The sequence below is a fragment of the Gossypium hirsutum genome, chromosome D04, assembly GCF_007990345.1.
Source record: "Gossypium hirsutum isolate 1008001.06 chromosome D04, Gossypium_hirsutum_v2.1, whole genome shotgun sequence".
Lineage (NCBI taxonomy): Eukaryota > Viridiplantae > Streptophyta > Magnoliopsida > Malvales > Malvaceae > Gossypium > Gossypium hirsutum.
This window is the reverse complement of record NC_053440.1, coordinates 19,231,296-19,303,384: the sequence shown is the minus strand read 5'-3', so window position 1 is coordinate 19,303,384 and position 72,089 is coordinate 19,231,296. Positions and strand designations below refer to the sequence as shown.

The 72,089-nt window shown below is 34.7% G+C and overlaps 1 protein-coding gene, 2 non-coding genes and 1 pseudogene across 3 annotated transcripts; 2 read left to right on the top strand and 2 right to left on the bottom strand.

Annotated features, from left to right (window-relative positions):
* Nucleotides 1–2,652: 2,652 nt before the first annotated feature.
* LOC121216470 (small nucleolar RNA R71) lies at nucleotides 2,653–2,759 on the bottom strand. Its single transcript, XR_005912652.1, has one exon. It is a non-coding gene; the product is annotated as a small nucleolar RNA R71 (small nucleolar RNA).
* A 22,956-nt stretch (nucleotides 2,760–25,715) lies between these two features.
* LOC107899460 (PTI1-like tyrosine-protein kinase At3g15890) lies at nucleotides 25,716–27,857 on the top strand (annotated as a pseudogene).
* A 10,823-nt stretch (nucleotides 27,858–38,680) lies between these two features.
* Nucleotides 38,681–39,286, bottom strand: LOC107898226 (uncharacterized). Its single transcript, XM_016823757.1, has 2 exons — nucleotides 39,003–39,286; nucleotides 38,681–38,912 (listed from the first exon to the last, which is right to left on the bottom strand). The coding sequence occupies exons 1-2, from the start codon at nucleotides 39,284–39,286 to the stop codon at nucleotides 38,681–38,683; spliced, it is 516 nt and encodes a 171-aa protein (XP_016679246.1).
* Nucleotides 39,287–53,167: 13,881 nt separating this feature from the next.
* LOC121216480 (small nucleolar RNA R71) lies at nucleotides 53,168–53,274 on the top strand. Its single transcript, XR_005912662.1, has one exon. It is a non-coding gene; the product is annotated as a small nucleolar RNA R71 (small nucleolar RNA).
* Nucleotides 53,275–72,089: the final 18,815 nt, after the last annotated feature.

Below are 72,089 nucleotides of genomic sequence, written 5' to 3'. Positions count from 1 at the left end.
TACCTTTTCCGCTGTCCAAAATTGACTCGGTAAAGTCGCACCCTTCATGTAAATAATTTATAGAAAATATATATTGGGTTTGCACACATAGTGCTTAATAATCAACCGCGCACACTTAGTGCCATGTACTTTAAACTCACACACTTAGTGCCATGCATTTCAAGTTCGCACACTTACCTTTTTCCGCTGTCCAAAATCGACTCGGTAAAGTCGCACCCTTAATGTAAATAATTTATAGAAAATATATATTGGGTTCGCACACATAGTGCTTAATAATCAACCGCGCACACTTAGTGCCATGTACTTTAAACTCACACACTTAGTGCCATGCATTTCAAGTTCGCACACTTACCTTTTTCCGCTGTCCAAAATCGACTCGGTAAAGTCGCACCCTTAATGTAAATAATTTATAGAAAATATATATTGGGTTCGCACACATAGTGCTTAATAATCAACCGCGCACACTTAGTGCCATGTACTTTAAACTCGCACACTTAGTGCTGTACAATTTAAACCCGCACACTTAGTGCCAATCTCATGACCATGAACACTTATTGCCCGCACACTTAGTGCCGAAAACCAGCCACTCAATAGGCTTCACTTCCTTTTTACATTCGACAAATTTCATCTCTACTTACATATACATTTGTATACATTTCATCTTATTAAACACAATGGTGTAGGTATTACGATCCTTTAATCAATACCAAAGATATGCTTAATGACTTACTTGTGTTGGGTAAGATGGTTCCAACTCGGCTACTCGATGATCTTTTCTTTGCCTTTGCTCGATTCTCCTCCTTTAACTCCTTGAGCTTAATCAATAAATCAACTAGTTTAACCGCCTTGCTAAATATTTACAATCCAATTACACATGCATATGTATGTTAGTATATTTGGCAATCACCCTTACTAATCACCCACTTGATCAATTATAGAGAATCAAAGTTAATATCACAATGTGTACCCTATATGGCCCATTATACATAATCAATTTTAACATCATCTATATATTTACTCATATGGCCGAATATACCTAATCATACATACACCTAACCAAAAAATAATTTCTAAAATCTTTATATCATTTATACACTAGTAAAGCATCCTCTCCCTTTCCATCAATTTAGCACATGCATTACTCATTAACCTACAAAAATTATATTCGGCCTTAGCACACAACTTGCTAGCCGATTCTTCCCCATCTAGCAACCAATGCACATATGTGCTCACTCAAAAATGCTAAAAAAAGAGATTCAAGAATCATCAATCCACCATCACATGCATCATTAACAAGCTTCATATTTAGCATGCACTGGCATTAACACAAACTCCACCTAGGCCGAATCTTAACTCATCTTCATGCCTCATCACCACAACATCAAACATCAAAATACCAACCAAGAATGTAACATGCATGGCCGAATATCATCTCCATCATTTAACAAAGTTTGAACCATGGCTAGGTAGATTTCAAACTTACAACTTAAAATATACATGAATCTCAAAGAATAATATCAAACATACCTCAATCTAGTTACATGCATGGCCAAACTTCCTCCTAATTCTCTTCCAAACCAAACATGAAGCAAGAACTCCTTCCTCCTCCCTTAGAATTTTCGGTCAAAAGAGGATGAAAAAGGATGAACAAAATTTTTCTTTTCCTTTCTTTAGCTCACGGCAATGGGGGGGGGAAACAACCACTCATTTTTTTGTTTTTCCTTTCTTTATTACCCATATTCCTTATTTTATTTTTTTCCTACATACCTCACTAGGCCAACATGTTCCCAACATGTTTCCACCCATAGCATGGCCAACCACTAGCTCAAATTTTGGGTAATTTGACATGCAAACCCATCATTTTCACAACATGCATTAATAGACCATTTTAAATTAGCCTATCATATTTTCACCATGTCTCATATCGATCCCTATTTAATAATTTCTCATGCAATTGGCAAAATTGGAGAATAAAACTTCCACATACTCATGTACACACATAATAAGCATAGAATATGGAAATTAATTATTTTTCTGACTCGGTTTTGTGGTCCCGAAACCACTTCCCGACTAGGGTCAATTTTGGGCTGTTACATTAGCCATTAGTGCATGAGTAGAGGAATTCTTGCTAACACAAAATACCTTTTTGATTCGGAGATTGACAGAACCATGTGGAAAAAGAGAAAAGAATTATGAAAAAAGGCTAGAAACAAGAATGATTTTAATGGTAATCCAAATGGTCGCAATAAAAATCCTCCCATTTGACGTGTGGTGGATGATCGACATAATTGAATTAGAGAGCACGTCGTCCCGTTGCTAGATGATTTGAATCCATGGATAGTTAGACCAACCATACAATCTCAGCAATTCGAGTTGAAACCAGTAATGTTCAAAATGTTACAAAATGTAAGACAATTCGGTGGACTCCTCACTGAAGACCCACGATTACATTTAAGACTCTTTCTAGAAGTATGTGATTCATTCAAATAGCAGGGTGTTCTTGAAGATGCTTTGGGTCTTAAGCTATTCCCGTATTCCTTGAAAGACTAAGCAAGATCATGGTTGAACACTTTACCGTCGGGAGTAGTGGCATCATGGAATGATCTTTGCCAGAGATTTTTACTACGGTATAATACACCAAATATGATTGCCAAGCTTAGAAATGAGATCACACCTTTTCAATAGTTGGAGGATGAAACACTATATGAAGCTTGGGAGTGATTTAAAGACTTAATTCGAAAGTGTTCGATGCATGGATTTTAACACTCGACTCAGATGGAAATATTCTATAATGGGCTGAATATACATACGAGGATGGGAGTTGATGCTTCCGCTAATGGTACTTTGTTGAACATCCTATGCCAAGGCAAAATGCTCAACAAGGTCAGGTATATCTTCTAATTCTATTGAATCTTTGTTGAAGGAGTATATGTTCAAAAATGATGTCGTAATTCAGACCTAAGTTGCGTCTCTCTAAGCCCTTGTAAATCAAGTGGGGCAAATAGCGAATGCTATAAATTCAAGGCCATAAGGAGCATTGCCAAGTGATACTAAAAATTCAAGAACCCAAGGGAAGGAGCAATGCAAGATCATCACTCTTAAAAGTGGGACTCAATTGGATGAAGTTTTTCAAAATGCCATAATAGAAGAGGATGACTCAAAACTCGATCATGAACAAATCTCAAAATCAACTAAAAGCATACAACATCTGAAAAGGATAAGCAGAAAAATGTTGTCACAGAATCAGATCATGTTGCCAACAAAAATGCCACAGTAAATCAATATCAGCAACCTGAACAACCCAAGGTACACAACAATGTTAACAAATAAATTACCTCCAAGGTTGAAGGACCTAGGGAGTTTCACTATCCCCTGTTCCATTGGAAAACATTATGTTGGTAAGGTGTTATTTGATTTAGGAGCAAGCATAAATCTAATGCCTCTGTCTATTTTTAGGAAGGTTGGAATTGGGAAAGCAAGACCTACTATGGTTACTTTGTAGCTGGCTGAACAATCCTACACCCATTCGGAAGGTAAAATTGAAGACATGCTGGTAAGAGTAGATAAGTTTATTTTTTTTAGTTGATTTTCTTATTTTAGAATTTGAAGCTGACTAAAATGTGCCAATTATTCTTGGAAGACCTTTTCTTGCTACTGGCAGGGCTTCAATTAATGTGTAAAAAGGTGAAGTGACCATGAGGGTGAATGATCATCAGATCATGTTCAACGTATTTAATGCGCTGAAATGTGCTAATGAGAAGAAAGAATGTCGTGCCATTGACTTGATAGGAGCAGCAGTGGAGGAAGAGTTCATGAGATTTTGACATAAGAAATTGATGAAGATTCATTTGAGCAGACACCTTTGTGCACTTTGCTAGAGAAAAATAGACCTTTCAATTTTGATGAAAAAATATGCATGGAGTTGTTCATGTCAAGGACATGAAAATGGGGGACACATTTAAAGTTAATGGAAAACACTTAAAGCACTACTTGGGTGCTCATGTAGAGCGAGACAAATAGTCCATTGATCTTCAAGATGTTTAACTTGAACATCTTGAAAATTCTTTTTATTTTTTTTATTTTGTCGATTTAAATTTCTTTTAGTAATTTCAGTTCCTTTGTTTAATAAACTACAGGAGAGGACGGGGTTGGTGATACAGAGCCCATTGAAACAAATATTGCCAATAAATAGAATGCACCTAAAGTACTGGAGGAAGAACCAGAGAAAACAGAGTCTCTCATCATTGAAACTGATCGTGAGGACAAAGATGAAGTAGAGGTACAAGGTTGCTGCTTGTAAATCAACCCGTCGGACAAAATGAAGTATCTACAATACAGTCCAAGCAAGGAAAGTTTTCTTTTTCTTTCATGCATATTGCATTGCATATATTTTTCCATGACATTGTCTGTATATAGATAGTTTGCATATATCTATTCGTGCATTGAGGACAATGCATCCCTTAGGTTTGGGGGTGTATTGTGCATTTAGGCTACATTTCGTATCTAGTATGTATGTTCATCCTAGTATAGTTAAGTTGTTTGCTAATGTCATGTGATTAGTAAGTAGTGTTTTATCTACGAGAATTTCAATCTTTACTTGTGATGTTCGATGATGAGCTTATATTCTTCAGTATATGTAGAACATATGAGAGTAGCTGAGTCGAGTTTAGCTTAGGTTAAATTGCATGAAAATTAATTCTTAAAAATAAGATGTCCTATACTCAGTTTTTTTATAACAAGTGTTTTCTGTTGAACTCAGGGTTTTTGAAGCCAAACTCAATCATTTTGCCACGATATTACTTAAGTAAATGAAGTAGACACTCTAATGCTTAGAATTGTCGAGTAAGTCAACACCACTCTGTTTGCTCCATTTTGCTATCGACTAGAAAAGTGAGTCTGAGTAAGAGTGTGTAATAAATAAAAGGGGCACTCCATGTAGCAACAAGCTGAGTAGCTAATGAGGTAGTTGTTTGCTCCATCCATCTTTTTAGTCAAAAGCCTTAGCTTCAGGAGTGATATATACTTAAATTGTGACATGATTGAGTACTAGGTAATTCAGTGTATGCTCCATTGTGATTATCAAGTCAAAGAATTTTCTAACATGATAAATCCCCTAATGTAATAAAAAAAGAGAAAATAAAAAAATACGAAAAAGAAAAAGTAATAGTAAATAAGAGAATAAACAAGTACAAATAAATATCTTGAAAAGGCTATGAGCAAAGGTTACAAAGTAACTTGAGTTTAGGTAACAAATGAACTAAGTGGATTAGGAGATATTTGCTATGTCCAGAAAGCATACATGAGTACTTCGGAAATTTTATTTTTAAGGAAAAAAATTTCTGCACTACCTTTGTTGAAATGAACCTTTGACATTCGATCAAGTTTTTAAAGAAACATGACTACTAAGAACTAATGTATGTGTTGTTCTTTTAATAGATTAACTATACAAGATAGTTGTATACAAAGGAAAAAAAATTGTGCATTCATTCATTCATATGTATTTTGCTTGAAAACATGTAATAGCTCAAGTTTGAGGGTGTGATAACTCTTGAAAAGAGTTATATTTCATGCCTTTAGACCTAGCTATTTGCTTATACTTCATTACATTTTGTTGCATTTTAGGACATTTTAGTTAACATTTTTTAGGGCTAGTTTAGCAGTGCTTTTAAAAAGTGCTTTGCAAAAGTGATTTTAAGAAATACTTTTGAAAATTTTGGTTTAAGATTCAAGTGTTTAGTATTTTTTCAAAAAGTGCTTGAGAAATAAAAAGTCCATTTTTAGACATGGTGTTATAAAGTAACACATAAGAATTTAAATAATGTTCAAATTAGTTAATATTATGATATTTTAATAAGAATATAGAAAATAATTTATTATAATTTGCTGCTAATAATTAATATATGATAAATAAATTTTAAATATTTCTTAAGGGATTAACCAGAGAAGGGAAAGTAGCATGTGTTGGAGGGGTGAAAACGTAATTAAGTTGTCAAAAGTGCTTTTGGGAGAGAAAAGCTAAAAATTTTAACTTCTCCATTTGTGGAAAAGTGCTTTTCAAAAGCCAAAAATTTCCTTCAAAAGTTTCTTGTTTAGCATTCCTTCTACTTCAAAAGTGCTTTTCATGTCAAAAGTGCTTTTAAAAACCACTACTAAACACAACCTTCATATTGCATTACAACTAGGACTGTGTTGGAATTAGGTGCTTTTAATTACTTGTGGTAGATTTTTTTGTGTATTGGTATGACAGGAATAGGTTTTAGAATGAGGAAATAAATGAGTAAAGTTTTATCAGGGCAAAAGTCCAGACAGTTTACCAACACAGATAGCATTAAAGACCAAGTCAACATTTTTCGCGCAACAGTCTAAGTGCAAGTTCAAACTTGTACCAGATAAATCCCCCTAAAAGAGGAGAAGATAATCACAAGTTGTTAGTCGGCCGTAGCGTAATCTATCTATAGAAGCCGATGAAGGGGGCCTCACCAGTGGAAAAAAAAGTGGGAGAGATCCTTAGGCATGAATAAGGGTTTGGCTGCGCAAATGAAAGAAAGTCGAAGGTAGTCCTTCTTCGCCATCACAGGACGCTTTGTTGTCAAAGCGTGGACTTGGCAAGCAAAAGTTGTTTCCTGAATTTCTTCCGTTACTTCCATTAGTGTTCCTTAAAAAGATTGAATTGAAGTAGTTGAACACAATTTTGGATAATATTTTGTTTTGGAATTTTATTTTCAAACCTATGAGCTAAATCTCAAAGGGTTGGGATTACTTTCAATGAAACTTTAAACTATTTTTATGGATGCAGTATATATCTAATTTACTTTATTTTTTCATTTGATTGTTCGTATTTCTTAATTAAAATGCAAACGATCTCTAGACATAGAAGACTATTCGCATACTTATAAACTAAGTCTAATTACGAAAGGGTTGGATTGGTTGGGTTAAAATTAAATGAAACGAGCAAGTATTCGATAGACACTTGTACTCGACTCTAGACATAGAGTCATGATCATACAGAAGGAACCCATGCAAGATATCTAAAAAGCCTTTAGGCACGAGAAAGGTAACTTGAGGTTTTGCTCTCGCAAGAGGTAGGTCATTTTAGAACTCTTCTGTGTAGTAAAGTAGAAACGATTTTGCCAAGGCAGTATTGATAATAAGGGTCGATTTTGGGTAATCCCAACCTTCCAAATCAACATCACTCTATCCTTATTCTTTGTTGTAATATCTTTGCCACAACATATTTAGTTGTTTATTTATTTCTTAACATTCTATTCGTATAATCACTCTCATTATTGTCATTACACTTTTTTCATTGCATTTCTAAGTATTCATTAATTCCAAATATTGCATACATCATTATTTCTCTAATTGCCACTACATACTTACCATACCTTTACCATAGTATTAACTGCATTTTATAATAACTTGACCACCTTTGTGCCTCAATCCGATCCTCATGGGAACGATACTTACTCATCACTTTATTACTTGAACCAATGTGTATACTTGCACAAATAGCATATCATTTCACATGGGACAGAAGGAATACCTTCACAGGCATTGCCTTGGAGTCAAAATATTGTATCTATATAATTTTCCTTAAAGTCTTAAACTTGAGTCAGCGACTTTTCTAATGTTTGAGGGATTCTGTTGTAATATTTTTTATTTGTAACTTAATAAACTTTTCTTATAAGACTATTAAGTTTTAAATCTATATGGGTAGGAAAACCCATGTTAAGTTGCGACACTCTATACCCAGATCTGATGATCGATTCAGGAAGGGTCTTACAAATTTAATGGCATTAGAGTAAGATTTAGCCGGTCCTGTGGATGTATGAATTGGAAGGAGTACCCGTTACGTGCATGATGTTGATCTAGTTAAGCCCCTTGATTCCTTGTTTATAATTAAGTTATTATGTGCTTAATGTAGATATATTCACCTAAATTTGTGAGTAGAAATGAGAGTAAAAGTAGATAAATAGGGAAAATGAAATAAAGGAAGGATAAGTAGATACATGGATTAAAAGTATAAATGCTAGAGAAAAGAAAATTTTATTAAATAAGATATATATAAAAAAAGTAAAGTATCATTATTCATCAAGTGAGTTGCTGCCTCAAAGGAGTCTTCGCCTCATTTTTTTCTAATTCTTTTAAAAGTAGTGGAAACAATCACACTAGATTTTTTAAAATCGGGACTAGACGAGAGAATCGATGAGGAAGGTACACTTGGATGTCGAACTTAGTGTCTATTGTACATTCCTCAAGGGCTTACATATTTCTAATTTGTTTGTCAAGGAGGTCATACATTTGCATGGAATGCCTCAGAGTATAGTATCGGCCTGCGATGCTAAGTTCTTATGTTAATTTTGGAAACCTTTATGGAGGAAACTAGGGACCAAGCTACTATTTTCTACGACTTGTCATCCACAAATGGATGGACAATCCGCAGTGCTCAATAGAACACTCTCCATTTTGTTGCAAGCCATCATTTGGAGAAATTTCAAAATGTGGGAAGATTGTTTACCCCATGTCGATTTTACGTACAAATGGGCTATACATTATGCTGCGAAATGCTCTCCATTTGAATTTGTTTGTGGGTTTAATCCCCAACTCCTTTGGATTTTCTTCCATTACTAATAAGTGAACAAATAAATTTAACTGGTCAGAAAAAGGCTGATTTCGTAAAATAACTTCATCAAAAGGTGTGAGAAAAAATTGAAAGGAGGACGGAGCAATATGTTACACAAAATAATAAGGGTTGAAAGAAAATTGTATTTAAACCCAGAGATTGGGTTTGGGCACTTATAAGGAAGGAAAGGATCCCTTTCCAATAAAGGTCTAAACTTCTCTTTTCAAAGAGATGGACCCTTCCAAGTACTTGAGCTTATCAATGATAATGCTTATTAATTAGATATTCTTGATGATTATAACATGAGTGCAACCTTTAATGTTTCTAACCCATCTCTTTCTATGTAGATGAGGATTTGAGGACAAATCTTTTCCAAGAGGGAGGGAATGATGTGATCATAGGCTCGAGCAATGAATCAAATTATAAAGAACCTTTGAAGGCTATGATTAGGCCAAACATTGAAGGTTCATTAGCATAAGGAATGCCTAAGGCTTTACAAGATCCATTACAAGTGCCTATTGGTCCAACCACAAGGGCCCGGGTTAAATGGTTTAAAGCAGCTCTTAATGGCATGATTCGTGGGCTTTGGAACAATGGTCAAGATAGTCACCTTCAAGATAGGTCAGACCTTATTCCAAGGATGGTTCATGGGGTGCAAGTGTTGAATGAACACTCAAGTGGTCTTGGGTTGCCCATTCGACCACCATGAATTATTCAAAATCTTCTTTTATCTTTTATTAAGATTTAATTAAGTATTGCAATTAACCACAGGTTAGTCTAGTCTTTATTTGTGTGTGTAAATATGCTTATGATTATGCCGTATGTCTTGTTATAATATATAGTTGTCATTTTATTTTGTTAAGAATTGTTTTACATGTTTACTTATGCTAGGATATCACATGCATGTTAATTAACTTATGCGCCACTTGTGTTTTGGATAAGAGTTGTTTTGATGTCTTGAAATGAACTAATGACAGTTCTGTTTATATCCTTTTCAGTTACATTCAACTGACCATTTAAGCACCATATGACCCTTCACATTCTACACGAATTCATGCATCATCAACATCCATTGGACCTACAAGTTCATGCATTCAACAAGCATTAAGTGACCCTTCATATTATATGGATGAATTCAATGTTACATGCACCTAATGTCTTAGCTGAATTCAAGGTATCATTTTCTATGCATGTACGGTTCAAAGGGGGAAGAATATGCCATATGAAGATTCAAGGACTACATTCAATATGAGCATGCATGTACCTACACAAGGGGGATGGATATACACATACATGCACTTCCAAAGGGGGACGAGTTGCCTCTTCATACACCCAAAACGTTCATGAACCACCAAGGAAAATGAATATGACCATTTACTCATACGTTGCACCTAAATGTTCATGTATCTCACTATACAATGTACTACACACCTATATGTATGCACTTAATAGTCGAATGTTTCCATTAGTATACCTAAGTCTATAAGTAGTTATGTCATTTCATTGTAAAGACTAATTTACATTTTAATACAAAACATATTGTGAGAGTTTATCTCTTGGATCTTCATTGAACTTTTAAAACCTATAAAAATTTTGGTTTCGTGGCATTCATCTCTCTAAACACTCCCTTCTCATCAATTTCTTGAGTGTGACGACACCAACTTTTCTTATACCAAGGTTTGACTATTTTTTTAAGCTTTAACGAGTTGGATTCATTTATAACATTAGTTATTTAAACTTCCAATCACCTCGGTTCAAGGTCTTTTATCTGTTTGTTCCTATTCATGACAGTCCATCACAAACGTGAATTCTAATTTCGAGTACGGGTCTTGTTAATATATTATCGAGGTTCTATTCGGGTTTAAGAAATCACATAACTAGTTAGGTTAGTAGAAGGCTAAAAAGACATGATAGGTTAATTAGTAACCAACAATTTAGAACCTACATCAATAGTTAATTAGGTAAAAACAATCAGATCTACACTAAAGGAACTTGTGTAGCCTAAACAAAGAATAGGAAAATCTGACACATAAACTTAGGAGTAGGTTTAGATTTCATTCAATTTATTTTATTATTATCTTGATTTCTGATTAACATTACTAATTCGTGACTTGAGTAAATTAGTAATTATTTTCGGTAATTGGCTTAATAGAAGTTTTCCCCAAACTACAATCCCTTGGGTACGATCCTCAGAACACTTACCAAATGTTTCATTGTAACAAAATATATTACAACCTGAGCCATATAATTGCAGAGTCTGCTTTAATTTCCTATCTTTTGGTTGCAATATTCATAGTCTAGACAGGAATATCCAAGGTGGGAATATCTTGCAACTGCTATCCATTATGGTGTAGTCACATGAAAGTAGAACTAGTCATAGGTCTATTTAATGACAACACTTTTCGAGTAGGGCGCGTAAGCCATTGTTACTGTTGGAATAGAAATCCAGAATCAGAGTAGTAGCACTGGTATTCCATCAAAGTAGTAATGAAAACATTTCATGGGCGAGGTTAGCTGACCTATGCAAAGAAGGAATTAACCCATTAGACAAGTAAAGTTAGCGTATAAGTAACTTTAGGAGTTGCGAGATTATCTACCTGAACTAGAATAAAAAAGATTTCAGTTAGGCGATGTTTGTTCTAGAACATCAACCAAATTAGGAATAAATGGAGATGCTATGGAAAAGAGTACTCCAACAACAGGATGGTTTGATGTCTGTCAACGAGTCGGCATCTGTATTTCGTTAAAAGCTAAGGGATCCACAAATTGGGTGAAGTATAAACTAAACGTACAAGAGGAAAAGCAATAATGAAGGTTTTGGTAATAATAAAAGGTGATTACTGCCATGAACCATAAGAAGGAAATGATAAGAAAGAGTTTCTCTAAGTCCGCCTCTAAGGATAAGCATGAAAGGAATTTTTGAGAAAGAATTTTTTTTATGGTGGGAGAGTTGTCACACTTAGTTTTCTCTAAGGTCAGAAATCTAAGAATAATTGAGGGGTTAAATTGAAAGAAGACATAAGCCCACGATCTCTAAAAAAAAACAGGAAAAGTTAGTAACTGATTTTGACATGATTGTAACCTAATGATGGTTTAGTTGGATTCAAACCAGCTGGTTCTTTAATGGGAGACACAATGATTGTCAACGGATGGATTTTATATGGTTGAAGACTGTGCGATATGAGTTATAAATAACTGAGAAGTGACTTTCAGGAGAGGATTCACCTCAATTTTGTTTCATTTTCCTCTTGTCTTAACCTTCTTCTTTGGTTGCTCCAAAGAAAAGATGGTTATGAAAAGATCTACATGGAGTAGTGATTGTGGGGATTTAGTTGGAAAAGTAGAAAATCTAGGAAGCTAGTAAGGTTCTATGCCTTTCAGTGTATATAAGATTTAGAAATCAAAGTTAAAGGTTTTCATAACTATTTTAAGGGTTCTGCATGTTTTTGAAAATACTGATTTTAACTCATGATTTTGGTTGTCATGCTTAGTTTCTGAGAGAATCGAAACTCTAGTGTTCGGAAAAGCTAAGCTGATAAGGCGAAGAAGTATCAGGTGAGTTTTTGTACCTTACCTTCTGGATGATAGTTGATGCCTTGTGGCTTGTTTGTATCACGTTGTGTGTGTACAGAGGTTGCTTAGGATGGTGTTGTGTATGTGCACAATATTATGTAAGCTTGTTAGATTTTTGATGATTGTTTAATAATAGATAGTTGATGATTAGTTAGTTGGTGTGTTGCGTATAAAATGTGAATTTGTATGATATGCTTGAGTGTTATATGCATGGTGCGAAGGGAAATTTTGACGGGCTAGATGAAGTTCGGATTTGGGAAATGGGAACTTTTGTTAGATATCATCATACAGTATTGTTGGGTGCAAATCATTATGCTCCATCCCTTACGGAGGGCACACTATGGTGTTTAAGCATGAAGGTTAGGAATGGTGAAATTGAGGAATGGGTGGAGGCATAGGGAAAATGGAATTTCGCTAAGATACCACCATACAATATTGCTAACTGAAAACTATGATGTGCGAAGCTCCGGGCCTTCCAAAGGGGACACTTCGGTGTTTGAGCATCAAGGTGAATTATGAAATAGGTCTTTCAAGACGATACTGTGACGACAGTTATTATGTTCCATAGAGCAACACCGCGACGGCGGTTAACAAGCTCTATAGGGTGACACCTCAAAAACGGTCTAATGTGTAAGACCATAGCTCGGATGTGGCAACCAATGGTGTCTACTAGGACATCTAACATGGGCTATATTATGTAAGGCTATAGCTCGGCTATGGCAGCATAGAGAGTCCACTGAGAGAGTAAATACGAGAAGTCCGTTAGGACATTAAACATGGAACCTGACTAGTAAGACCATAGCTCGCCTATGGCAGCATGTGGAGTCTACCAGGACACTAAACATGGGATAGTCTGCTAGGACGTTAAACATGGGATCATATTGCGTAATACCATAACTTAACTGTGGCAACAAAAGAGAGTCCATCGAGATAATACAAAAGTAAGGATAATTAAGACAGTAATCGTGGGAAATTTTGCTAACAAGGGAAAAGGATTAAAAGGAAAATGAAAGTATGGACACGCAATAGTTAGCGAGCGAGTCGAAGGAATCTACCAATGAATGAGAAACCTAACAGAATTGGGAAAATATTGCTAGAATAGTAGTGTTGAAAGCCAGTAGGGCATATGGATAGTAACCTAACAAGAAACAGTTGTGAGAGATAACATACCTGTGGTTCCTGGTGTACAGGTGAACAAGATAAGGTTTATTCGAGAATCGCAGATAAGGATCCGTCATTAAGAATCTCAAAAGGGTGCTCAAGGAAACCTTGTATGCTAGTAGTTTTTCAAAATTACATCAGTTAGTCCATAAAGAAAAAATGGGTTAGTTATAACCTATTAACAAAGAAGGTTACCAAAAAGGGAAACATCGAGTGACAGATGTGTTTGTCAAGACTATTCCTCTTTAAGGGGAAAGTAGTGTGAAAGTACCAGCCAAATGGCTAGTTCCGTAGGGAATAGGCACATAAGAGAAAGCGTAAGCTCAGATGGTCTCTCAGATGATAGTCTACAAGGAACCATAGGCCAAAGTGATCTATAGCAGATGAACAAGTTTCACCCTAAAAAGAAAGGTATCATGTTTAGGACAGAGTATATGAGAGTAATCCAAACAACAATTCAACATAAAGGTGGGTAGAAATAGAAGGAATGAACCAAGTTAAGACCAGCAATGCGTGTGGTCCGTTCTAGTAAACCATATGAGTAAATAGGCCTCATGAATAGGGTATCAGTGTATTCATCGGAGCTAGAGCGCTCACAATCTATAATAAAACAAAGGGGTATTTTTTATAGAAAGTGAGTATGGTAAAGTGAGAACCCACCAAGATAAGAAAGCATTTAGAAGCCACCAAAACCCCTGTCGTTGAGATATAAGCTCGACTAGGAACTTATGGTATTAGCATAGAACTGCCAATAAAAAAGGTGAAAGGCATATGAGAGCCTGCCAGTTTAGGCACGACACAGAAGCCTGAGTAAAACAGGGAGTTAAAGTATTTTATTTTCTTTTAAGTTAAAACCCCAACTAAGAAGGGGTGAGCTAAGCATGATAGTAGCAAAGAAACTCACTAAGTTAATTTAAACTTACAAATGTTTTGGCCTATGATTCTAGGGCTCATTGGATGAGAAACTTTAGGAGGGGCCTAGCCAAAAAATGTTAGATCAAGAATCAACATTGGCAGGGTGTCATGCACATAGGAAGGGGGAACCTTCAGAGGCTTTACCTCGGATTCAAAATATTGTATCTCTGTAGTTTTCCTTAGAGTTTAAAATTCGAGTCAACGAATTTTTTTAAGTTGGAGGGATTCTATTGTAATAAGTTTTATTTGTAAGTTAATAAATTCTGCCTATAATACTATTAAGTTTTAAAAATATGTGGTTAGGAAAACCCAAGTTATGTTGTGACACTATACCCGAATTTGATAATTGGGTCAAGTAAGGTTGTTATACGAACGATTTGAATCAAACGCATAACCAAAAATAGTTTTCTTTACTTTTAGTGTGAAAGAAAAATCTCTCTCAATAGAAACCAGTAGAATTGTTATTCTAGAAAATAGAATTTATATTTAGAGAATAAAACTCTCACTATTTTCAGGCAGAATAAAAACATCTCAAAAGCCTGTTATTTTTAACTCTACCGATGTTATGTATTTATAGGGAGAAGATATGAACTCCTTGTTAAATTTTAAAAGTTTATTTCAAATATAAAAATGAACTCCTAGTCTAACTAGAAGTATAAGGGGTGCCAACCCTAGTTAATTATACTATGGTTTTTCGTCCCTCTCTTTAAACATGACGACCTTCTGGGCCACTACCATATCAAGTCCAATTACAAGTACTTTGTGGATTTTAACCCAATACTTTATAATTTGATCCAACCCGGTATTTGTTTTTCTATTTCCCAAAATAAACATCTTTAAATTAATTTCCTAATTAAATGATTTTCTCAACCCAATTCTAATTCTGTTAAAACCATTACGACTTTACCGTAAAAGAATCTATAAGAAAATATATTTAATATTTCTACATTCAACGGATTCAATATGACTAAATAATTTATTTTCATTTTTGAACTTCATTTAATTCGAAAACTATAAATTCATTTCCAGTTCATTTTCATTTCGGAGAAAACCACATCCATTTCCAAATGCTTCCATTTTTCCATTTCTCATTTTGGAGAAAACCACATTCATTTCCGAATGTTTCCTGCTTCTCAATTTTTCTTATTTTTATCCATTCTTGTTCATTTGATTCAACATGCAATTCATTTCTTATTTCAACGAGCTAGAGGAGGGACCTATTGGACATATACGATTAGGGCTCAAATGATTTATAATTAAGCTTTAGCTTTTCACTTATTAATTCTAAACTCATTTAGTCACCAAGTCATTTTACTATAGTATTGTGACAGAGCTCTCCCAAATGACATAGCATTACGAAAGCAACTCCATCAGTGCTTGTCCAATGATCTTGTCATAAGTGTGTTACCATCATAGGATATCCTTAATCTATTTTTGAGGTAAATTTGGTCTCCCAATATGATCCTAGCTTATCTTATGGTAACCATTACATCTTTCTTCATGAAAATTCAATTACTATAAAATGGCAATCCACTATTTTGAATGATGCTACATACTGCAAAAGTCCTATACCCAACATACTAGCTTTCAGTTCCTTGTCTATTTGAACTTAGGCTTTTACTTACTTCAAAGTATACAAGTCACACATAAATATTCCATCATTCATTCGGGATTATGGTATGCCACACTTTAAACATCACAAGTGAATAAATCCATAAACAGATTTAAGATATATTCTTCTTGTGTCCAGTCTATCACATCTATGTTTATATCTTCTAGGAGCCATCAGCTCCGATGCCTAAGACAAAATATCTCCCTAATTGGACTTGATAGATGTAATATTAGTTTAAGGACATGTTTAGGTTCATCTACTAATACAATTTATATTTTCGTATTACGGTCTGGCCACTTAATACTTTAGTATTAGTTTAAACATTAGACAACAAGTGAGTTAATATTTTCCTTTATTTTGCTTTGCATGAAAAAATCACATGAAGACATTATAAAAAGTATATTAATGTAATCCATGAAATATTTTATTAACTAATCTGTTCGAAAAAAATTACAAGTGTACATAGACAAAACTACTACACTTAGGTCACTAGATCCAACAATCTCCCATTTGCCCTAATGAAGTAGATGAGTCATGTATCACATTTTTGTTCCCTCTATATGTTTCCCAAATAACTCTCTAGCTAGTAGAGTCTAGCTAAAACAAATCCCCATAGTTTTCCCTCATATGCGATCCATGACTACATCCACCATTTCGTCAAACACTATCGTCTCCTTTATGATACTTTCTATCAATGTGTTTTGGACTTGTTTAGTGTCTTTGGGGTTTAGTTATATTTGCACTGTTATAGTGCCACAGCTTTTCCATATGTCATATTCAGCTCTTCATAGTGAAGTTAGCAGTGTAATCATGCTTGACACTTATTCATACTATGAACTTGTCGTTTTAGACAAAAACACATCTCAATGTCAATTTCCTCGAATCCCAAAATGTTTGGAAGTTAGATTCAATATATCCAATAGGAGTAAGATCTCTTCTAAAATATAGAAGCATAGAATCCATCGATCTCTTCAAATACTTGAGTTTATGATTAACTGCTTGTCAGTTTCTTGGTTTTGGGTTCACCTGATATCAACTCACCAACCCCACTACAAAAAAATATTTGGACGTATGCATAACATAGCGTAAATGATACTTCGTATTGTTGAAGCATAAATAACCTTTCTCACGTTTTCTCTTTCTTCTGTTGTCTTAGGACAATCCTCTAAAGAAAGATGAAATCTCGATATAGAAGGTTGAATTCCTTTCTTTGAATTTTTCTTTGCATAATGCTCTAATATTTTATCTATGTATGAAGCTTGAGATAAATCTATCATTGTTTCCTTTTGATCCCTTAGAATTCGAATATCTAGAAGAAATTTAGCTTCTCCCAAGTCTGCACAACATTCCCAATGAGTAGAATGTCATTGACATATAGAACGAGAAAGACCATCTTTCCATCCTCTATATGTTTATAAACACAAGGTTCATCTACGTTTTTCTCAAATCCAAAAGTCCTGATCTCTTGATCAAATCTTTGATTCCATTAGTGAGATGCTTGCCTAAGTCAATATATATATCTAAGTAGTTTGGAAACTTTATGCTCGTTTCATTTAGCTATATATCAAGTGGGTTGCATCATGTAAATGCTTTTTTTAAGATAGTCGTTGAAGAATGATGTATTGACATCCATTTGCCAGATCCATTTGCATCATGTAAATGCTTTCTTTAATATAGTCATTGAAATTTAGTAATTTTGGTGTTTGTTGTCGTGCAAGAAACATTGGAAAATTTTGTAACAAATTTGACTGCCATGTTTAGTAAAAGACATTACACATGGCCACAACTTGAACTACAGGTAAATATATTTATTTTATTAATTTTTAATTATAGGATTAATAAATAATGACTTGATAATCAAGTAAGTGGTTGATATTATTTAATAAAAATCTTTGCACAATCCATGTACTTATTTGACAATTAGTTTGACTAAGTTAAAAGAGGTTTAATATAGTTGACTAGGTCCCAAGAGGTTTATTAACTATTAGGGTTCAAGTAGGACTTAGAAATTATTATAAATACAAAGGTATGGATGACCACCTTGGAATGTAATTTGCTTAATTTTTTTTAATAAAACACTCCAAGGGAAATTTTATTAAAAAACTAGTTTCTTATTTCTTTTTTTTACTAAACTTTTTTATTTAATTCTTCAAGATTATGGAGAAGGTTCATAAAAATTCAACATGCCTAAGTGTTGATTGCAAGGGTTACTTAGAGGCGAATATAGTTCTTTTTTGGTGGAAGTGCACCATATGAAGCTAGATTATCTATCCTACTATTTGCAATCAACACTATTCATTTTCCTTTTTCTTTTCTTCAATCCATCTATCAACATTATTTCTTTTCTTTAGTTATTTAATTGTAGAGTTTATTAGTTAAGTTATCATCCATGTCGTTGAATTTTCTAGGTTTTTGAAGGTCTTCAAAGATCCCTTTATCACAAGTTAACTTGGTGCCTAAGAAAGCCTTGTTGCTTGCTTTGTTTTTAAGGATATTTTTACTTTCTTCTTAGCTGTCTTGTTTGATTCTTAAATTCTAAATTTTCAATTTACCTATCATCTAATTCTTACTAAAAAATTTTAGATTTGAATTTAAGAACTTTGTTCTAGAAGATACTTTTGCAAGAAGTTGCTCGGGTTGCAAGAAAGAGTCATAAACTTTAAGTTGACTTTTTAGGCTCTTAAAATTCAATCTCAGGATTTTGCATCAAGTTAAGTTTCTAATTTCTCATTTATGTTTCTAGTTTCCATCATCACCCCATTTAAACGACGAATGTATTCTCTAAAAGGCTCACATCTATTTTGTATAATAGAATGTAGGTTTATTGGGTTTTTAATAATCACGTTATTAGCTAAGATTGATACTAAAAGACTCATCAACTATAGCCCGACTACTCAAAGGTGTGTATTGAACTGGGCAATAAAGATAGATACTAAGTTCTAGCACAGTTTATAAGAGTAATCAAGAATACTCTGCATAAGTATGTTAGCGACACCATGACATCCATATATTTATTATTAAAATAAATTAAAATAGATTATACAGTGGGTCTCTTTTTCCATTATTTTCTATTTAGAGGATCTGACGGTGGGTGGCATACATTTGACTTTAAGGGTAAAGGGATATTTAAGAAGAGTATACATTCTACATCATCCATCTTTGTACGTTGTAAGGTTTGCAACTATTTTTAATGGCTTTCACTTGGTTTTCAAAAGGTGTGAGAAGTGTTGGTGGAAAGGTTTGACGATTATTCACGAGATGCTTTTGTCAATGGCTAAGATGGGAAGAGGTTGATTCTTCATTACTCTAGGTGTTTGGTGTTGCGAGTTATCTGGAGTTGCATAAAATTCTTGCAGAAGTTGAGCAATTTGTAAGGTTAAGTTAGGGTTTTGTTCATGTTGTTGATCCAATTATTCTCATATTATTTTCATTTATTCTTAGAGCTTGGATATTTGTTGAGAATTGGAGTTTGGATTTGGTGTGATCTAATCATTTAGCATTTGGTATAGCCATAGTATTTGTGGTGAAGGAAAAATTCTTTGGAGAGTTGTCCAAACATTCTCGTTGCAAACGTTACTTCTTAGATCATAAAGGTTTAATGGATATTAAGGTAAATTGGAGGTCAAAGGGTAAATGGTGGTAGCTGGAAGATTCTTTAATTCAAAGGTTGGTAGTTGGAGAAAGTTTCACTAAGATTTTCTATAAGAAACTAGAAGGTATCTAATCTCATATTCGATTCACACTAACCACACCAAATGTTGATGTGGTTTGAAAAGGTGAGAAGATATATAAAGAAAGAGGATGGAACCTAATTTTTAATAGGTGGTTCACACAGTAAGGTGCCAAAAGTTTGATAGATTTCTTAAATTTCTACCCTTCTCCTAGTAAGTAGAAGCCTATATATAAATACTCCTAGCCAAGTCTCTCCCTTTGGGAATCCATAAGATGAGTCGTGTAGTCTTGTTAAAACATGTACTAGTGTGTATCCCTTGAGCCACGTAACACCTCATTGAGCCTTCATAGTCTATGTGGCGACAAGTTGATGAGCCTTCCAAGTGGTAGATGAGGCACATCAAGGCTTTTATCCTCAGTGAGATAATGGTCCCCTAACGAGGTGGACACCTAACATGGTCATTAGTAAAGAAGGGTGAGGCATATAACACACTTATAAAAATTTTAAATAAAAAAATCCCAATTCTTTGAAGAAATTATTTTATTACAATTGGTAAACTATCGAAGTTTACTCTTACCTGATATTTAGTTAGAGATTGTTATAATTGAGTGATCCGAATCCTTGTTAAAATAAAATACAGTGATAAAATAAAATAAAACTAAAATCCATATAGAACTACACTTGTTTTATTTTATTCTAGAATAAGGTTTTTTAACATTATTACACTTCATCTATTTTATATTGATTAGAATAAGGTGCTTCAACCTTACTACACTCCTATTAGAATATGGTTTTACAAGCCTATAAATAGATATATTCTACTCCTCTTATAATCATTCGAATTTGACATAGTGAATTATTTTCTCCTCTGCCCGTGGTTTTTTTCTCGAAAGGGTTTTCATGTAAAAATCTGTGTGTTCTTTATTTTATTTCTCTTTTTTGCGATACATTGTCATTATCGTCGTTCTATTTTTCATAAATTGGTATCAGAGCTTCCTGGTTGTTCATCTCAATCACAATAATGGTGTCTTTGAAGTATGAAATTCTACTGTTGAATCACAACACCAGATTCACGTTTTGACAGATAAAGATGCAGATGGACTTAGAAGATGACTTGCTAGGGATAGATAAGATGCCTTTGACATTGACGGAGGAAGAGAAAAGGTGTGAAGATCGAAAGGAGTTAACACAGTTACATCTGCATTTGTTTAACGAGATTTTGTAGGATGTGATGAAGGAGAAAAATGTCATTGCATTATGGAAGAGGTTGGAACAAATATGTATGTCGAAAACTCTAACCAGTAAGCTACATATGAAGCAGCGTTTTTATTCTCATTGTTTGCAAGAAGGTGCATCTTTGCATGAACACTTAACAGTGTTTAAAAAAATTCTCTCAGACTTAGAGGCCATGGAAGTTAAGTATGATAAGGAAGATCTAGGGTTGATTCTACTTTGTTTGTTGCCCTCGTCTTATTCAACCTTTAAATACACGATATTATATAGCCGCGAGTCTCTCACATTTGATGAGGTTTGTGATCCTTTGACCTTGTATGATAAGATGGAGTATCTTATGGTTAAACCCAACTCTCAAGGAGAGGGTCTCATTGTTCGTGGGAGACAAGATCAAAATGCTGATGATGATTGTGGAAGGACACAGGAACAGAATCCTCACGGTAAATCTAAGCGTAGATTGAAGTCTTCAAACATAGGTAAAACTTGTAACTTCTACAAGAAGAAATGACACATTAAATATGAGTGTTATAAGCTGCAAAACAATTTCAAAAAGGAGGCTGCGAATCAAAAGGAAAAATAACCAGAAAAATCTGGTGAAGCTGATGTTGTAGAAGACTATAGTGATGGTGGATTTCTAGTCACTTCTATCAACAATTCTAAAGTGAGCGAGGAGTGGATCCTGGATTCGGGTTGTACCTTCCACATGAGTCCTAATCGGTATTGGTTTACAACTTACAAAACAGTGTGTGAAGGTGTTGTTTTGATGAGAAATAATGCTTCATGTAAAATCGCAAGTATTAGAACGATTAAAGTTAAGATGTTTGACAGAGTTGTTAGAACACTTAGTGACGTGCGACATGTTCTAAAATTGAAGAGAAATTTGATTTCGTTGAGTACTTTTGATTCAAAAGGGTACAAATACACAATTAAAAGTGGGGTTTTGAATATTTCCAAAGGTTCCCTCATTGTGATGAAAGGGCAGAGAAAGACTGCCAAGCTATATGTTTTGCAAGGTTCTACAATTATTGGTGATGCAGTTGTCGCTTCCTCTTCCTTATTAGATGATGAGATTACTAGACTTTGGCATATGCACTTAGGGCATATGAGTGAGAATGACATGACAAAATTGAGCAAAAGAGGACTTCTTGATAGGAAAGGAATTTGCAAACTGAAGTTTTGTGAGCACTGCATTTTTTGGGAAGCAAAATAGATTTCAATTCACCAGAAGAATTAATAACACGAAGAGAGTGTTGGAGTATATTCATTCTGATCTGTGGGATCCATCCAGAGTGCCTTCAAGAGGTGGAGCTAATTATATACTAACACTTATGATGATTTTTCCAGAAAAGTATAGGCATTTTTCCTGAAGCAGAAAAGTGATGTGTTTTCTGCATTTAAGTCTTGAAAACTATGATTGAAAAATAAACGAGAAAACAAATAAAACACTTCTGCATAGGCAATGGCTTAGAGTTCTATTCTGATAAGTTTAATAAACTATGCAAGTCAAAAGGGATCGTGAGACACTTGACAGTTTGTTATACTCTATAGCAAAACGACATTGTAGAATGAATGAACAGAAATATCATGGAGAATGTTCGATGTATATTATCAAATAACAACTTACCAAATTTGTTTTCGGTCAAAGTAGCCTCTACTGCATGCTTTTTGATCAATTGATTTTCATCCATTGCCATTGAGAAAAAGACTCCACAAGAGGTATGGTCTGGTAATCCTGTTAATTATTCTGATTTAAAGATTTTTGGTTTCCTGCGTATGCTCATGTTGATAATGGAAAATTGGAACCTAGATCCATTAAATGTGTTTTTCTTGGTTATAAAACTAGTGTAAAAGGTTATGAGTTACGGTGTCCTAAAAATAGAAAAGTTGCGATTAACAAAGATGTTGTTTTTAATGAAACTGTTATGCTACCTAAATTATCTCTTAAAGACCCTTCTAATAAAGGACAATTAAAGCAGGTAAAGCATCCGAATAATCCAGAATCTATAACAGAGTTGACTCCTCAAGCCAGTATAGAAATTCAGAATAGAGTTGCTTCTTCACCACAGTACTTTATTGCCAAAAACGGAACTAGAAGAGAGATTAAACCTCCAAAGAAGTATGTCGAGGCTGATCTAGTTGCATATGCTTTAAATGTGACTGAATATATAGATACAAACCAAGAGCCATCTAATTATTCTGAGGCGGTTAGCTTTGAAGACTCAGAAAAGTGGATGTTTACTATGCAAGAGGAGATGGAATCACTCCATAAAAATAGAACATGGGATCTTGTGAAACTTTCTAAAGGTAAAAAGGTTGTTCGTTGTAAATGGGTGTTTAAAAAGAAAGAAGGGACTCGAGGAGTTGACGAACCCAGATTTCTCATATACAGTCAGTGCACTTAGCAAATACATGGCGAATTCAGTAAAGAACACTGGAAAGTTGTTCAGTGGATTTTAAGATACTTATAGGGTACTACTGATGTTTGCTTACAGTTAGGAAGAACTAGAGATGGTGTTATTACGTATGTTGATGCTAATTTTGCTAGAGACCTTGATAGAAGAAGACCTCTCACAGGTTATGTCTTTACAATCGAAGATTGTTCAATCAGTTGGAAAAGCCACTTTTCAAAATACAGTCGCTTTGTCTACCACTGAAGCTGAGTACATGGCGATTACTGAGGCTTGTAAAGAATTCATTTGGTTGAAGGGACTCTTTAGTGAACTTAATGAAAACCTTCAAATCAGTACAGTATTTTGTGACAATTAACATGTCATTTTCCTTACAAAAGATCAAATGTTTCATGAGAGAACAAAGCACATTGATATTCGGTATCATTTTGTTCGTGATATTATTGCTCATGGTGATATTGTTCCGAGCAAAATTAGTACTCTTGACAATCCTGCAGATATGATGACTAAGTCACTTCCCATAACCAAGTTTGAGCATTGCTAGACTTGGTTTGTGTTCATTATTCAAAAATACCCTTTAAGGGGTTTCATGGAAGAGGTGGAGAACTTGTTCGTTGAGAGTTCGTGGTGAAGAACTTATTCATTGAGAATTCGTGTCAAGGTAGAGATTGTTAGAATTAAGTGACCCGAGTCCTTGTTAAAATAAAATACAATGATAAAATAAAATAAAAGTAAAATCCATATAGAACTACACTTCTTTTATTTTATTTTAGAATAAGTTTTTTAACCTTATTATACTTCATCTATTTGATATTGATTAGAATAAGGTGTTTCAACCTTACTACACTCCTTCTATTAGAATATGGTTTTACAAGCCTATAAAGAAACATAGTCTACTCCTCTTGTAATCATTCGAATTCGACATAATGAATTATCTTCTCCTCTGCCGGTGGTTTTTTTCCCGAAAGGGTTTTCATGTAAAAATTTGTGTGTTATTTATTTTTCTTTCTCTCTTTTTTACGATATATTGTCATTATCGATGTTCTATTTTTCACAGAAATAATATTAAAATTGAAAAATTTTTAAATTAAATATAAAAATGTAATAAAATTTTCAAGAATGGATTAGGTCAGTACAATAATATTGTAAAAAGTGTTATAAAAATAATGATAAATTCTACTCAAATTCAAACGTTCAACTCAAACAACCCAACCTCATTTTATAATGAAAAGTTAAAAACTTAAATTCGTCTAGTCCAAACCCAAATTTAATCGAATTTGAATCTGACTCAATCTGAAAATAACTCATACTTGAAATGATCGGAACTCAAAATAACCTATACAAATAAATTGAAGTGTCTTGAACTTTAAATAAACATAATTTTTACAACAATTAATAATAAAAAAATACTTATAACCAAGACTATTAATTCATTTTAATTTATATCTTGCAAATTGTAACTATCATTTTCTATTATCATAAATATGTAATTTCAGCTTATATCATATGATTTTGATAGCAAATTGTAAATACATTAAACACTTAATAAAAAAAATATTATTTCATTATTTGCAAGTAAAATTAATTTTCAAAAAAGAATGTAATATATTTCAAAATCTTAAAAAGTTTGATATTGTTTGAATCAAAATCTTTAAACAAGTTGAAATTTTATTTTCATTTGATTTATTTGAAAATCCTAGAAATATTTTTTTTAATTTATATATATTTTATAAGAAAATTTTATATCTATTTTAAATCAAAAAATCTAATTAATTTATGCTTATCCCACAATTTTTGAATTATATAATGTTATTAACAATAAAATATATCAAAATTTTATATTAAATAAATATTATTAAAAATAAAAATATTGAATTTTTATATTAAATTTTTATTAACAATAAAATATTTAGAATGAGAATTTAACAATAAAATAAATAATTAGGTCCATTAATTCAAAAGCTTTTACTTCTTATTGTTTTATATATTATAGGTTAATTGATTTAAATTTATAAGAATTTATTATATTTTATTTCAAAAATTATTTCTGATCGTTATCAATTTTGTAATAAAATTAAGCTAAATAAATAATTTATTTGACTTGATTTATTTTTATTGTTAAATTAAGAAGCTAATGTTTGTGGATTTTAGAAAAATTAATAGTCAAATTTAAATAAAAATAACTTGAATATAAAAGTATCCAATTCAATATAATTTGTATAGTAAATTAAACTTAAATTAAAAATAACATGAAGTTGAAATGATTTGAATTTAATTTGAGTTAAATATGAAATAATTTATACCTAAAATTAATTAGGTCCTAAATAATTTAAGGATTTTAAAACTCAAATTAATCTGATTTGAGCACAAAACCAACTTAGCAAGTTTAATCATCAACAATCTCATGTAAGTTATTTATGTTGTATGGTGTGCAAGTTTGATTTATCTCTTAAGATATATATTTACAATAATAATAATTATTATTAATAAAACAGGTTCCGCTTAGTTAAATCCGTTGAAGCTACTTTTATATATGACACAGACAGGCCGGCTAGAGGCGGCCACTGCGCCTGACCCCATTGGCAAATTTCAGATATGCCTGTAAGTCTGGTTTAAAAACGCAAATCTACCAATTCAGAAACTCAAACCCGCATAACCTAAAAGCTATGGGATCAACCTTTAGCTGCTGTGGTTCGGATAAAGAAGATAAAGGGTATGCAAAAATCAGCGCCCATCTTCGTATATTGATCAGTATTCTTTACATAGTGAATAGATTTTGTTGAAAAGTTTTAGCCTTGGTTTTGTAGGGTAAGTGTAGTTACTCCAGGGAATACAACATGGCGAATGTTTACATACAAAGAGTTGCACACTGCCACCAATGGCTTCTGCGACGACAACAAACTTGGGGAAGGTGGCTTTGGCAGTGTTTACTGGGGTAAAACCGGTGATGGTCTTCAGGTTATCTATGGATGTATTTGATCCTGGGATGATTTATTTTTGTTAATTTTCTAATTTCTACCAGCAAGCCTAAAGGTCTCGGTTCTTGTAATGTATGGTACAGATAGCTGTCAAGAAATTAAAATCCATGACTTCAAAAGCTGAAATGGAGTTTGCAGTGGAAGTTGAAGTTCTTGGAAGGGTTAGGCACAAGAATCTGTTGGGTCTGAGGGGTTACTGTGTTGGAACTGACCAAAGGCTCATAGTTTATGATTATATGCCAAATCTTAGCTTACTGTCTCATCTGCACGGCCAATTTGCAGGTGAGGTTCAATTAGATTGGAAAAAGAGAATGAAGATCGCAATTGGTTCTGCAGAAGGCATATCGTAAGTTTTCCTTTTGTCAAGTATATAACGCATTTATTTAGTCAAAGCATAAAAATTTTCATGTTTATATATATATATATATAAATATATATTTTTTGTTTCTTTATCATCTACCAACAAACTTGATACTTCGATCTGATGTATAAGGACTTTAACTAAAGCCTGTGAAGCTTAGACTCGCTTACTGTTAAGCTGATTGGCCTAATTTAGAGTCAGTATGAAGTTGGATTGTTCTTTACCAATATATAAAGAATTAAACACTCACCTTTCCATATTCAGTCATTTTCTTTCTGATTTTTAACTCAATATTGGATTCAGTATTTAGTAGAAAACTCAAGAAAGAAAATAATGCGCGTACTGTTACAAGTACTGAGTGATTCACTTACAAAATTGCAGAGTTTCAATTTGTTGACAAAGTAGCGGGAGGAAATTTTAACTCTAAAACGTTTCTTTGACTTCTAATGTTATGATGCTATATATATATATGTAGGTACTTGCACCATGAGGTAACACCACACATCATTCACAGAGACATCAAGGCAAGCAATGTCCTGCTGGATTCAGACTTTGAACCGCTGGTTGCTGATTTTGGCTTTGCAAAGCTAATCCCAGAAGGCGTAAGCCACATGACAACCCGTGTTAAGGGTACTTTAGGATACCTTGCGCCGGAATACGCCATGTGGGGAAAGGTTTCCGATGGTTGCGATGTTTACAGTTTTGGTATTCTTTTGCTTGAGCTTCTCACTGGAAGAAAGCCTATAGAGAAGTTGCCTGGTGGTGTAAAGAGGAGTATAACTGAGTGGGCTGAGCCACTCGTAGCTAGAGGGCAGTTTAAAGACCTTGTTGATCCGAAGCTTCGAGGAAATTTTGATGAAAACCAATTGAAACAAGCAATTAGTGTTGCTTGTCTATGCGTGCAAAGTGAACCTGAGAAGCGGCCAAACATGAAAGAAGTGGTTTATATGCTTAAAGGGTACGGCAGACGAAGGCAAGGTTCTTCAGGCGAGAATGGACAGCGTTAAGTATAAGGAAGAATTACTAGCACTTGATCAAACAAGTGACGAGGATGATGGTGGTCCTGAGGAAAGCTATGGCGTGTTTGGTCCCATGGAGGTGCAAGAAATGCAGGATCCCTACAACCAACACGGGGACACTGCCAAACATGTTTGAGAAAAAGTTTAATTGCTATATGAAAAAGACTTGGTATACCCTTATTACAATATTTTTGTTGCGTATTTTGTTACAACAAGGAATAGAACATGGTAGTAATGCTAAATTATCAAGGAAAGAAAAGGGATCAAAATATCATGTTTGTTAATGTAGTTTTGATTTAACAATTTTACTTTTATGAAATTTAATTTAAACAATGAATTTAGTAAACAATTTAACTCGCATAACTATTAATTTAGGTTGAATTTATCTTACACTTTTGAAAAATATTTGTTACACATAATATATAAAATAAAAATAAAAAACAAAGTATCAAAGTCAACACTCTAAAACAAGCCCACTTAATGTGCAATTATAAGAACCTATAAATAGGCTTCAATAACTTCATCTCATTTCAATAATGCGACAGACAGTCTTCAAAATTTAAAATAAAATATCTCACTAGTATTTTTTCTTTTTAATTCCGAAATGCTTTCTTATTTCCATAAAATCTAATAGACTCTAAGTCTAAAAAAAAAGAAGATAAAATCCAAGTCAATTTTGAACTCTTACAATCTCTTCATAATTGTCACTAAGGATAAGAATTAAACCTCCTTAGATCTAGTTACATTTGTACATAAAAAGTCTCACATTTACTACATGCCTAATTAAATCATTAATTGAATATATTAATCATATGCATGTCAAAATTACCAACACTTAAAATTTTTTTGACTATATGTTGATTTAGCAAAAAAACTAATAAAATCATAGAAAATTATGAATGAAAGGGATGATTTAATTCATTAACATGACAACCTTTATATACAAGTTTCAAGTAACAACCTCAACCAAAATTTAAATTCCTACTCCTAACATGCTAACAAATCTTCCTAGGACTCAGTCTTATTAAAAATAACTTTGCAGCCCTTAAGACACTAACATCTCCTCCTAACTCAAGTGCTGCAGACACCAAGTTTATTCCTAAGAAACTCAAATCGACTAACATGAAAAATTTAGTAAAAATATCTCTCATCTGATTCTCTGATTTGCAATAAACCAGTTTCTTCAATATTTGCCTTCTATGAATTCCTTCTCGACTAGTGTAGCTTCAAGAGTTGCTTCCAATTGTTTCCTAGCATGCAATTCCATCTAAATTAAAATACCATAATTTAAAATCATCACAAGCTACTCCAGAAAAATCATGAGAGTGGCTAGAGTGTCTCCCCTTCCCCCAAGGTCCCATGTTGTCACTATACTTGCAATTAATACCATTTATGGTTTGATTAACAAATCTTCTCGCAACTAACAATTCCTTTCTAAATTTTTGCATTTTGCATTAAAGCTTGATCACCTCACCAGCTAAATTCTTAAACTGAACAGCATCTACAGATGTCAATTCTTTTGCATATGACGCTTCTTCAGTCGACTTTTAATTTTGGAAACATAACCCTCTCTTCTCTTTTGAAAGTTGCACATGATCTAGTTTTAGTGTTTCACTCTCAATCTCCTGAGATAGAATCTTTTTCATATCTTATCAGCATATTCTTCAGAGATTTCATGTGCAAAAGATGATAGTTTATCATCAGAGAGAGATGTCAACTACTGCTCCAAAAGAGTTACCTTTAAATGCAACTCATCGTTCTCAGAACACTTGATTTGCAGTTTTTTTTGCAAGATGTGATTATCTGCCAATTTTATCTCAAGCTCAAAAATCTTTTCATTACATTGTGTCATCAATTTCATAATTGTTTGTTACATTAATGTCATTCCTTCCTGACACTTAGATGTCACTTACTCCTCCTCAAGTGTATTCAATGAGAAACTCTTCTTCTGCATATTGATCCTAAACAATTCATTGCCACTAGAGTCAATGACCAGACACCTTCCCTCTTCGAACATTACCTTGAATCCCTTTTATACCAATTTCCCCACACTCAACAAGTTTTGATCAATCTTAGGTACAAACAGACCATCTGAAATCAACTTAGTTCCAGCACAACTCTCTATTGCTATTGTGCCTCTTCCCTTCACTTCTAAGTATTCTCCATTTCCTATCCTTACTTTTAACTTCAATGACCTATTAAGGTCTTTAAATAGCTTCTAATCACAAGTCATATGATTAGTGCAACCACAATTAACTAACCAACTGTCACATAGAGTGCTTGATGAGAAGCAAGAGACGACAAATAAATGATCCTATTCTTCTTTAACTGCAGCATGTGCTCCACCTTGCTACTAACTGTTGGATCGCCGGCAACCCTATGGCGCAGCGGAAAAATTTAATAATCGGCGACCCTAACCACGGATCCATGTGGGAGGAACGAATCGAGGTGAAAAGGGTTACGAAATTACCTAATGTTTGTTCTTAGTAGACAACAACTTCTCAATAATGTGTAGTCTGATCTACAATCGAACCAGGCCACAATCTATCGAGACTCCGACCTCTACGTAATCCACCTAGTTGACTACGAACGGAAGAAATCCCCAAAACAATTTTGAAAGTAATTTTTCTTTGACGGTTGCTAGACCAAAAACAAAGAAAAACGAGATTCTTATATCCTATTATTTTAGGGGTTTTAGGGATTAAATAAATATAATAAAATTTTAAACTGAAAATTATAATTACATTAATTATAATATAATTTCGGTAAGACATATATTTATTTGAATTCATATGCTAACCAAATTCATGTCCTTATTATGCGTACAACAAACTTGTACATAATGTGTTGGAAATTTGATTACCGAATTAAATTAATTCTATAATTAATTTAATTCAAGTGAAACTCAAAAATAATACCAACTATGGTTTATTCCGTTCATTTCAACTATAGGGTGTGACCCTGTAGGTTATTGTAACGTTACCAGTAATACTAGAACGATTCCAATGTTACAAACAATGAGTGGCATCTAGCAATGCATCATTGCTACCTAAGTCACAAGAGATCATGATTCAACATAACCTGTTATGCAATAATCCTTAAGTCCTTTATCTCTGGATTAGACACAAGTCATGGAATAGTCACACTTGTATAGTCCATTCCATGTTCCTTGATACCTTAAGCAGACTACAATATACAAATAAGTATGACATCTCATATCAACTTATTTGAGCATGGCCATGCATTTCTAGTCTCACTTAATCAAGTGGCCCAAGATATTACTTCCATTATGTAGGAGGGACTTATTCTATATCGACCAACCATATCCCTCTACATCGATTGTGGTATATCCAACATCAGCCTTTATAGAACAACCAGTTACGGTGTACGTTTGACTGTATCAAAATATACTACTCACGATGTTGGGATTATGATGATCTCAAGTCTGAGGATCATATACATATTAATCACTAAGAGTAATGTCGTGACAATTACATAATAATCCAGGAAACATACTCATAATGGGTTAATCCAATATGTTGTTCTCTAACACACATATTCATGCATCGATTCTGACATTCCATATCAATGATAACTCTTTATCATCAATCAACTACATGTTAGTCTTAATGCATTATCGTTTTTCTATCTAACAATAATACTTGACTAAGGATCTTTTAAGAATAATCATATTATTCTTAGGACATTATTATAAAACAGCTTATTTATACACACAGAAAAGAAACTGAAATAATAATGGTAACGCTTTATATTAATAAACATGATAAATCAAGTATCTTATTACAACCATCCCATGATTGATCTTTGGGCGTACTCTAATAATCTTCCACTACCACTAAGACCAATCACTTATATATCTAATACCAAGTGACTTAGTGTGACGATCATGCTTCTGCTATGTTAGAGGCTTGGTTAAGGGATCAGCAATGTTATCATCTGTAGGTACTCTACATATCTCTACATCCCCTCGATCGATAATCTCTCGAATGAGATGGTAGCGCCTAAGTATGTGTTTGGATCGCTGGTGAGATCTAGGTTCTTTAGCTTGTGCAATGGCTCCATTGTTATCACATCGGAGTTCTATAGCATCTGATATGCTAGGCACAACCCCTAGTTCAGTAATGAACTTTTTGATCCAAACTGCTTCTTTTGCTGCCTCACTGGCTGCAATATACTCGACCTCTGTTGTAGAATCGGCTACTGTACTTTACTTTGAACTCTTCCAGCTTACAGCGCCACCATCAAGGCAAAACACAAAACCTGATTGTGATCGAGAATCGTCCTTATCGGTTTGGAAGCTGGCATTAGTGTAACCTTTTACACTTAACTCTTCCTCACCTCCATATATTAGGAAAGTATCCTTAGTCCTTCTCAAGTACTTAAGGATATTCTTGACTGTGGTCCAATAACCTTCACCAGGATCTACTTGGTATCTGCTCGTCATGCTTAAGGCATATGAGACATCTGGACGGGTACATAAAATGGCATACATGATAGATCCAATAGCGAAAGCATATGGAATTTTACTCATGCGTTCTCTCTCTTGTGGAGTTGAAGGACACATTTCCTTCGAGAGTGAAATACCATGTCTCATAGGTAGGAATCATCTCTTAGATTCTTCCATACTGAACCTTTTCAGTACTTTATCTATGTATGTATTTTGGCTCAGACCTAATAGTCGTCTTGATCTATCTCTATAGATCTTTACCCCTAAGATGTAAGTTACTTCGTCCAAGTCCTTCATGGAAAAACAACTTCCTAACCAAGTCTTAATAAACTGCAGGGTAGGTATGTCATTTCCTAGATAAGTATGTCATCCACATACAGTACCAAGAATGTTATAGTGCTCCCACTAACTTTCTTGTAAACACATGGCTCATCTTCATTTTTGATAAAACCAAACTCTTTGATTACATCATTAAAACGAAGATTCCAACTTTGAAAAGTTTTCTTTAATCCATAAATGGATCTTTGTAGCTTACATACCTTTCCAGCATCCTTTGGATTGACAAAACCTTCCGGTTGTGTCATGTACACATCTTCTTCAAGTTTCCCATTAAGAAAAGCTATTTTGACGTCCATTTGCTAGATTTCATAGTCATGAAATGCAGCTATAGCAAGCAAGATCCTGATGGATTTAAACATAGCTACAGGAGAAAAAGTTTCATCATAATCAACACCATGAACTTGGCGAAACCCTTTAGCGACTAATCGCCCCTTGTATGTTTGTACATTTCCATCCATGTCGATTTTTTTTTTGAAAACCCACTTGCACCTTATGGGCTTCACCCTTTCAGGTGGGTCAACCAAAGTCCATACTTGGTTTTCATAGATGGAATCTATCTCAGATCTCATGGCTTGAAGCCATTTCTCAGAGTCTGGGCTCGTCACCGCTTCTTGATAAGTCCTAGGCTCATCTTGATCTATAAGTAGAACGTCACCATGCGTTGTGATGAGAAATCCATATCTCTCGGGTGCTTGGCGTTCTCTTAAAGATCTACGCGGTGGTTGTGTTTCTACAACAATTACTTGTTCCTCAATCCCTTATGGAACTTTCTGTTGTTCTATCTCTGGTTCAGTGGTATTTTGCGATTCTTGAACTTCATCAAGTTCAATCTTTTTCCCACTTCCTTTTCGAGAAACAAATTCTCTCTCTAGGAAGACACCAGTCCGAGCAACAAGTATTTTGTTCTCAGTGGGATTAGAGAAATAATATCCTTTAGTTTATTTTGGATACCCCACAAAAGCACATTTTTCAGATTTTGGCTCAAGCTTAGTAGATGTCTGACGTTTAACATAAGCTTCGCAACCCCAAATTTTCATAAAAGAAATACTATGACGTTTGCCAGTCCACATCTCATATGGTGTCTTTTGAACCAATTTAGATGGAACATGATTTAGTGTGAAAGCAGCTATTTCAAGTGCATGCCCCCAAAAGGAAGTCGGCAGATCAGCATGACTCATCATGGATCAAACCATGTCTAACAAAGTTCGATTTCTTCTTTTAGAAACTCCATTCCATTGAGGAGTACCAGGAGGAGTAAGTTGTGAGACAATCCCACATTGCTTCAAAAGATCATCAAACTCTAAGCTCATATACTCCCCACCTCGATCAGATCGAAATGTCTTGATAGTTTTTCCTAGTTGATTTTGTACTTCATTTTTGAATTCCTTGAACTTTTCAAGGGATTTAGACTTATGGCGCATGAGATAGACATACTCATATCTACTGAAATCATCAGTGAAAGTAATGAAGTAGTGAAATCCTCCTCTAGCCTGTGTATTTATTGGCCCACATATATCAGAATGTATTAAGCCCAATAAATCACTAGCTCATTCACTTTTACCAGTAAAAGGATATTTAGTCATTTTTTCCAATAAGTAAGATTCACATACTTCAAATTGTTCAAAAACAAGTGAATCCAAGAGACCATTTTTATGGAGCTTGGATATGCGTTCCTCACTTATGTGGCCCAAACGACAATGCCATAGATAAGTTTGATTTGAGTCATTTATTTTTGATCGTTTAGTATTTATGTTGTAGATGGGATTTGTTTGATCTAAAATATAGAGGCCATTAATCAATTGTGCTAAACCATAAAAAACATTATTGAGATAAAAGGAACAACAATTACTCTTAATAATTATCTCAAAACCATTTTTGTCTAAACAAGAAATTGAAATAATGTTTTTAGTCAAACTAGGCACATAATAACAATCCTCTAAACATAAACCAAGTCCACTAGGCAAAGATAAATTATATGTTCCTACAGCTAATGCAGTAACTTTTGCTCCATTTCCAACTCGTAGGTCCACATCTCCTCTAGCCAAAGTCCTACTCCTTTGTAGTCCCTGTACAGAAGTACAAATGTGAGAACCACAACCAGTATCTAATACCCATGAAGTAGTAGTTGATAAATTAATATCAATAACATAAATACCTGAAGCAGACATTCTGCTTATTTTGGCCTTCTTGACTTCCTCAAGATAGATAGGGCAGTTCCGCTTCCAATGTCCAGTCACACCACAATGAAAATAGTTTCCTTCCTTAGCCACCCCTCCTTTAGGTTTCAATGCAGCCTTTACTTTTCCAGGCTTGGGCCTACCTTTGCCCTTGGGCTTTGTTTGAACTTTGGCCTTTCCCTTGCCCTTATTATTACGGACCATCAGTATAGGCTTGGGTCCAACCTTTTTCATGTTGCCTTTAGCAGTTCGTAACATACTGAGCAACTGTGGCAGAGTCTTATCAATTTCATTCATATTGAAATTGAGGACAAACTGGCTGTAGCTATCTAGCAACGATTGCAGAATAACATCAGTGGCCAACTCTTGGCTCAATGGAAACCCAAGCTTAGATATGCTTTCAATATAGCAATCATCTTAAGGACATGAGGTCCTACTGGGCTTCCTTCAGCCAGCTTACATTGGAATAGAGCCTTAGAGATATCGAACCTCTCTTGCCGTGCTTGCCCCTGATAAAGTTCTTTCAGGTGCTCAATCATTTCATAAGCAACCATGTCCTCATGTTGCTTCTGAAGCTCAAGGTTCATAGTGGCAAGCATAAGACATCCAACGTCTACCATGTCATCGAGATTCTTCTTGTAAGCATCTCTATCATCCCTCGAAGCATTAGCGGGTGGTTCGTTAGGAACTGGTTGTTCAATGATATATAATTTTCGTTCTTGTTTGAGGACAATCCTCAAGTTACGGAACCAGTCAAGAAAATTTAAACCATTCAACTTGTCCTTCTCAAGGACCGATCGTAATGATAGTGTATTTGTGTTTGCAGCCATAATATATCTACAACAATGAAATTATGCGTGTGAAAAATTTATCAAATTTATATTAATCATTAAAAGGACTTAATTAAATGATGTTCCCACTATTTTATTACAAAACTAATACCCTTATAGATTAGTTTCAGAAATACTTTCTCGAAAAGTATTTCAAGTGGGATAAGGATTCATATTTCACCTCCTCTTAAGTCAGCTTTGGCTTTACTCTCAAGATTATGGTTATCTAGGTAAGCAACACTTTGCTAATTACATCATATGTAACTCCTAAAGTTTGGTGAACAACTCTTGTTCTAATCGTCTTATGATTTATCCAAATTACTCACCTCTAGGTTTCTAATCCTATTAGAATAACCTAGTTAAGTCATTAACCAATTTTAACCAGCAAATATCACTTGTTTATTCTTCGCATTTAACCAAGATAAATACTAGTACTTCGCTTTAGCAGAACCTACACAGTATTGATCGAGGCCCTAACGGGGGCAAAATTGGAAGGCTATGTTGACTTAATATTTTAATAGAGGAATTTTCTTAAGATCGTTCCATCTCACCAATTATGGTTTACTTTAGTCCATTTAGCCATTTAATTGATCTCATCAATTAATGTGGTTCAATATTATCAAATTTTAACATGGTTAAAATTTAGCATTCTTTAGACATCCATAGCATCTCATACATGAATAAAGCAATAAATAAATGCAATAGTTATAGCCCATAAACTAAGGTGGTGCAACCCAAGACAATGGGAGAACCAAAAGGAAACCTAAAGGTGTAAGCTAGTTTTCAAGCTATCAGTCTACACTGGTTGGTCCATCTTCCTTCTCGGCTAGCCCACAGCAACTCTTACAAATTACAATATGTAGAAACTCGTTTTACATACGAGAGAGTAAGATGAGAAGAGAAATACAAAAGAATAGTAGCAAGGCACGACACGCAGGCCGTATTTATAAAATTACAACCTTTTTATCAAATGGGCTGTCGGGCTATAACTATGCATTTCAAACACTGTGCATGTCAAAAATAGCATACATAAATAAACATTTTTGTTAAGGTGTATTAAAACATATCCTTTCAACTTTTATGGCCCACCAAGTTTTATTTATTATTAAAAAAACAAACTTTAAGAAGATAGGGGCTGAGGCGGTGGAGGGCGGTACGAACCGCATACCCCATTCAAAATGAAACCTAACAATTTGATGACTGTTATCAACAAAATCATGTTTTCGGGATATTAATCCCTGAGGTTTCATGCCGGAACAACCCTTGTTCCACTAACCAGTTAACCCTTATCGGAATCTGTCAACACCACCGTCGCACCGTCATAGATATATTAACACTTAACAGTAATAACATAAAACCGATTAGGCCATAACACCATGATTAACATTTAATCCATTGTCAAAAGGAACGATTATCAGGTTACTCTTAAACGATTTAAACAGTCGGAAATTTAATAAAATTGAAGCATGCATCTCATACAATTGCGTCACCCAAGTATTTAAACCCGAGTTTGTGTCACACAAGTGGCTCTGATACCACTGTTGGATCGCCGGCACCCCTACGGCGTAGTGAAAAAATTTAATAATCGGTGACCCTAACCACAAATCCATGTGTGAGGAACGAATCGGGGTGAAAAGGGTTACAAAATTACCTAATGTTTGTTCTGAGTAGACAGCAACTTCTCAACAATGTGTAGTCTGATCTACAATCGAACAAAGCCGCAATCTATCGAGACTCTGACCTCTACGTAATCCACCCAGTTGACTACGAACGGAAGAAATCCCCAAAACGGTTTTGAAAGTAATTTTTCTTTGATGGCTGCTAGACCAAAAAAAAAAGAAAAACGAGATTCTTATATCCTATTATTTTAGGGGTTTTAGGAATTAAATATATAATAATATTTTAAATCAAAAATTATAATTACATTAATTATAATATAATTTCGGTAAGCCATATATTTATTTGAATTCATATGCTAACCAAATTCATGTCCTCATTATGCGTACAACAAACTTGTACATAATGTGTTGGAAATTTGATTACCGAATTAAATTTTTATAATAAATTTAATTCAAGCGAAACCCAAAAATAATACCAACTATGGTTTATTTCGTTTATTTCAACTATAGGGTGTGACCCTGCAAGTTATTGTAACGTTAGTAGTAATACTAGAACGATTCCAATGTTACAAGCAATGAGTGGCATTTAGCAATGCATCATTGCTACCTAAATCACAAGAGATCATGATTCAACATAACATTTTATGCAATAATCCTTAAGTCCTTTATCTCTGGATTGGACACAAGTCATGGAATACTCACACTTGTATAGTCCATTCCATGTTCCTTGATACCTTAAGCAGACTACAATATACAAATAAGTATGACATCTCATATCAACTTATTTGAGCATGGCCATGCATTTCTAGTCTCGCTTAATCAAGTGGCCCAAGATATTACTCCTATTATGTAGGAGGGACTTATTCTATATCGACCAACCATATCCCTCTACATCGATTGTGGTATATCCCACATCAGCCTTTATAGAACAACCAGTTACAGTGTACGTTTGACTGTATCAAAATATACTACTCATGATGTTGGGATTATGATGATCTCAAGTCTGAGGATCATATACATATTAATCACTATGAGTAATGTCGTGACAATTACATAATAATCCAGGAAACATACTCATAATGGGTCAATCCAATATGTTGTTCTCTAACATACATATTCATGCATCGATTCTGACATTCCATATCAATGATAACTCTTTATCATCAATCAACTACATGTTAGTCTTAATGCATTATCATTTTTCTATCTAACAATAATACTTGACTAAGGATCTTTTAAGAATAATCATATTATTCTTAGGACATTATTATAAAACAGTTTATTTATACACATAGAAAAGAAACTGAAATAATAATGGTAACGCTTTATATTAATAAACATGATAAATCAAGTACGTTATTACAACCATCCCATGATTGATCTTTGGGCATACTCTAACACTAACTTCTTAGCTCCTTGCAGAACCTCTCAATGTGCCTCATCAAGTTACACCTTTTGCATTTCACATCTGGGTTTCTCTAACACCTAAAATGGGGACGATTCTATTTTCCAAAATACCTACATGAAGAATACTTATTATTTTCAATACTATTACCTTTTGCAACAATTTTTGAACGACTATTGCAATCAATTTTCTTCCCATTCCACTTCTGGTCCTTTCTTCCTTTACCTTGATACACCTTAGCCTTTAATGTTCCTTTTATGCTTCCTTCTTACCTCACCAACATCCCCTACTCTTGTGCTTGTAAAGAACTGATCAACTCCACTACTCTCAACTGAGTCAAATCTTTAGTCTTCTCCAAAGAGGAAATTGTTGCTTCATACTTCTCAAGCACAAAGACTAGTATTTTATGCACCATTCTAGTATTAGAGAGATCAGTCCCAAGAACTCTTACCTTGTTGGTAATATCTATCAACTTGTCTGAGTATTCTTTGATTGACTCAGAGTCTTTCAGTTGTAGCCTCTCAAATTATTTAATCAAGTTCAACAACTTCATGCTCTTGATCCTTTAATCTCCTTGATACTCAGCCTTGAGTTAGTCCCATATCTACTTTTTTGATCCAAAAGCCATAATTCTATTAAATATGGCTGGTGAAATCAAAGCATAAAGACAAGCTTTTGCCTTAGCCTTCTCGTTGGTTCTCTCATTATTCATTTTGATTTGGTTAATAGTTGGATTGTTGGGAAGTGGAGTCACCTCATAATCTTCCTTTACAGGTTCCCAATGTTCACAGCCCTTCATGTATGCCTGCATTTTCACAACCGATACTTGGTAATTCTCTTCATCAAACACAGGTGGGGCTAAGACAGACATGTTACTTGATCTCGGTTCCATTTTCCTCAGAACATCACAAGTGTATCTCTCAATTTTCTCTCAAAACTCTCACAAAACTTTTCTCATAGGTCTTTCAAGATAAATAGTTCTTGATACCATTGTTGATTTATCAAATGACTAATAGAAGCATAGAAAGTTATGAATGAAAGGGATGATTTAATTCATTAACAAAACAACCCTTATATACAAGTCTCAAGTAATAATCTCAACAAAAATTTAAATTCTTACTCTTACTAACAAGCTAACAAATCTCCCTAGGACTTAGTCTTATTAAAAAAAACTTTGTTGCACTTGAGACACTAATACTATCATAGAAAAGATGTTGCAATAGATGTTATAATAGGAATTTCAGCATTAAATTTCAACGATCAAAGTACTTAATAATTTTTCCTTTTTCCTTCTGGTGTAGTAAATGATAACTCACAAAGCTCATACAAAATAAATAAATAAAGGCAACTAGATCGTTGCTCACCTTAAAAAGTACATCATGCTGAAGATTCTCCTTATCAGTTTCATGTTTGGAACAATATTAACACTCCTCCTATCAAAATGATTCATCAATGTTTATGCTTGTTCATCAACCAAGCATAGGAAGCCTACATCACATATTTTAAAGCATTTAGCAATAAAGCAAAAGGATCATCCAACAGAGTAGCAAATGGCCAACACAAAGTCCAATTAAGCATCATCACATCAAGAAGCATCAAGTTCAAAAATAAAAGTAATTTCTATCAAATTCACAAAGTTCATCATTTGTTGCCAAATATTCTGTAACAGTCTAATTTTTAGTGGGGATGGAATAGAGGTTTTGGGACCTTAAATTTCCATTGTATTGACTCGTATTAAAATTTGGTTAAGAAATTTTAACGTTTAGATATTTAATTAAGGTAAAAGGACTAAATTGTAAAAGGTGCAAAACTTGTTAATTTTTGCATTTAGATGATTTAATAGATTAATTAATAAATGTGGGAGGGCCAATAAGGCAATTAGACCTTATTGTTTGATAGTGGATTGTATTGGAGTGAAAATTAAAGTAAAAAAATTGAAAGAAAATGTAGATAATGATAATTTGTAAATAAGTGGAAATTAACTTAAAAATAATGAAAATTCACCAACATTTCCTTTATTTTTCTTCTTGGATGGCTAAAACCTCCATTTTCAAAAGCTTGAAGTTTCAGTGGCTTTAGGTGGATGCATGTAACTGAAATTGATACCCGTCTCTTGTAATTTTTATGTTTTTGAAATCGTTGCAACTAGGTCTAGCTAGCTCGTATCTTCGTTCTTGAGTCTGTTAAAAATTTTAGATGTTGCCATTAATGAATCTTTAAATTTTTTTATGATAACTATGTGATTGAAGTTTGATTGTAGTATTTGGTTGTTTTGTAAAATGATTTTTGTTAGATTTTGATTTAAGGATTGAATTGTTCAAATGTCAAAATTTCAAGGTTTGATAGTGAATTTGATGTATAATAAGGTCTGTTAAAGGGCCTAGTATATTAGACAGTAATTTGATGATTTTTGGGTTAGAGGACAAAATTGCAAAAGTTGTAAAAGTTTAGGGAAAATGTGTAACTAATGAAAAGTTAAGGGTTGTATGCATTGAATGGAATGTGAAATGTGTATGAGATTAATATATTGTGTTTAATTATTATATAGATCAAGATTTGAATCAAAGAGACAATAACTAAGAAAAAGGGAAAATAACGGAATAGTACCTGCGTATTGACCGAAATTAATTCGTATTTAAGTCCATATTATTTCAATACGTAAATAAAGTTCTACTTGTAACCTTATATTATTTTTCTTTAGTTAATATGTTTATAGATGATTATTCTTAAATGCACATACGTGCCCTTGTTTGTACTTTGGTAACCCTGAGCCAAATAGTATGTGAAATGTGTTTAATTGTATTTAGATTAAATGTTATACTATGTCCTTACTAAGTTATGTAAACTTACCGGTTCTTTTGGATTGTTTTGTAGATAATCGTTACTGACATTTTGGAAAGATCAAACATCTGGCTCACACTATCTATCTAAGTTGGTAGATTTTGGTATCTCCTAGGGTAGTGACATGTATATATAGATAAATATGTGGTTTTGAAATGTTGATAGGTGTAGTTTATGAATGAGATGTGTGTTTTGTTTAGGGTATGTTTATACTGATGAAACAAGTATACTTATATATTACATAGGTGAACACTTGATGTCTAGTTGTTGAATGAGGTGGTTTTAGTCATGGTGAAATGCTTATTTACTCAATGTTTGGTATCTATATATGTGGTGCCGTTGAATGACATATTGGTTGGATGAAATAGATTGATTGAATTGGTATATTTAGATGTGTTGGAGTAGTGCTTAACTTTATTGAATGTGTGCATATTTGGAGTGGTGTAATAGGTATGGTTGGGTCTTAAAATAGCATAGTTTTTGGGTCAAATTTGGTGCACACGACCTGGGACACGGGCTATCACACAGTCGTGTCTCATTTCAGAGTTTCTTAGTGTTTCAAGTCAATGAGTTACACATCCGAACTCATGGCCTGGCACAGGAGAGTGTGTGGCAACTCAGAGAGTTACACGTCCTAACACATGGCCTGGCACACGGCCGTGTGTGGCAACGCAGAGAGTTACACGACCTAGCACACGACCTGGTACACGGGCGTGTAGAGCAATTCAATGAGTTACACGACCTAGCACACGGGCTAGGACATGTCTGTGTGTCCCTAGTTCAAATGTTACACGACCTAGGATATTTTCACACGGCCGTGTGACCTCAGTTTTCAATTTTGTACAACTTTTTCTTAAAACTTTTGTTCTGTTTCAAATTAGGCACGAATCGTCTCAAAGTTATTTTTAGGGCCTCTAAGGCTCGATTTAGGGACGAAATGCCTATGACTGTTATGTTTTGAATGTCATGTATTTATTTTATTTTTATATAGATAAATAATTCTTGATTTTATGGTAATACTTCGTAACCCTAATTTGATGACGGAGACGGGTTACAGGTGTTACATTTAGTGGTATCAGAGTTACAGTTTAGTCGATTCTAGGACCAATGTAGCGGATTAGAGTTTAGTATATACATGCCATATATACCCTGTGATAGTGTAATGCTTTTAATCTGCTCTAATATTGTATTTTCTTATTAATTCAAGATGTCAGTTGAGTCGAACTGGGTTGTAGTTAATGAAGCTAAAAGTAATGTTCAAGCTTAAAATCCTGAAGCAAGTAATAGTGTGTCGATTCAACAGTCCTTTGGTGATAAAATGAAAAATGTATTTCTCGAAATGATGAACCTGTGGTTCAATGAATTCAAAGAAGCAAATCTTGCAACTCTGCCACCTCCACCCCCTACTGTGCCTCCCCTGACACCCCTAGGCCCTCAAAATCATGTACCTATGATAGTTACTCGAGTATCTATAGATAAAATCCAAAAATGTAAAGTGAAAAAGTTTAGCGGCAAGGTTGATGATGATCCTACAAAAGTCGAGTACTGGTTAATGAATACGAAGAGTCTTTATACAATTTATGTGCACACTCGAGGATTGTTTGAGATGTGCTATGTCGTTGTTAAAAGATGAAGCGTACTTATGGTGGGACACTTTGAGCACGATGACATCCAATGATCGCATTAATTGGGATTTTCTTTCAGATGGAATTCAAGAAGAAGTATGTAAGTCGGTTGTTTATTAACAAGAAAAAGAAATAATATCTTCAATTAAATAGGGGAATCAATTTATTGCTTAATATGAATGAGAATTTGTACAATTAAGGAAGTATGCCCTAATATAGTGTCAAATGAAGAAGAAATATGTATTAGATTTGAATACAGGCTGAATGATGATATTCGTATGTCTGTGGCATCATTTAAACTTACGAGAATTTGTAGAGCTTTCAGAACGAGCACAGAAAATTGAAGAAATTTTCAAAAGTAAACGACAGTCAGAGTCAAACTTTTAAGATTTTAACAAAAGATGGTCGTTCAAGCTTGCTCAAATGTCTCCATCAAAGAAATTTAGAAATGAGACAAGTCAATCAGCTGCCCCTTCAGAGTTCACTCGTAGAGACAAAATGAGGCAAAATAATTTTAAGTCTGTTAATTCTTCAGCAGCTAGTGTCAAAAGTGTAAGAAATGTTGAGAAAATCGTTCCTATTATGGTGATTGCAACAAAAGGTATTTTGATGAGTGTCGATTAAATTCGAGAGCTTGTTTCCATTATAGATCTATTGACCATTTCCTTCGTGATTGTCCAAAAAGGCATAATGATTTTGGCAATCAAATAAACAAGCCTGAAGCAATCTCACAGAGAGGTAGATGATCTAGAAACACTAGAAGTAATACTTCTGGTCGAGGGAAGAATAGCGAGATGAATGAATGATCTGAAGCGAGAACACCAGGTAGAGCTTATGCAATCAGAGCTCGTGAGGAAACTACTGCCCCAGACATTATTGCGGGTACTTTTTTCTCTCATTGATGTTAATGTATATGTATCGATTGATCCTGGATCAAGTCACTCGTATATATGCATCACATTAGTAGATAAAAAGAATTTTCCTGTTGAGTTCACTGAATATACTGTCAAAGTAACAAATCCACTGGGTCAGTATGTTTTAGTGAATAAGATATGTACATTGTGTCCACTAAAAGTTAGGGGTGACGATTTTTTCGCTAGTTTGATGTTGTTACCTTTCAATGATTTCGATCTTATTCTGGAAATGGATTGGTTGTTTGAGCATGATGCAATAGTAAGTTGTCGAAGGAAACAAGTTAGTTTGAAACAAGTTAGTTTGAAACGTTTGGATGGTGAATTTATTTGTGTTAGGGCAAATGGGGCTGATTTTATTACAAATGTAGTTTCAGCACCACATTAGTAGACAAAAAGAATTTGCCTGTTGAGTTCATTGAATATACTTTCAAAGTAACAAATCCACTAGGTCAATGTGTTTTAGTTAATCAAATATGTAAATTGTGTCCACTAAAAGTTAGGGGTTACGATTTTCCCACTGGTTTGATCCTTTTGATGATTTTGATCTTATTCTGGACATTGATTGGTTCCCACTGGTTTGATGTTGTTGCCGAAGGAAACAAGTTAGTTTCAAATGTCTGAATGGTGAATTTATTTGCGTTAAGGTAGATGGGATCGATTGTATTACAAATGTAGTTTTGGCACCACATTAGTAGACAAAAAGAATTTGCCTGTTGAGTTTAATGAATATGGTTGATCCAATTAAACTATCTATGATTGTTGATTGGAAAATTTTGAAGAATGTTGCTAACATTCGAGGTTTGTTGGGATTAGTTGGATACTATCAGTGATTCATTAAAAACTTCTTAATGACTACTGCACCTATGACTAGGTTGCTACAGAAAAACATTGAATTTGTTTGGTATGATAAGTGTCAAAAGAGTTTTGGTCAACTGAAAAACATGTTAACAAAAGCTCCAGTCTTAACTCAGCCTGAATTTAGGAAGGCATATGTTGTTTACAGTGATGCATCTCTTAATGGTTCTAGTTGAGTGTTAATGCAGTCAGGGAAAGTAATAGCTTATGCTTCTCAACAGTTAAAGCCATATGAAAGAAATTATCCTACTAACGATCTTGAGCTGGTCGCGATTGCCTTCGCTTTGAAGATATGGAGGCATTATTTATACTGCGAGAAATGTCACATGTATCTTGATAACAAAAGCTTAAAATATCTAACGACCTAGAAGGAACTGAATCTAAGATAGCAATGTTGGTTAAAGTTACTGAAAGATTATGATTTGGTTATTGATTATCATCTGGGAAAGGCTAACGTGGTTACGGATGCACTCAGTTGAAAGTCATCATTGTTTGCACTTCAACTGTTGAACGCTCATTTAGTTCTGAATGCTGATGGTTTTGTTTGGGTGGAATTAAAGACTAAACCCTTGTTTCTACAATGAATTCGGGAGTTATAGAATGATGAATCGAAGTTGATAATGAAATGAAACTTGGTTCAGGATAATTTGACTACTAAATACAGTAGTGGTGACAATGGTACATTGTATTACCACGATAGAATTTGTATTCCAAATAATTTAAATTTTAAATGTGATATTGTATCAGAGGCTCACAATAGTACATATTTCATTCATCCGGGTAGCATGAAGATGTATTGTGATTTGAAACAGATGTACTAGTGGTCGAGTATGAAACGTGAGATTTGTCAATTCGTAGCTAAATGTTTGATTTGTTAGCAAGTGAAAGTAGAGCATCAGGTGCCGTTGGGATTATTATAGCATGTTATGACTCCTGAGTGGAAGTGAGAGCTAGACAAGATGGATTTTGTATCTGGGTTGCCTATAACTTTGAAAAAGAAAGAGTTCATTTGGGTGATTGTTGACAGATTGACTAAGTCGATCCACATTATTCCAGTCAGAATAAATTACTCACTTATGAGGCTAGCAGAATTATACGTGTTAGAAATTGTAAGATTACACAAAGTTTCGACATCTATTATTTTTTATTCTGATCAAAGGTTTACATCGAGATTTTGGAGTAAACTTCATGAGGCTTTAGCCACTAAACTCAATTTCAGTATAGTGTTTCATCCTCAAACGGACGGGCAATCAGAACGGGTAATACAAATTCTGGAAGACATGCTACGATGTTCTGTACTCAAGTTTGAAGGTAGCTGGGAAACATATCTACCGTTAGCTGAATTCACTTATAATAGCAGTTATCAGTCCAGTATAAAAATGACACCGTTTGAAGCTCTTTACGGAAGAAAGTGTAATACATCGTTGTATTGGTTTGAATTGATCAAATACAAAATGATGAGAATTGATTTGATTCGAGAAGTTAAAGAAAGGTTCGAATTATTCGAGATTGTTTGAGAGCTACATCAGATCCTCAGAAATCATACATGAATTTGAAAAGAAAATATATAGATTTTGTTATTGGTGATTGAGTGTTTCTAAAAGTTTATTCATGGAAGAAAGCGCTATGTTTTGGCAGAAAAGGAAAGTTGAGTGTGAGATTTATCGGACTGTACGAGATTACCGAAAGAATCGATCTAGTAGGTTACATATTAGCTTTACCTCCTAAACTCGAGAAAATTAATAATGTGTTCCACGTTTCAATGCTAAGACGATAAAAATCTGATCCTTCACACGTGATTCCTCATAGTGAGATTGAATTATAGTTAGATTTGACGTATTTTGAAGTATCAGCGAAAATTTTAGCTTAAGAAGTCAAATAACTTAGGAATAAACGAGTAACGTTAGTAAAAGTCTTGTGGCATCGACATGGTACTGAAGAAGCTACTTGGGAAACTAAGGAGTCGATGAAACTACAGTATCCGAACCCATTCTCAAGTAACAATTTCGAGGTCAAAATTTCCTAAAGGGGAATAGCCTGATTTTTAGTGGTGACAAAATAGTGGTTTGGGGACAACAAATTCCATCATATCAACTCGTAAATATTAGTTATAGAATATTTACGGAGTCATTAGACTTGTATTAAAATTTGGTTAAAAAATTTTAACATTTAGATATTTCATTAGGGTAAAAGGATAAAATTGTAAAAGGCGCAAAACTTATTAATTATTGCATTTAGATTATTTAATACCTTAATTAATAAATGTGGGAGTTCCAATAAGGCAATTAGACCTTATTGTTTGATAGCGGACGGTATTGGAGTGAAAATTAAAGGAAAAAAATTGAAAGAAAACGTAGATAATGGCAATTTCATAAATAAGTGGAAATTAACTTAAAACATAATGAAAATTCACCAACATTTCCTTCATTTTTCTTCTTGGATGGCCGAAACATCCATTTTCAAAAGCTTGAAGTTTCGGTGGCTTTAGGTGGATGCATGTGACACCCTAGATATGACCAGGACGGACCGACATAAATTCGAAGTGTTACATTAGCCACCTAAGTGACTCTTCGGCTAACGACCACCAAAGACACACCCTGACCTTATAATACCTCAATTTTATCTAAATTTTAGTTATTTATTAATGCGGAAGCAATTATGAGCCAATTTTAAACTTTTCTTGGGTAATTTAACCTAAGGGCATTTTTATCATTTTACCACCCATGGTAAAACTATCATGATTTTAGATCTAAATGTTTACTGACCTTCTTTTAGTCAAAATTATGCAAGCCTAAAAATTTCAACTTAAACAGAGTTCGTTTGTTATGTCTAATTCAATTTTTACTATCAGCGACTAAATTATAATAAAAACAAACTATCAAGACCTATTTCAAATTACAAATTAAGTGCGTTTCTATCGAATTTTACCCATTACGAGACTAATCCTAAATTATTACTAATTTTCCTTATCATCTAGGGCTCTAATTAAACTAGTCAATAGTTGGAACTAAATCGTAACTTAAACAAATTAGAATACCAATTTAAAAAGATAAAAATTCAAAGCCCCAAAAACCTACATGGCCGTGTCTCCCAGACCGTGTGTCATTAAAGACCGTGTTCGTGTCGTGAAAAACATTTTGGTAGATCGTACACACCTGTGTGGAAATCCCACACACCTGTTTGTGATAGTTCCAGTTTCCGCACGCCCGTGTCACATACCGACAAGCCCTTGTGCAACCCCTCACATGCCCGTGTGGAAACCACTACATCTATTTTTGTGAAAAACTAGATTTAAAACTCAATTTTGCATTTTTTAATGACTAATTAAACTTGATTTAACTAGGATTAATTAACATGTATATACATACACCTTTAATTGAATTTATGGACATTAATCAAGCCTTGATTAAATAGAATTAGGAAATCAATTTCATGAATAACAAACACCGAATAAATCAAACAAGTGGCGTACCATAGTTTCTAGTAAACAACTCCATGGAAGCTTCAATTAAACAATTGTTAGTATAAAATTTCATACTGCACACACCGTGTTATCAATCGCTTTGTTATAAAGCAACAATACACCGTAAATCATTCAATAATTAAACTCAAACATGCCTCAAAATTATTATAAAATCATCCAAAATAAATGTCCAAAGTCCATTTACAACCAAAATCAGCTAAATCGAAAGAGTTCCACAATGCCCGACTATAGTCTCTAAAATGCGAAATAAAGTATCTACCAAGCCTAGATCTTTGGAACCCTCTTGCTCGGCTCCTCAGCTCCTCAATCTCAACGATTACGTGCAAGATAGACAACCTTGCAAACATAGCTCTCAAATCAACCAGAGACTTGTAACTTAAAGATCTGCAACTACGTTTGCCTTCCTCGGATGGTACTCGATCACACAATCATAATCTTTCAGCAACTCGATCCAACACCTCTGTCTCAAGTTCAACTCCTTCTGGGTTAGGAGATACTTAAGACTCTTGTGATCGGTGTATATTACACACCTCTCACCCTACAGATAGTTACACTCATGTGGCTTAACTGCCTTGACGCATAAGCAGCTACCCTACCCTCCTGCATCAGCACACTACCCAGTCCCGCATAAGAAGCATCAATATAGACCATATATTCCTTATCGGATACTGACTGTGTCAACACAGGTGCTTCAGTCAAAACTGACTTCAGCTTCTTAAAATACTTCTTCCTCTCATCAGTCCACTCAAAGGCAGTGTTCTTCTGAAGCAACTTCGTCAAAGGAGTAGCAATGCTAAAAAACCACTCGACAAAGCGACGATAATAACCAGCTAACCCTAAGAAACTTATGACCTCAGAAACAGTCCTCGGCAACTTCCAATCCAAAATCACCTTAACCTTCTTTAGATCAACCCAAATACCCTCAACTGAAATGACATGACCCAAAAAAACCACCTCACAAAGCCAAAACTCACATTTAGCTTAGAATACAATTGCTTCTCTCGCAAAACTTACAGAACCACTCTAAAGTACTCATCGTTCTCATCCTCTAATTGAGAATACACCAATATATCATATATGAAAACCACTATGAACTGATCCAGGTAGGAATGGAATACTCGGTTCATCATGCCCATAAATATGGCAGGTGTATTCGTCAACTCGAATGGCATGACAAGAAACTCATAATGGCCATAATGAGTCCTAAAGCAGTCTTCATCACATCCAAACCCTTAACCTTCAACTGATAATACCCAGATCTCAGACCAATTTTTGAGAAAATTAAAGCTCCTCGAAATTTGTCAAATAGATCATCCATCATCAGTAATAGATATTTATTCTTGATGGTCAACTTATTCAGTTGCGATAATCGATGCACAGCCTCAAAGTCCATCTTTCTTCTTCACGAACAACAATGGTGCTCCCTACGGAGACACACTTGGACAAATGAACCCATGATCCAACAACTCTTGCAACTATGTTTCAAATTTTTCAGTTCCTTAGGTGCCATGCAGTAGGGTGCAACAGACACTGGAGCAGTACCAGGATAAAGCTCAATACCGAACTCAACTTCTCTATCCGGAGGTATACCAGACAACTCATTAGGAAATACATCTGAAAAATCACAGACAACATGAATCTCATCCAACCTAATCTCCCTACTACCAGCATTCGAGATATAGGCTAGATAAGCTTCACAACCTTTCTAGACCAACTTCTCAGCACGAAGCGAAGAAATCACATTCGACAACAACTCAAACTTCTCACCAACAACAACAACTTCTAAACCGCCAGCACCACACAGAGTCACCAACTTCACATCACAATCCACCTTAGCCCGATGCTCGAACAACCAATTCATACCCAAAATAATATTAAAACCCTAAAATAGCAACTCATGAAGATCAATCAGAAACACATGTCTCTGAACCATCAGAGGACAAAGACGATATACCCGATCCACAACTACACTATCACCTAAAGGGCTCTTAATTGTAGTACTGGATCTAGATGTTTCTACAGCAATCCCTAACTCTCTAACTACGTCTTTTAAGATAAATGACCTCCTCGCACCAAAATCAACTAAAGCTAGCAGTGTAGCGTGAAAGTACCTGTGATAACATTAGTGGCCTCTCTAGTTTGGGGCTCTCTCATTACATAAATTCTGACTAGACCACCATCACCACCTTGAGCAGTTCCATATTTACCAACACCTCTACCACCATCACCTCTGCCATGGCCTCTCCCTCGAGCCGGAGCAGGTGCAGCAGCAATAATATGGTGATCGTGCACAATAATGGCTCTCCTCGAGCAGTCATTCATATGGTGCTCTATCGAACCATAAACCAGACAAGCACCCATCATCCTCCAGCACTCACCACAATGACGTCGACTACAATGTTCACAAATTGGCCATGAAGCAGCCTCTGATTAGCAGTACCATCCTCAACTCTTGCAGTCTGCCTATCTTGACCACGACCACCAGCAACACATCGTCTGAATCTACCAAAATGACCTCTCTTATGAACAGAAATAGTAGCAGCCTTAGTCGACCTTTTAACAGCTCTAGACGAAGAAGCTTTAGGCTCATCCCCCAAAGTCTCCTCTAACGCGCGATTCAGCCTAAACCTAAACCTCCTAAACCAGGTAGAGTTGGTATTCTAAGCAACCAGGTAGAGTTGAATCTCACGATTCAGCCTAAACCTAAACCTCCTACAATGGTTCACCTTAGAGGATACGAACTTGGGAGCATACTGGTTCAACTGAACAAATTCAGCCTCGTACTCTTCTATCGACAGAGTACCTTGAACAAGATCCATAAACTTCCATCTCCTATCCTCGAGATATTGCTCGCCCATAGACTTCTTTCGGAATGATGCTAAGATGAAGTCCCAATTCAAACGATCTGGCTCAGTACCCCTCTCAATAGTTATCCACCACCTGTGAGCCTCATCCATCAGCAGTGACATGACACAACCCAACTTATCCTCATCAGAGCAACCCATTTGATTGAGAATACAAACGACACCTTCTAGCCTATACTCTGCACATGTGGATCACTGCCCCTAATACCACGAAACTTTTTATCACTCAGAGTTCGTAAACGCTCTAGTGGTAAACCCTTACGAGCCGGAGTAGTATTAGTATAAGCGATATACTGTAGTTCTCCTACCATCTCAAACATGAAATGCTCAATGCGACCCATCTGAGCATCGTCCCGCGACGGCGTATTGTCATCCATACTACCCCGATCACAACGCGAAGGCATAACGATTATCGTATACTAAAGATAAGAGTAAAGAAAACGTAAACGTACCAGGAGTGAGTAGCGGTAAGAGATCTAAGATATAACTAAGTACAATTCCTATAGGTCATTGTGTTGCCAATCCTACCCCAAGAACAATTTATATCACAAAGATCATGCATCGACAAAAATACGAAAATTTTTAATCATCACAAGCAAGCAAAGATAATAATCCAAGATCATTAATATTCAACCAGCCTAACCAGTCTAGGCTAGTCTACAATTTTAAACCTATAGCTTTGATATCGGCAAATGTGACACCCAAATCTGATCGGGACAGACCGATCTGAATTCGAAGCGTTACATTGGGTAATTTAACCTTATAAAACCTTATAAAACCCCAACCTTATCTAACAACCACCCAAGACACACCTCAATCTTATAAAACCTCAATCTTATCTAAATTTTAGTTATTTATTAACACGAAAGCAAATTATGAGCCAATTTTAAACTTTTCTTGGGTAATTTAACCTAAGGGCATTTCATCAATTTACCACCTATGGTAAAACTATCCGAATTTTAGATTTAAATGTTTACCGACCTTTAAGTCAAAATTATGCAAGCCTAAAAATTTCTTGGACAGGATATCCTTCATAAATTTGATGTAATTTGACATTTGTTCAAGTGTTTCTACCAACAGAATGTTGATATGAAGTTGCTTGAGTACGTTTAGAAACTTCTTGAACTAGACTTCCTATTTCTACTTCTGAAGTATTTAAGGGTATGGTGGTAGAGGATTCTTTACTGGAATTGATTGATCCATCTTCTGTGGCAATTGTGCATCTAACAAAGTTATTAGTTTATCAGAATTGACTGGTTCGAAAATTACCTTAACTGGTTTTACAGATTCTGGTTCTAGTGAAGCTAGAGTTCGAACACTTTGTTGAACTTCCACTGAATCTTAAGCATCAACTGGCTCCTTTTCAACTTCGACAGTGTTAGGTTCTAATGTCTTTTCACTCCTCAATGTCAGTGCTTTACAATGCTCCTTCCTCAAATTTCTTGGGTTCTCCGTATCACTAGGCAAAGTACCTTATAGTCGATTCTTAAATTCAGTTGCAAGTTGGCCCATTTGGTTTTCCAAGTCTTTCAAAGTGGCTTCTTGGCTTTGGATTAAGGCATCATTTTTTTCTATGTATGCATTCAACAGGTTTTTTAAGATGTTGGAAGTTTCAACTTGAGGTTATTTCTGAACTTGTTAGGTAAATACATGTGGCTAGGTCTGTCTAGGTTGGGCGTAAGTGTTATTAAGTTTAGCCCCTTGGTTACTCCAAGAGAAATTAGGGTGCTTTCATCAAGATGAGTTATAAAATTGAATTGCAGTCCTAGCCTTCCTCGGTTCTGGTTCTGGTTACCCATTTAATACACGAATTTTGGGTTTGAGGGACATTCTTGGAACAAATGTTCTTCCCCACAATAAACATAGGCTACATTTTCAAATTAATTGGGTGGTTGTACTGTAAAACTATTAAACCCAATAGTGGTAATATTTTTAAGCATTGATGAAATTGAAGATACTTGAGATCCTAGTTGAGTGAGAGCATCCACTTCATGTACTCCAATGACTCGTCTTCCTGATTCTACTCGATTGGCTAGCCATTGATAATTGTTGCTGGCAATCCTCCCAATGATTTCATCAGCCTCATTATAAGACTTAGAAAGGAGAGCTCCATTAGTAGAAGCGTCTACCACCATTCTCATGTGAGCATTGAGACCATTATAGAATGTCTCAAGTTGGATGCAATATGGGATTTCATGATGAGAGCACTTCCGTAGTAATTATTTGTACCTTTCCCATGCCTCATACACGGACTCATCATCCATCTGTTGGAAAGTAGTGATCTCGTTCCTTAACTTAGCATTCTTGCTAGGTGGGAAGTATTTCATAAGGAATCTTTCTGCTAAATCTTGCCATGTGGTAATGGAATGTGGTGACAATGAGTACAACTTTAATTGTAGTGCATCTTCGGGTACTCCAGCTAACTTGAAAGAATCACTCACCTCCATAAACAGTTTTAAGTGAAGGTGAAGATCTTCAGTAGACATTCCACTGAATTGGCTCACTGTCTAAAGTATCTAAAACATGATCATCTTTAGCTTGAATTGTTGTACCTTAATTTCGAGTCTCCTAATACCCAGATTAAGATCATGAAACTCTAGCATGATATACTATCTTAGAGCTCTATCCCTATCATCAGTAATAAGGATAGGATTTTGAGCAGGGTTTGCTCCATTTCCTTGATTTGGATTTTCATAGTTCATCTCTTTTGTCCTTCTTTGAGTTGTTGGTCTTCTTCGTTGTCGAAAAGTTTTTTCAATTTCAAGATTTATGGAGAGTAAATCAATAATTTGATTAATACCCATAAACACTTGAAACAATCACAGAAAAATTAATTAAGCTCAAATTGAAAAAGAAAAATAAACCAAAATGCAAAATAACAATTTCACAAATAATGACTTTTAAAATAGTTCCCCGATAATGGTGCCAAAAACTTGGAATGATGGAAATGTGCAAGTGTACACAATCGTAAGTAATAAAGTGACAAGTAAATGTTGAGTTACTGTACCCACAAGGACCATGCAAAGAATTATTTATGAAATGCAATTAAAAACACATTGGTGAAGAAAAATCGTTTGTTTGAAAAAGGTTTTAATCAAACTAGATTTTAACTAAGTAAATTAACTAAGAAAAATTAAAAGGTAAAAATTTCAAAGTACGATTTCTGAAAAACAAGTTTAATCAGTATGACATAATTTTATTAGATCAATTACATTTCTTTTCTTAATATTGCTAAAGCAATGTTCATGTTGTTATGAATAAATTCATGGCAACTTGGTAATTTGTTAACTACAGCACATATAGACTTAGAAAATTAACCAATCTCTTGAACACATTATTATACCAATTCAAACAATTAATCAATTTTAATAAGCAAGTAAAAGATTAAGTGAGGTAACAATATATACTTACATTGAAATAATTTAATCATAATAATCTTGAAAGTTATGCAAGGCTAATATACCTACATTGAAACAATTTAACCCTCAACTACCTCAGAAGATTAAACATGCTCCCATTAAGTATTGTGTCAATTAATTACAATTTCAATAAAATTAATAATTAATTCATTAGTTACCTCACAATTGTAATGCAAGTATAACATAATCATGGTTTTACTTAATCAAACAGATTACCAAGACCTATAACAACATAAATATGATTTTAATAACTTAAGTGCACGAAATGCAATCAACCTAACACAAATTAAATTTAATCCATGTTAATTAAATTTAGGATAAAAACATAACAAATATTCGTAGACATATTCATAACAACAACAATAAAAGTTAAAGGATAGGAAACTAGAATCAAATCTGGTGTTTCTCCGAAGCCTGACTAGTTTTCTCCGCTCGTTCTTGTTGAACCGAGGCTTCTACAAGCACTTAAAGGATACTACCCAAGGTGGTTGAAGGGCTCTTTTCAAAGAGGGAAATTGGCTAGGGAATGGAAGGGAAAAATAGAAAACAAAGGAAGGTTTGGAAGAGAGAAAGAGAGTGAAAGAGAGAAAGATATGTGAAATGAAAGGAGTGATGAAAGGAATAGGCGAAGGGGGTATTTATAGGTGGGATTGGATACTAAAAATAGAAAAAAAATTAGCAGCCATATAGCCGCCCTTGGTCGGCCACACATGTGGCAAATTTGAATGTTTCAAACTTGCTAAATTTAGCTTGGGGTGAATCTTTAAAAGAATAGAAAGTGGAGGGGTGTAAACAGAAAAATATATAGGATTTTTTCCTATATCATTCATCACCTTTTTACTTAAAATTATTGTAACACCCCAAACTCGGCCTAGACTTTAAGGCCGAATCTGGCGGTGTCACATTTAGGTGTTTAGCGAAAAACTGAATTTGTTGGTAAAAATTTATTTCTAAGTTTAAAATAAACCCCTTTATCATTAATCGATAGATCAACTAGTCAAAACGTTTGCCTTGTTGTCTACTTTTGATATAATAAGTTGATCTAAAATTGCGGAAGCTTTTGAAACTCTGTTGTTTAAATCTCGTGTATTTAAAAATAATAATTATTTTGAAAATTTGTCATCTCCTAAACTAGCAGTTTAAAATATGTAAGCAAAATCCCAATTAAAAACTTTAACCAAATTAAAGGCCTTATTACAAAAACAAAACCCAACTTATAATTTAAATTAAAATAAAAGCAAGTGTGAGCAGCAGCAGTTGTGTGGCCACCTCCAAGTCCCTCGCAGCACTGAATCGCCTACGACTGAGGATTATCTGCAGAGTTAAAAGGAGAGGGTAAGCTTATGAAACTCAGTGTGTAATCCCCTACTAAACAATCAGCATACAACATGCAGTAACAGTCTGGGCCTGAGCCCTATTTAGTAACAGTACAGTGTGGCATTAGCCCAATACAGTAATAGTGTAGGCCTTAGCCCAATACAGTAATACTGTGGGCCTTGGCCCAATATAGTAATAGTGTGGGCCTTAGCCCAATACAGTAACCAGTACAGTGCAATAATGTAACCCATCCGATCCTATCCCAATCCAACCAACACACCACTCCGTACCACCAACACACCATTTGGGGATAAAATCGACCCATCCAGCCAACACACTAATATGGCAGCAAAGCTGCCAGTAACAGTATCGCTGCAAAGCTGCCAATAACAGTATACTTCCTCCATAACAGTATCCCAACCCCACAGCATGTCATGTCATAAATTATACGTGTATGCAGAATGTCACACTCATTTATAGTCATACATATCACATAGCAAATTAGTTATACATAACGTAAGGCCATATCAGTCATTTCATCTCCTAGGGGTATAACAGCCATTTTACCCTAGGGGGTATTTAGATCATTTGACCCTTCGGGGGTATTTTGATCATTTCACCCTTCAGGGGTATTCCGATCATTTCACCCTTCGGGGGCATTTTGGTCATTTTACCCTTCGAGGGTATTACGGTCATTTGACCCTTCAGGGGTATTTCGATCATTTTACATTTTGAGGGTATTTTGGTCTTTTTACCCTGTGGGGGTATTTTAGTCATTTTACCCTATTGGGTTATTTTGGTCATTTTACCCTATGAGGGTATTTCGGTTATTTTACCCTATAAGGGCATTTCGGTCATTTTACCCTATAAGGGTATTTCGTTCATTTTACTCTACTGGGATATTTTGGTCTTTTACCCGATGGGGGTATTTTTGTTATTTTACCCTATGGGGTATTTCGATCATTTTACCTTATGGGGGTATTTCGGTCATTTTACCCTATGGGGTATTTTGGTTATTTTATCCTATGAAGGTATTTTCGTCATAACAGTGTAAATAGGCCCAAGGCCCATTACTCAGTCCAAGTGGGCCCACACGCTCGTGCGACCCGCTTAGCTCAATTTCGCCACGGCTATGAGATCTACATAGCCTAGTCGAGTATTTACCACAAATCGTAGATTTCATCTGTGTGGGGCCCACGAGCCCATTGAACCCACACGACCCATTTTGGCCCAACGTGGCCCATTACGGTCTAAGCCCATGAAAACGCTCATGGAGGCCTCTACAGTCCAACACCATGTTTCGTGGACTCGGTTTACCATACGAGCATTCGTACGCTCATATGGCCTCGAACGCGTCATTTTCGGCTTTTTGGCTTTTGCCGATTTGCGGATAAGGGGGTATTATTACACACCTGGATTCTATTTGCCGAGAAATCTCCCACACCTTGGAAACCACAACCTTTGATTGAGTGAAAAGGGAAATTCGCCTATCCAATTGCAATCACAAACCTTCAACCCTTTGAAAAGTTCCTAAGCACCAACCGAAACTGGTAAGCACTTAATCAACAGATAATAAAGTAACTCTATACTATTACCCTTACCAAAACACGAGAGAGAAACAAACTACGAAAAGCAAGACATACGGTCGACCCTCTAAAAAAAGGAAAATATGAAAGTAGGGAAAAATCAGAAGAGTAAATCGGTAGTAGTTCAACAGAACAAGAAACGGTAGAGAGGATAGGTTCAAAAGAACAGTAGGAGGAGAAAGGTGTATTCCACAATCAAAGAGGAGAGAAACCGAAAAGAAAGAAAAAAAGAAAAGGTGAGGGAGGAGAGTATATTCAGCCAAAAAGAAAATAGGTAAAAAGGAGAATAGTAGTCAAAAGAAAACGAACCTGAGAGGTACCCCAAATCTTAGCAAAAATCGGCACCTACAAGTAGAGAGAGGAAAGCAACACAAAACCGGCATGAAATGCCCACTAGTCGAATTTTTCTGAGTAACAAGTCCATTTTCGGCACCACTCCCCTCTCCCTCACTTCCCTTAATTTTCTCCTAAAATCACTCTCCTTGAATCACTCCACCAATTTCTCATCAACTCCCCCAACAACTCCATTCAAATTCCATTCAAACACTCTTTAGTTGTGTTTCAATTCAGCTCCACTACCTACACAGCTCCAGCAGCAATATAAATACTCCAATGCACAACCTAGGACTTGAACCTCAGACCTTACAGTTACACCCCACGCCACCTTGCCACTGGACCACAAGCTCTTTTGTGACATAAAACAAGCACTATTATTTGTAAGGCCTATATGCCAGTGTCCAGATTCATTGAAGAGCAAAACTAAAAATTCTGCAGAAACCAAGACTTGAACCCCTGACTTCTCAGACACTTCCAACCACTCCTAAATCACTTAACCACTGAAGCAGACATTCATTTATGTCACTTCCTTGCACAACTAAATATTTATGTGCAGTCTCCTAACTGTTCCCTTGTTCAAAACCTATTTCTTCTAGGCCCAAAATTCGGGGTGTTACAATTGTTGTTAAAACCAAGTAATTGTTTAATAAAGTAATGAAATATGTCAAAATATGATATTAGGACGTAGAAATTATTAAAATGTGATTTTATGTTTTATTTTATAGTTTTCATGCATAATATGGCTTATTTTATATTAATTTAAGCATATTATATTTTTAAGCTATGAAGTGGGCCATGCATGATTAATTAAATAATAAAATATAATGTTATATTCTAATAATTCATTTTAAATATTTCATTAACAAAATTGGGTTTAATTAATTAAGTAAATTGATTAATTAAAGTGGTTAAATTAATTCATTTGGTCCTCTAAACAATCTACTATTTTTGACAGGTCTAAAAGTTTTCTTCTAATTGCAAAACCGTCTAAAGTGGGGCCCAAGTCAACCCAATTTTTGGCTGCACATGGCTGATTATAAACCAAGTTTTGGTTTAATTACATAAGGCCCTTGAAGAGTTAAAGAAATCAGAGATTTACCTGAAGATTTGCTGGAGACCGAGTCTTAGTCCTGAGTTCTTGTGGCATTCAAATTGTCCAAAAATCAAGGAAAAATCGCCACATTTCCTCAATTCATGGCCGGCCACTCTTGGAGGAGGTTTCAAAGGATGGACACTCCTAATTTTAGCAAACTAGCTGCCTTACCTCACCTATAAATAAGTGCTCATTTCTCACTTTATTCATCATCCCTCATCCATCATCCCTCTCATCTCTCATCCTCTCTCTCAACTCTCTTAGCTCTCACGCCTATCATCATCCTTGCATAAGGATTTTAGCAAATTAGCCTCTTAAAGAGCCCTTGGTCGGCCACCTTGGAGAACCATCAGCAAAGGAGCAACGCAAAGAACAGAGGGAGCCTCGTCAGTCAGAGTCTTAGGTGACAGCCACTCTGGATTGGGTTTAATCTTTATTTTCTTTAATTTAATTTAAAGATGTTTGCTATGAGTTCTATTTTCTTGTTGATAGCTTAACTTTTATTTAAGCTAAGATGATTATTTTGATTAAATAATAATTATGTGATTCATGCTTATAATGTTTGTGCCTCAATCGATCATGTTTTCAATTAAAATCAAGTCTGTATTTCGTTCATACGTGATTGAAACGCACCTGAATTAGCTGAGCGATCCTAACCAGACGATGGCTATTGGACGCATAATTGAAATGTGCATGCTGAATTTAGATCCTAACCTGATTAAATTGTAGGTTGCGTAACAACCCTAACCAGGCTTTGTTATCTGCATAGGTTTTAGATTTGTGTGATTAAATTGTTTCAAACCTAACACGTCCCTGTTACCTCACACGACTTTTAAGAAACCCTTAGTAAATAAGGATCAGTAAAATGCGTATTTACTAAGTAAAGGATTCCGAAAGGACCTAATTTGGTTTCCAAACTCATAAAAAATCGAGTTGCCATGGAATGTTTTTCTGAATATTATTAAGCATGATGATAATAAATTAAGTTTAATTAAAGTAATTATCCTAGTTTATTTATGTTATAATTGTGGCAAATTGTGTTAAATTTTGCTAAAATCTATTTCATTAATATAGTCTGCATATTAGGACAATTTACATTAGGGATCATTGCATCTAGTTTATACCACTTCTCAACTATATTTTCTTTTTATTTTTCAAATTGTTAATATAATTTTACAAATTAAGTGACTTAGCGCAAATACAATCCCTGTGGAGACGATAACTCGATACTTACTAATTACTTGACAACGACTGTGTACACTTGCACAAACCCGAGCATTACAAGGGGTTTGAATGCAATCTCAAGGAGACTTCAAAGGATGATTTGCAAGTCAATAAATCAAATTTTTTGAGCTGGTTGGGTTAGCATGTTGGACGGTTTGCGATAACTCAATTGCTCAGTTGGATCAACCTCTCATATTAGCACAATTTCACCTTCTTTCATAATATAATTAATAATAATCATTTAACCCAAAATAAATTGGATAAAAAATTAATTATATTATGTATTAATATTCATAATTTAGACCGTCTTAGGTTGAAAAATTAATTCGCTTCGATGCTTCAAAAATAGCTTCATGGTTTTGTGCTTCTAGCAGTGTCTACCGAGCTAATTTTCACCCTTTGTGCAAATTTGTCGAAAATAAATCAAAATTTATTATAAACTTAAATAAATTTCAATATGTTAATAATTTAAGTACAATTTAATTATTTTATAATCATATAAAAATTTTCGACAAGAATTACTGCGAAACTACATGAATTTGAGTTAAAAAGAGCATGAAAAAGTCTATATATTTTTGTGTTCCCAATAGCACCAGCCCTTGATGATTCAGTAGTTTTGGAGGTACTTTTGATGTGAACCATTGGAGAAAACTGTAAGAAATCTTGGAGAATTTAGTGGAAGAAAAGATAGTAGAGATTAAAGAAAAAAAGTAATAAAAATGAAAATTTTAAGGGAACTTAAGAGACGTGAACAGTTGAGGAGAGAAAAATAAGGGAGAAAGTGACAACAGTTTAGCAAAAGTGAAACGTGTTACGAAAGTTGTGTGATGTGGAGGAAGAAAAAAGAAAATTAAGAGGATTTTGGGGGGAATTTGTGAAGTGCCCTAATCCATAAGCAAAAAAGTTTAACTGCTCTTCGATGGGCTCGCCAAAAATTGGCGCAGCTAACAAAAGAATAAATCTCTCCCTTTAGACTTATCTGTCCGGTCATCCATATGGGCAGCCCAATAGTGTTTTAAGCACTACCCATTAACTTTAAATGTGACCCCCATTTTCAAATATTTGATATTAATAGTTCCATGAGGATACACTTAGGCTACTTCAAAAGGATCTGACCTGTAAGACTTTAATTTACCTGGAAACAATTTCAGCCTATAGTTAAATAACAACACTTGTTGTTCTAGTTCAAATTGTCGTGGCATGATTCTTTTATCATGCCAACACTTGGTCTTTTCCTTGTACAACTTAGCATTCTCATATCCTTGTGCTCGAAACTCCTCTATTTCATTCAATTCTAACAACCTTTTATGGCCAGTAGTGACCCAATCCATGTTCAGCTTCTTAATAGCCCAAAATGCTTTGTGCTCAAGCTGAACAGGAAGGTGACTTGGCTTGCCATAGACAAGCTTAAAAGGTGACATCTCCAACAGAGTTTTGTATGCAGTACGATTCACCCACAAAGCTTTATCTACATTTTATTTACTTCACATTTTAGTCCCTCAAAAATTTATATTCACAATTTAGCCCTAATTACTCAATTTCACCAAAAATTCAAAGATAAAACATGTTAATCTTTCACATATCTTTCATATTTCATCATCAACTATCAAAAAGCTCAAACATTCACTAATGGCATATCTCAAAATCACCATCAAATTCTAAAATTAAAGCATGGGTCTTGTAGTACACAAAGTAACGATCTCAAAAACGTAAAAATTATCAAAAATCGAAACAAAACTTACCTTGAATCAAGATTGTAACTTGCCGAACCTTAAGTTTGTTTTAATGGTTTTCTCCCTAGCTAGTTTCGGCCTAATGAAGATGACAACCATTGAATTTTGCTTTGTTTTTTTAATTAACATATATTAAGGTATTATTAGTTTACCTTTTTAACCTTTAAATAAATAATTTATATTTCATATAAAATAATGATAAAGTTGTCCATTGCCACCCACTATCTTGAATTTTTGTCTTTTTACATCTTTAAACCTCCCATTTAAAAAGACAACAACAATTAGGTGTTTTTAGATTTAACCCCTAAATTTTCATTTTACACAATTAAGCCATTTTCTCAAATTAAGCACTCAAACAATAAAATTATTTCATGAAACTTTCACACATATAATTTCACACATAATTAACACAGAAAATAATATTAAAATATTTTTTGGACTCAAATTTGTAGTCCCGAAACCACTATGTCCGACTAGGGTCGAAATGGGGCTATGACACTGACAAACCTTCACTCCTAACTGAAATCCATTTAACATGCAACATTTACCACATCAAATAATACTACATTTTTAAGCAATTAATCCAACCTAATTGAAATCCATTTAACATGCAACATTTACCACATTAAATAAAATTCAAAAGGACCATAATAACAGTTCAAAACATCAAAAATATGTCCAAGCAATAATCAACATCTCTAGATTAATATCCTTCAATCATAAGAACTAATAAGCTATGAAAACATCAAAAACATCATGGAAATATTTATGCAATCAATCTACTACATTTCCATATTCCCATAATTCCAAAATAATAACCAATAACACATACTCAAATGCTAAACTACTTGGATCAATTTCATGGAAAATATTAGGCATTGCTCATACCCCAACGCTTACCAATCTGCAATGGTTTAAAAAGGAGTGGGTGAGCTTTACAAGCTTATTGGAATGATCAAAACAACTACCACGCAAACATGTCATCATGTATTATTGAAGTGACCATATAACACAATTACAACATTTCAAAATTTAGTGTCATGTTACTTATTCATGCATTATTTATTGATTCATTTACATAGTAATCACTTACTCATTTAGGCATATATCACATTACACATAATCATATTTCATGATAAGTTGGCACTTGAGGTAATGAAACATAAAAGTGGGCTCTATCACCATATATCAGACACACGAACCTCTAACACACCAAATGACTCATAGAGTCAAACATATCCCAAAAGTGTAGCATATAGCTAGCACTCTCCAACACACCAAACATGTCCTGGTGAATGGAGCTTAGTTCACATTCCCTTATCTCTCCAAATATGTCCGAGGCCTTAATGCACCGAAAACACAACAAATATAAGTGAGTGCTCACAATCCTATGGCATGCCAACTATATCCAACAGTCTCAAAGATCACAAGGCCAATGTATTTGTTATTAAATACACATACTACTTACTGTGTTTTGCACTTTTCATTGCATATTCACATTATAATCACTATTATTTGGCACGTATAATATGCCCACAGTCAACTCTTTCACCGTAGCCATCATAAGCTTATTCCATATGTCACAGTATCACATCTTAAGCCATAAATTCAGAGCACACATTCACATGTTAAAACAACGGTATGAGATTCACATATTAAAACAACAGTGTGAGAAAGCTTACACTCATATTTTAGTGTAGGGGATTAGGCGACTTCTAAATTCCCAATTATCGCAATGAATTGTGTTTACAAGCAGTGATTCCAAGCACTCACCATTCCCGCTTTCACCTAGACCTTGAAAGCTCAAACTAGCTTGTAACACCCTTAGCCCGCATCCGTCGCCGAATTAGGGCTACGGAGTATTACCGACGTATAACATCATATACTGAACATTTTATTATTACAAACAAACCAAAACATAAATCAGAGTAATATCAACCAAAATGATACATTAGATCCCTTTTACGAGCCCTCGAGGCCCTAGAAAGACATTAAAAATGAATCGGGACTAAATTGGAAACATATGAAATTTTTTGAAAAAGCTTAAAATTTTTCAAATTGTAGGGGTACATGGCCGAGGGACATACCCGTGTCTAAGGCTGTGTGGGCACTTGAAATAGGAATACACGATCGTGTCCTAGCCCGTGTAACTCACTGACTTTGGTCACACAGCCAAGCCACACGCCCATGTGCCAGGCCGTTACCCTTCGAAATAACCCCATACGCCCGTGTGCCAGGTCGTGTGCTAGGGCGTGTACCAGCCTAACTTGCAACCCTTTTAAAACTATAAGGGACACACGGCCATGTCTCCTGGCCATGTGTCACACACGGTTGAGACACACACCCGTGTCTTTGCCCTTGTGGACGAAAAATAGGTCATTTCCAAGCTATTTTCTCACCCAAACTCATACCAGTTGCACAAGCCAATTGTACCTATAATCATGTACTTAAAACACATCTAACAAATGCATATACAAGCTTATACATTATAGCAACTAACCATTCAACCAATATGCCAACATGACACCTCAATTTCAACCATCAAACTTGCTTACCAATCTATCAAATTCAATCATCAATCAAACCACCAATTGAAAATTTTCAATATTACATTTTCCATGATGTTCATATACCAAATATAAGCACAACAAATACAATTTTGGCCATTTTCACATCTATCATGCACCTTACCGTTTTGACCTAAAGTCAAACACATTCGAGCTACCAAATCTACCCATTAACCATATCATGAACTACCTCAATCTATACCAACCAAATATTCATAAAAGACCATTATAAACATCATTTAATTTCCATCATTCTAGCCACCACCACATCAAAATAAAAACATCACAAAATACCATATATTCATCATAACACACCAACTAGTTCCTCAACCAAAACCACATATATATACACAAGCCACACATAATGGCTAAATTCATTAAACAAAAATACAAATACATGCTATCATAACCATGACTCAAAATCATCAAAATATACTAATATAACTGAGGGATAGTGTGATGGATCTCCGAAAAGCTTCCAACCTAAACGAGCTTCTGGTTATCTAAAAACACATAAGAAATAACACAAAGTAAGCATGTAATGCTTAGTAAGTTCGTAATTCATAAACAAAGCTTACCATTTGAATATTTAAATATAATCGTAAAAAAACAATTGGAGGCAATCCAACTTAGCTTGGCATTAGCCTAAGCAACAACAACATCTCAAGCTAGATATACACATAACTTAACAACACATAGCAAAACTTAATAGCTTTTATGCACACAATATATATACATTCAAACTCCCTTGTATATAACTATGTATATTTAAAGCATCATCATCTCATACCTTTTTCATACTTTCATAGCCTTACTTATCAAAGTATTTTTCGATCCTTCCCTATTGCATACTCGTTGAACCACTAGAATAATATCGGATACACAGGAATCTCACACATTATGTGCCAACATGTGCTCAAAACCACTACTATCTCATATAAATGATCTCTCTCGAGCTATAAGTGGGTCTGCTTATACAAGCTGTCAATCAGGATGTACCGACACGGTGCTGCTCACACAAGCTGCCAGGTAATCGTAACACATGCCTAAAACTCAGCCACTGGGAGGACGTACAAGACTAGTACTGGAAACACGGTAACCCTCAATGACATGTCATTTGTATCCTATATATTCCTGAGGTTCAAACGGGATCTGAAAGTTACCAAAACTTCGTTGGATATTTCCGTAGATTCGTAATACCATAATATAACATAAAAGGATTTAAATTGAACATAATTCAACACTATTTGAAATGAACGAACTTACCTCAAACACGAACAGAGAAATACGATCGATTAATCCAACACTTTTTCTTTTCCCCGATCTAAATCCATACCTTGTTTTTCTTGATCTATATAATCAAATTTAGCTCATTCAAATTTAATTCTATTCAATTTAATCCAAAAATCATATTTTGGCAAAATTATGCTTTTGCCCCTAAAATTTTAAATTCATTACAATTTAATCTCTAGCTCATAAAAATGAAAATTCATGAAATTTAGCACCAACCCATCCTAGCCGAATATCAATTAAGCCCCTAGCAAGCCCTATATTCCATTTATTTCAAATTTTTACCATAAACATTTTTCTATTTTTCAATTAAATCCTTAAATGACAAATTCATCAAAAATTCCCTTACAAATGTTGCTCAACTATCATCAAACATTCATTTTCATCCATCAAACATAAAAAACAACTAATATATATTCATGGTAAAACCCTATACTTTTAAAATTTTTGCAAAGTAGTCCCCAAGCTAGCTAGATTAAGGTACAATGACTCCAAAAACATAAAAATCATTAAAAACGGGATGAAAAATACTTACATGCATGAGAATAAAGGTTGGCCGAATGATCAAGCTTTGTTAATGGCTTCCTTAGTGAATTTCGGAAATGGAGAAAGAAAAGAAAGATGATATCTTTCTTTTTCCTTAATTTAATTTATGTTATTTTATTCATTTACCAAATTAACCTTATCCATTAACTTATAAATTACATTTATGATGTCCATCTTTGTTCACTAAATATAATAATGATATAATTACCATTTAAAGCCACTCACATTCCAATTTCATAACAATTTGACACCTGTTACTTATAGAACACAAATTTACACCTTATGTAATTTGGTCTTTTTTATCAAATTAAGCATGCAAACAATAAAATTTCTTAATTTAAATTTTTATACAACAATACTAACATGTTGTAGACATTAAAATTAAAAATAAAATAAATATTTTGAGGTTAGATTTGTGGTCCTAAAACCACTGTTCTGATTTCACTAAAAATAGGTTGTTACATAACTTTTCCTTAACTCGTAGAAGGTCCTAACGATTTTGAAGCTTCAACAAGTAAATCACACAACAAGCATAATAAACACACAGTCAAAGGCTTTCTTAAATCAAGCAAAAACACAAGCCTAAGTTAGATTCTCCTCAAACTGAAACCTTCGACATAGCAAACTTGAAACTCAATTATCTCGGTCTACACTTTATATTTTTGCCTAAAACTAATTCCATTCTTCTAATTATTCATATATGACTAATTCTCAACCTTTAAACTATGCAAAACTACCCAATTCATGGTAGCAAAAATTTTCGACATATTATGACAATTTTCACGAAAATTCATTAAAACTTAAGAAATATTTAGCAAACTTAAAAATCAATTTAGAAACCTTCTATTCATATAAAAATAATTGAAAAATAATTTGAAACCACATTTTTACTCAAAATCCTGATATCCACCATTAATGACTCAATTTTATGCTTTTATTCAAAACATGCGATTTAATGGATAAAAACTCAGTTTAAAGGATTAGCTAACATCAAAAACTAATAAGGAATTGAATCGTTACCTTAGTTGATGAAGTACTGAGTGTTTGATCGAAAATCCAAAAAACCCAAAAGTTACATAATGGAGAAATTTATGGTGTTTTTCTAGTAATTTTATGGAGATTTATGGCTTGGGTGATGTTAGAAATCAAAAGAGTGAAGTTTGTAAAATAAAATCGAATAGGAAGTGCTTCGAGAAACAAGGGATGACAACTAAAAGAACAAGGGAAGGGGTTTTGTGCATGTGCTATAGGTGAAGGGAAAAATAGGTTGAATTTTAAAATTTGGTTCAATTGCCTTATAAACACTAAGAATTTAACCCTTTTTACAAATTAGTCTTTATTTCAAAATTGTAATTCTTTTTCGTATTCTTTAAAAATTAATTTGATTTTCAAAAAGTCATAGACAAAAATATTTTCGGGTTACCATGCTACGATATTCCCGAGCTCATTAGAGCTAGAATTCTCATTTTACCCTCAAAACTTCTAGGCCCTATTTTGGGGTGTGACACAAATAGGTCAAATTTTAATATAGATTTGTGTTACAACGTAACATCGGTAAGTATTTCGAGGATCATACCCAAGGGATTGTAGACTGGAGAAATTATTATTAAATTAATTATAGAAAATAATTACTAATCTAATCAAGTCAGAAATTAGTAGTGTGAATACAAATTAAAAGATCAATTAAACTAATTAAATTAATAAACCTTGTAACACTCCTAACCCGTATCCGTCGCCGGAATAAGGTTGTAGAGCATTGCCGAAAACTTTTAACATCAAAACATTCATTCTCAAACATTTCATAAATCATATCATAGTCCATGCAAACACTTGCATAAAGTCCCTTTTTCGAGCCCCCGAGGCCTTAGAAACACTTTAGAAATGATTTGAGACTAAATGAAAAACATATAGAACTTCATGGCAAAAGATAGGAAAATTCATACTACAGGGGTCACACGGCCATGTGGCCAGGCCGTGTGACTCACACGGTTGAGACAAACGCCCATGTCTCAGGCCGTGTGGGCATTCGAAGTAGGGATATACGGTTGTGTTCCAAGCCGTGTAACTCTCGAAATGCAACCTATACAAACTTAAGGGGACACACAGCCGTGTCGCGTGACCGTGTGTCACACACGACTGTGCACACACCTGTGTCTTAGGCTGTGTGGACAAGAAATAGGCCGTTTTCAAGTCATTTCTTTCACCCAAAATATGCTCATACATACAAGCCCTTGTACCTATTTTAAGCATTCAAAAAATATACCTAAAACATGTATAATAAAACTAGATCAATATGGTATTTATCCATACAACCAGTATTCCCAAAAAGAACCTCAAAGCAAGCACTTAACAACACATATGCATAGCTGATCACCTTGCTACCATTTTAAAACATGTCATGCTTAACTTATACCTTTTCATTAGAACTTATCATTTGAACTATAGTTTTCATGAATCCCAAATATACATATATCTAACTTATACATATTTGACCATAACTTATCCATATATACATATGTATAGTTTAATTCTATAGCAAGTTATAGCATAATTGACCACAAGTCAAAATCACTTTCAAACATACTGATTTAGTTATTCAAAACACAACTTCAAATAATCATTTCCACTCCAACCATCAAGGCCATCTAAATGACACAAATCTAACCATATCTAGATGGTTCCAACAATCAACATGTATACAAACCATATTTCAATCATGCACATCTGTTCAAAGCCTTACCAAAGTATACCATATCTTGACCATGTTGAAGTCAATTCATCATATATCACTTTGGCTATTCAAGCATGCTTTAACACATTATCAAATTAACACATATCAACAAGGCACTAAATGTACCAAGGCTTCATTACCCAAAATGACCTATACATGTCAAACTCATCAACTTACATTCAACTAAACATCAACCACAAGTCCACCTATACATGCCATTATAACCTTAACCAAGACATCAAAATCTGTCGATATAATCGATAGATAGTGTGATAGATCTCCAACTAGCATCCAACCTGATCGAGCTTCCGATAATCTGAAAGGTAAAGGAAAAACAACTACATAAGTAATGAATGCTTAGTAAGCTCGTATAAATTTAGTCATATCAATCCATTTCAAATATAAAATTTATACATACCAAGACTAATCTTATACCAATACAGCAAGATTCATGAAACCATAATCAATAACTCCCAAAGTGAATAAAACCACAGCATCACATATACATATCATTCCTAGCATAGTAGGGTTTTATAAAACTTTAAACCCTTTCAAATTTTCTTATTTTAATTTGTATTTCTTTACTTTCCATTGCAACAACAACAATTCAACTCATCATTCCCCTTTTTCAGCATTTTACACTTCAAGTATGAACTTACTATTTCATTTCCTTTCCACACCCGTTTCATATGCATAACACACAAGAAATAAGCATATCATCAACCATAGCCACAAGCTCATGCATTTAAACATAGCTCTTTTGGAATTAGCCACATGATAAACCATTTTATAAGAAATTACATAATTTAAACCTTACTACTCTTTCATGAACACAATCATATAACCATTTGGGCACTTACCATTTCAATGCATAACTTATATGTAACACCCCAAACTCAGCCTAGAAGTTAGGCCGAATCTGACATGTCACATTGAAGAGTTTTTCGAAAACCATGTTTTCATTAAAAACCCTTCTTGAAATTTCAACTTCTTGCCATTTAAGACTTGTACAAAACCTCAGTTTGTGTTTGTTTATTTTTAATCGAGGTTTAATAAAAAGTTACTACCTTGAAAACCTTATTGTTGCAGAAGCTTAATTTAAATGTAACCGATTTACGAAAATGAGATGTTTAAAGGTTAAGTTGTGAAATCATAGTGTTTTGAAAATAGTTATTATTTTAGAAAACCGTGTTCTACTTCTAGTATATATAAATCACAATTAATAAAATCCCGAATTTAGAATAAAAAAATTTTAGAAGCCTTAATACAAAAATAAAATCCAGCATAAAATTTAATAAAAATAGAAGCAAATTTAAACAACAGCAGTTGTGTGGCCACCTCCAAGTCTCTCACAGCACCGAATCGCAAAAGGTTGGGGATTACCTGTACAGTTAGACAGAAGGGTGAGTTTGTGAAAACTCAGTGTGTAATCCCTTATCAAACAGTCAGCATACAAAACATAATCAGTTTAGGCTAGACCCCTTTAACAGTAATAGTACAGTGTGGGCCTTAGCCCAATACAGAAATAGTGTGGCCTAAGCCTAATACAGTATCAGTATGCTGCAAGTATGCAAACCCATCCCAATCCAGCCAACACACAACCCTTACGAACCCAACACACCATGTGGGGACAGGGTCGACCCACCCAGCCCTCACACCAATATCGCAGCATAGCTGCCAGTAGTCAAAATGGCTAAGAGCTGTAAACAGGATAGCTATAAGCTATAAATAGAACGGCTACAAGCCATAAGTACAGTAATATGATTGGCACAAAGCCATCAGTAGCAGTGATATAACCGGCACACAACCATCAGTAACTGTAATATGATCGGCACAAAGCCGTCAGTAGTGGTAATATGACCGGCATAAAGCCATCAGTAACGGTAATATGACCGGCACAAAGCCATCAGTAACGGTAATATAATCGACACAAAGCCATCAATAGCATCGCAACAAAGCTACTAGCAGTAGTATCGCAGCAAAGTTGTCAGTAATAGTATATGTAGCCAAGCCACCAATAACAGTGATTGTGGCAGAGCACCCAGTACAGTACTTCCTCCATAACAGTATCCCAACCCCATGCAGTATATCTTGTATGCAGAATGTCATGCTCAGAATCAGTCATTCTAATCACAAACAAATCAATCATACCAAACACACACAAATCAGTCATTTAACCATAGACAAATCAATCATTTGACCTCGAGGGGAAAAAATATTCATTTACCCACCAAGGCATTACGGTCATTTTACCCTACAAGGGTATTACAATCATTTTACCTTACAGGGGTATTACGATCATTTTACCCTACATGGGCATTAAAGTCATTTTACCTTACAGGGGCAGTACGGTCATTTTACCCTATATGGGCATTACAGTCATTTTACCCTACAAGGGCAGTACGGTCATTTTACCTTACAGGGTTATTATGATCATTTTACCCTATTGGGGCATTACGGTCATTTTACCCGACAAGGGTATTACGGTCATTTTACTCTACAGGGGTATTACGGTCATTTTACCCTATGAGGGTATTTCGATATTCTACTCGGCGAGGGTATTTTGGTCATTTTACCCTATAGGGGCATTTCAATCATTTTACCCATCAAGGATACTTCGACCATTTTACCCTTCGAGGGTATTTCGATCATTTTACCCTTCGAGGGTATTTCAATCATTTTACCCATTAGGTATTTTGGTCATTTTATCCATCGAGGGTATTTCAATCGAGGGTATTTCGATCATTTTACCCTTAGAGGGTATTTCGGACCAGATATCAACCTCTCGAAAGCTCCGCAGTCGCCTCGAGCGACTCAGGTAACATAATTGGTCACAACAGTGTAAATGGGCCCAATGCCCATTACTCGACCCAAGTGGTCCCACACGCTCGTATGGCCTGTTCAGCCGAGATTTTACCACGGCTCTGAGATCTACTCTTTTTCCGTAAATCAATGATCATGGCACACTTGGTTCCCAGGCAATGTGCCAATCAACCTCGATCACCACTAGTTAGGAATGGAAGCAATGCAGGCTGGAGAAAGCGACGAATACCTAGAAAGCCTCGCCGATCTCCCCCAGTCAGAACAAGAAACAAATCAGATGTGGATATATAGCTCTCCAAAACAACAACCTCCCCAAGTCGAAATATTCTCTCCTCAAATCTCCCTCCTTGATATCCTCCACAACAACCTCCAAGACCCATTCAAACTCTTACCCAAGAGAGTTCGAAACCACCTCAAACTCCTACCGCCTCATGCTAGCGAAATAAA

Excerpts from the sequence above, each read along its gene's own strand:
- LOC107898226 (XM_016823757.1), bottom strand. The coding sequence starts at position 39,286 with ATGGAACCGAGATCAAGTAACATGTCTGTCTTAGCCCCACCTGTGTTT. Across the intron at positions 38,913-39,002 it reads ATGGCTTTTGGATCAAAAAA|GCTACAACTGAAAGACTCTG; the intron begins GTAGATATGGGA and ends ATAATTTGAGAG.